Consider the following 72089-nt stretch of genomic DNA (forward strand, 5'->3'; position numbering starts at 1 on the left):
GATTCTCTTTTAGTTTGAAAACCTTCTCTCAGATTTTGACCACTGTCTGTCTAATGACTAAGATCTATTTTTTTGGCTGCACTTTCCTCATCTATGTCATCCCTCCTGTGTTATCGTCTAGTTACCCTTTTCTTTGTCAAGTTCGTGATAGGATTGGTCTACTCCCGCACCCTAAATAATAATACACACGCATACATAGATACACATACACTCAGACCCTAACCACAACAGTGCCATATGAATGACACCCACACAGTTGGCTAACGTTTAGCATTTAAAATACCACACAAATGCTTTAGGTATAACACAACTTGTCACTCTCTCAGCACATCAAGAGACTTATTTACTATCGGCACGAACAACATACGATGTTTTAAATAGACCTCAGACTTACCTAAATATTACTTTAGGTCTCCAAGTAAAATAATAAAACATACAAAGACTCAGTATCCTTGACTATAGGCCATTTATCGGCCAAGAACACCTTCTTCTCGTATTGTCCCTAACTTTCGAGCGGCGCCCTCGCTCTCAGCCTTAAAACCCAACAGCATAGAGCTAAATGGCAAAATCTCTAGCTACTTCAGGTGCTCTTAGAAATCTACCTTATTACTTCAATCACTCTAGATATTAAGACAAAGCATAGAAAGATGAAAACAAGTTACTATTTATTAAAGAACAATAATAAGTGATAGAAAATAAGTTCGATAGAAAAGTCTGGATAAAAAAGTCTTTAAAAAAGCTTACTGAAAGGAATCAGTGATGTCAAGGATGAAAGTCCCAGGCGGCGGTTGATTTAGCAATCGATGTTCATGAGAATGCTGTTAACTGACGATCGGATGAAAACTGATTACATGTGTCTTTGTTGTATTCTCTGATGTGGCTCTCCCGTCGTCTCTGTTTCTCTTCTTCTTCTGCTTCTGACCTTGCTTAAAATGAGGCATATTTATTATAAAATTTCATGCCGTGGTTTCACAGCACATGAATGTTCCATGCACGTGATTGGCTGGCTGTCAATATGATGGATGAATTTTGCTCCCCAGGTAATAAAGTATTGCCTCAGTTCTTCCTTTCTCAGTCTGTAAACCCCATTGATGTCCCAGATGTCCATCCGTAAAGTAATTAATAACCTGAGGTATCAGGTCATGCTTCCTTTCTCAGGCTGTAAACCCAATTGATGTTCCAGATGTCCATCCGTACAGAATTAAATGTAGATTTTATACACCATAACACTCCACCCCTATTTTGGTCAGACAAACTAAAGATGAATTGTGGGCCGTTCAAACTTTTTTTTTTTTTTACTATTCTAACTGTTCATTCCACCCCTGGACCCCTAAAATACAGTACATGTATTAGAAAAACAAAAATACATTAAAAAAAAAACAATGTTTAAGAATACAACTTCATTAAAAATTTTTATACTACTTCACATCTAAATGATTAAATGAATAATCATAGGAAGGAACTTCTTCACTAATTAAGCCTTATCAAAACGTTTTTTTTTTTTTTTTACTTCATTTATTCAATGAGTAGGGAGATCCGACTACCACCAATACCATCTAGAATATATTGGGACAACCTGTATAGGGTATCAAGTGTCATCTCGTCCAGCAGGTTACCACTAAATATTACACCCACAAGGCGGAATCTCCCCAAAGCTTCTTTTAAATCAAGTAATGAAAGAAATTTGCCATACTAACAAAGATGAATACTTGTCTTATTTGTAATGCTTTGTGATTGGAATGATACAGTTTTGTCTGTTTAGCAGAAGGTCCTGGTTTCCAGTCTTTATGCTGAACATAAGCAGTTCAGTAAATCTAACCCCCACCTGGCTAGCTTAATAGGTACATTCGCTCTTCCCCACCAATGCCACTTAAGTGCACAACTCCCATGTCATACACTACCAGGGACTGGGCAGATTTACTGGATATTGTTACTTCCTCCATATTATTGGTCTTATGGACACATAAGCATTGTGTGCTTTAAACCAAAGTCTCCTTAGTTTTATGCATAAATAAATTTGAATTAGAAGCAGAATTAGCATACATACTGTTAATATTACAATTGGAAGAGAAAGTTTGTTTAGTACATTGCTCGCTGTAGGTGACCAATTACCGAAGAAATCCCACCAATGATGATTTAAGGATGTTTGAATTTCAGAAGCTATCCGAAGCACATCAATCCGATCTTGTTCTATTCGAGTGATGATTTTTGAAACCATATTGTTGGTCTTTGCTTCTTCTTTTTGTAATTTTTGTATGGTCTTCTTATAATTGGTCATTAAATCTAGAGGTTCCAGGTGAGGTAACTCCACCCCTTCCACTAAACCTGTCCAATCCCATTCTACATTTTGCATAAGTGGATATGTTTTATCCTCAATAATATCTATAACCCAGTTTATGTTGTTCCTGCAAAACACCCCTGGTCCATTATCTATTTGTAAGTTTGACCATACTATCAGACCATTCGTTAACAGACATGCAGCTGTACTATTTATTTCAAAGATTTAAAATGTAACCTTCAACAAGTTCCTATGGCAATCTCCTTTTCCAAAATGTGTGCAAGCATGTCCCTTTATAAAACTGTGTTCACAAACTAACCCTTATGGCCAATTCTCACACATTTGAGGATCAACTAGATCACCTTGGCTGTTTATCCACCCATGGTGTAACTCTGACTGCCACCATACCTTACCAGTATATACTGGCAGCACTTCCATGGGGCACGAAGTATCCTTGTGTCCCTCTGTGGGGCCCAATTGCATTGCTGCTATACAACCTTTGTCCTTAATCCGTGTGTAACATGTGAAGGCAATGGGTTTCACCCAATACTCCTTTGACACATTGAACTGGTTAGCCCATTGGCTGGGTTGTATGCCCATCATAAGTATCTTCCAATTTAGATAATGCAGTGCTGGGGCAACACACTGTACTAGGCAACTTAATTAAGAGTCTCTCCAGTGGTCCTGTTCTTTTGTTACAGCTGACACATGTAGCAGGGCTTCTGTGTTTTTCCTTATAAGATTTATACTAGAATTGGTTACTTTGCCAATTACAGGAGCCCACGTAGATTGTGTTTCAACTAACTGCATCTGCTTACTCGAAAGATCTGATAGTTTGCTATATATCTGTTCTGTGTCAATAGTGTTAACTATTCCTAAGCCTATTCCTCCTAATCCTAACAGAGAATTTATACCGTCCCAAAGACTCCTCTTTTGTCGTTTTATCTTTATATTATTTTCTAGGATGAGCCAAAATTCTGACCAATTAGCTTTACATTCAGCTTTATTTTGGAAAGGTATGCTGTAACCACTAACATGTATATGGACTAGCACTGTAACTAGCATCTGAGGTATTCTTACTGGTTTACATAATCTCCATCGTCTGAGCAGTGTAGCATTAAATGTTTCCTGTATGGGACTAACAGTCAATAGTGGACATAACAGTGTCTGTTTGATTCCCCTTCTTTCACAGCTCTGTTTCCACACCCACCAACATGCATTTTCAGTGGATTCTATATTACATGTGGAGTCTTCCGGCTTATTAATATCTCTTTACCTAGCAACTCCCCAACCTTTTAATACCCCACCTTTACAATTTAGTGTACATTCTTGGTCTTTTATTATTATAAAATCCTGCTCTTTTTTAGGGATCTCTGTTACTTGGCAAAAAATGTCTTTTACCTGCATAATTGATATTCCTTCAACAATGTCTTTCTTCATAGTCTGTATATTATTTATTGAGCAGTTAGTCCAAAATGAGAGACATGCATGTTGGAAATTTATTTGTGTCCTGTTACCTTGAATTTCTACACTATGAATACCCACTATGTCTGTCAAAATAATGTAATAAATTGTGTACTCCATTTTAATCTATAAATTGTGGAGTTACCCTTATGGAAACCTCAGATAGACCTTCTTATTCCTTTTGCTTCCGATCTTCTTCTTCTTTTTCCTTTTGGTTCCAGTCACTGTTAGTCTGCTCTGTGGGCAAGTCTGTAGAGAGGAAGATAACAAGGCAGCTTCTGTCCATAAATTATAACCAATCTTGTATCTCCTTGACCCACTGCTATTATTTCCCCTTTTCTGGGTGCTTTTCCTGGACTATTAATGCAGACCTTTCTACCAGGTGTAGATACATATGGTATCAAAATAACTGTTACTTTATCAGTCTTTTCTAAAGTGATTGAAGCATTAAAATCTTTATTTATTTTAATATTTTCAGTTGCTCTGATTAACATACTTCATCTTTCTCCTGTTTCTATCGGCTCTATTAGAGTTAGATTATTATACAACTGTATATTCATAACTACTTCTTTTGGAAGATTACCACTTAATCCGATTAATTTTCTTGCTTAGATTAGCTCCCAAACTCCATTCTACAGCTGAAAAAACTTTCAATTTATTTTCCTGTTGTTCTACTATAACATTGGCATTGGTTTGTTGAAGCTTCACAAGTAAATTGCTTCCTGTTAATCTCCCAATAAGAGTGCTGTTAGCTATTAGAAAAGAGCCGGTTGTAAGTATTTTGACCAACCTTTCAAGTTAGACACCCCTGTTAGAGTTCTAAGTTGTTATTTTAACAAACCATTCATACTCTCAATTAGCCCTGCTCCACATGGATGATATGGAATATGGAACAACCACATAATACCTCTTTCCTTAGCCCACTTCTGCACTTCCTGACCTGTAAAATGTGTACCGTTGTCTGACTGAATTTCGTCAGGTATACCATACACTTACACCAAACAGGAAAGTGATTTAATTGTGTTAGCTTGTGTGGCTCTTTGTACAGGGTACGCCTGCATGATGCCTGTGTACATGTCCACCGCAGTCTTAAGATATCTTTTGTTCTGTTCTGATCTTAATGGTCCTACATAGTCAATCTGCCATACTGTGCATGCCTTCTCACCTCGGTGTAATGACCCTCCTGATATTTTTTGTAATGGCCATTGTCTGACTTTAGCACATGTTTCGCATTGTTCAATTGCTTGTTTCATTTGATTTTCAATGACAAGGGCACTTCTCTTCCTACACTATTCTACTGATACTTTAATACCTAAATGCCCTGAGGTCTGATGACCCCAAGCCGCTAATGCTTGCATGAGTTCTCTGTCCTCTGTACCGACTGCTCTAATATCTGAGGCAATGGCATCTGCCTTGTTATTAAACTCATGTTCCTCTTTTCCTTTTTTTATATGTGCACTTACATTCCCTATCAGAACACCTCCTCTTTGTCCATTTTCCCATAGTGACTCCCACAGCTGTTTACCACCCCAAACAGGCTTCCCACGTATGTGCCACTTATCTTCTCTCCATTTTGGTGCCCACATAACAAGGCCTTAAAAAACTGCCCAGCTGTCAGTATAAATTACAATAGGCCTTTCTGACTGTCTTTCAAGCACCATAGCCACAGCTCGCAACTCAGCCCACTGGCTAGATTTTCCATCCCCTTCTTCTACATGTTGAGTGTTAGAAACTGGATGGAAAGCCACTGCCTTCCACTTTCTTATTCCTTTATGTAACTGAGCTGCCCCATCTGTAAACCATGAATTAGCTTTTTGTTCTACAGACAGATCAGAAAACGTAGGAGCTTCACAAAAGGGTGATGGTTCAAGAGGTGGTATCTGGGGAAGATCAACCGGATCTTTAAACTGAACCATGCCAGCCATAGCACCATGCAATGCACTAGGTTCTTTCCCTTCTAATTTAGCTCTAGCCTGTAAATACCACTTCCATTTACACAAAGTCTGATTTTGAGCTGCTCCCGTCCTACCCCCCTGTGTATTATCTCTGACCCATCCCTGGATGGGTAAACCAGTTCTCAAAGTTACTTGAGCATCTTTAGTTATTCGTTCTGTATGTAGAAGGGCCCAGTAAGCTGCTAAAAGCTGCTTTTCTAACTGGCTGTACCGCTGTTGCGAACTAATCATTTGTCTACTCCAAAAGCCAACAGGAACTCGTTTCCCCTGTCTTTTCTGCCACAAGCTCCAAGTTGCAACATTTCCTTGTTCATTGGCCTCTAGTTCAAAGGGAACACCTGCTTGCACAGGCCCCAAGCCTTGATATTCTTGAATAGCCTCTTTAGCCTTATCAAAAGCAATTTGCTGACTTTCTCCACCTTTAAAAATTGCTTTCTTTTTCACAATATCATGTATTGGTCTAAGTATCAATCCCAAATGAGGAATGAAATTACGCCAATACCCCAGCAGTCCCACAAAAGACTGAGCCTCTCCCTTATTTACAGGTACAGTAACTTATAAAACACTTTCAATCATTTTTTGTTGAATTTTCCTTTCAGGCCCAAGCCACATTGCACTTAAAAATTTTACTTCTCGTGCAGGTCCCTGCACTTTATCATCATTTACTGTATTGCCCATCCTCTGCTATGCATGTACTTTATAAGTTCATCTAATACCTCGGCCAGCTTCTCTTCATTGTCTCCTGTTAGTAGGATGTCATCTACATAATTGAAATATGTAATTCTCTCCAGTGTTTTACAGTTAGCTAAATCCCTACTAAACCATGGCATAGAGTTGGACTATGGAGATAACCCTGAGGTAGGACCTGAAAAGTATACTGTCTATCTTGCCAGGTAAAAGCAAACTGGTCTTGTGACTCAGCTGCTATTGGAATGGAGAAAAAAGCATTTGCCAAATCTATAACAACATGCTAATCCCCTGCTGTTTCCATTATTTGTTCTGTGATGGTGACAATGTCAGGAACAGCAGCAGTAAGTGGTGGGGCTTTTGCATTTAGTGCACGATAGTCCACTGTCATGTGCCAACTCCCATCCTTTTTTTTTACAGGCCACACTGGAGAATTAAATGGGCTTATGGCTGGCCGTATAATACCCACTTTAAGTGACCTTTAAGATCTCCAATTACATTCTTTGGCTTTGAGTCCATACCATGTCATGGTATGACAACAGCTCGAGTATATGATAGCTTGTTTCCTGACAGTAACAAACGTCACAGCCGAACACTCTAACAACATACGACTTCCTTACAACGAGGTTTCCATGACTCAGGCAAAGCACAACCGATCATCCACAATGTCTTTATAATATCACAGTCTCTTAAAATTTCTCGAGTTCAGGTAATGGCGACCTTGCTTTCATTTACGATCATGCAGAGATAGAAGATAAAGAGCACAGTACCTCGGAACAGCTCAGTTCTTTTTCTTTGTTGATGAGTTCTGGAGCAGAATCATCCTCTGTCCTCAGATGGTAGATTCCACTTCAAGTTCAATACCTTCAGATGGTAAGTTTTCTGACGAAAAAGTTACCAAACTTCAGCAGCTCTAACTCAAAAAATGTCATTCAACAAAAGCCCTACGCGTAGAAATTATTCCACAGACAAAATATCTTCGTTTTTAAAAGTTTAGTTAAGTTTCAAGTAAAACAGTTCACACAAAAAAAAGAAAATTAAAATTGCAAAAAAGGGAAAAAAATTCATGTTAAGAAAAGTTCAGTTATAAGCTTAATCTTGTTACATCTTAAATCATTACTATTTACTTATCATTTCTGATCCATTTCAAAATGATGCTCAGAAAACTGTATGCTTATCCCATCTCTCAAAAGAAAATGGGTCTTTTAAGTCCCTATGTACTAGGACCTGTTCTAAACACAACTGAATCTATTATCACACTGTTTCTCAGTTATAGTAAGAAGGTTCTATCTCTTACTAACTTATAGGGGGAAAAGACTATAACTTTGTCTATGACTATGGAAGAAGTTTATATTCTATTCAAATTAAGCAAACATTAATATGAGTTTAACTCAAAACTTTTAACTTTCGAAGATTGGCTCTTACAGTCTGTGTTAGTCCATTATGCCACAAGATACTCATAAGTAGCCGTGCTTTGATCTATTGCAGAAGTAAAGAAAAGCAATAATGACAAGACGAGTAAACTCCACAAGCTTAATAAGGGGGATCGTGTGCTGGTGTTGATCCTGTCCGATCCACATAAAATTTGGGCTGACTGTCAAGAGCTGGCAGTAATAGTAGAGCACATATGCCCAGTGAATTATAAAGTCAGGATTACCGTAAAATAGAAATCGGTACAGATTTTACATGATAAGCTTTTGAAGGAGTGGCATGACCACCACAAAGTCCTGGTCACGTCCGCAGTGGTCTCCCAGGCTGAAGTTGCTATTGGGGAGCATCTAACTGACACACAGAAAGCAGAATTGCTTTCACTGATTGAGGGAAACTCCAATGTCTTTTTTCCCCACACCTAGCTGGATAGACATTACGGAACACAAGATCTTAACTCTGCCCGGTGTTACTGTGCAGGTGCCCCTATGCCGCCTGCCAGAGGCAACAAGAAATGTGATACACGACAAAGTCCAGCAGATGCTCTAGTTACCCATTATTCGTCCAAACAAAAGTGAGTCACAAAGGCCTGTTATACTTGTCTCAAAACCTGATGGTTCGGTTCTGTATTATTTGTAGATGTTTGAATAAGATTTCCAACTTTGACGCATACCCGATTCGGCGTGTGGATGAGCTGTTATAGAACCTCGGGCAGGTCTCGTATATTTCCACCCTAGACCTCATGGAGGGTTACCTTAAGGTGCTCTTGGAGGAGTACTATTGCGAGAAGACCGCATTCGCCTCTCCAGACGGGCGTTTTGAATTTACTGTACTCCATTTTGGTCTCCATGATGCACCGTTGACCTTTCAGCGGATGATAGACCAGATCCTGTGTCTATCTTGATGATGTTGTAATTTTCATTAATGACTGGGAATCTCATCACGCCTGTCTTCGGGCTGTACTGGCCAGTTTTCACCTGGCAGAGTTGATGGTTAACCCAGAGAAGTGCAAGCTATGTATGTTGGAAACCCATTATCTGGAATATTCTATGGAGAAGGGTTTGCTCAAGCCTCAAATGGACAAGGTGGGAGAGGTGGTTGCATATTCATCTCCCAAAACACAGCGGCAGGTTTGTGCCTTCCTCAGGCTCGCAGGTTACTACAATCAATTCATCCCCAATTTTGCACCTCAGACAGCCCCCCTCACTGAATTGACAAAGGGCAGAAAGAATTGTAGTGTTGTCTGGACCGACTCCTATGACAGAGCCTACTCAGACCTAAAGGCCACTTTATCCTGTTTCCTCGTTCTGTGCAATTCAGACTTTTCAAAGGAATTTAATCTGCAAACGGACGCAAGCACTTTCGGTTTAGGAGCGGTTCTCTGACAATGTTTTGAGGGGGAAGAACACCCCATCATGTTTCTCAGCAGGAGGCTGCTGCCCAGGGAGTGTAATTATTCAACCATTGAAAAGAAGTGTTTAGTGAATAAGTGGGTAGTGGAGGCCCTCTGTTACTCCCTCTGGGGACGGTGGTTTACCCTTGTGACTGATCACGGCCTGCTTCAGTGGTTGTAGAAACAGAAGGTAACAAATGCCCAGCTCACTCAGTAGTTTATCAGTTTGCAGGATTGAGCCGGAGCTGCACATGCCAATGCTGATGTTCTGTCCCACCTGGCTGAGCCTGGCTTGGACAAAGCTAAGGACCCCCTCCCCCCCCAATGGTACAACACGCAGAAGCACAATTGCCGTGTCTGTGGAGGACTGCTTGTGCATTACCAAGGCAACTGCAGGTTTGTAGCACAGCAGCATAGTGCTGCGGAAGCAACTACAGGCTGATCACATTCTAGCTATAAGCACCTATTGTCAATGCAAGGAACATTATAAACATATAGAACCATATTACTTAGCCACTGACCTGGTCCAGACCCTGCCTGTTTGCTGTGTCTGTGTATCGGAGAGTGGTAGATCCCACTACTATAACCATCCTGTTCCTGTTTCAAGTTGAATAAAGCTGTTTTTAGCTAAAGTACTGAGTGTTTTGGCGTGCCAGACAGTGACTCATGCATCACTATATTTATACATATATATGTGTGTGTGCTTCACGGATTGATATATAACACATTTAATGACTCAAACAACAATGACATACAGGACTAGATTGTGACAGGAGTATTAATAATATTCAGGAGGCAATGTAAATATAAGAAAGAATACAACATTATTTAAAAATGACATTTATATGAATGATACCATAATGCTTGAAGTTGTTCAGTGGCACATCACATAAATTATTGTCAAATTACATATATTTAATATACGCGTACAACATATACTAATATTGAAAGCAATAAAATATGATTTATTAATATGTTAAATAATAAAACAATCCAATAATAATATGATTATAAATAGATGCTAATTTGTTAATTATCATTTTTCAGTAGATTAACAAACCTTTTTCTATGAATGGGGATTTCCTCTTCTATGTTCAATTAATATGTGAATGCTGAACATTGATTTAAAAAATGTACAAAAGTGTTACTATTTTCTCTATTTCCCATAAACAGCATTATTGGTGTAATCATTTAGTCAGTTATAAGTTTTGTTCTAGATGAATTGTTTTGGAAAATCTTGCCAGTTGCGATTAATTTCAGGGCTTTTCTGAACCAACTGTAAAAGAATCCATACACAAGAGGGTTAAATGTTGAGTTCATGTAACCAAACCAGTCTAAGAGTTCGATAAGTAAAGGTGACATAACGTGATTCAAAAGGGGATCAATGATGTTGCACAAGAAATATGGGACCCAGCAGACAAGGAAAACTCCCATCACAATTGCCAGTGTTTTTGCAGCTTTTGTTTCTCTTCTATTTGAAGCAGCCCTCTTTTTTTGTTCCTCGTGGCTTTGATGTTCTGCATCTCTTATTGCTCTGGCCTGCCTACTAGCAACTGAAAAAATTTTTATATAAATGCATATCATAACAATCCCTGGGAAATAAAAAGAGAATAATGATGATGAAAGACCTGATGCCTCATTTTGCATCAGATAACAGCTCCCCACACACTTTGTATTTACATATTGGTCTTCTATTCCTTTTATGTTTAACTCAAGAAACATAATTACAAAACCAAGCACAGCTGACAGAATCCAGCTGAAAACAATAAAGGTGAATGTTAGAAAGGCCGTAACAATATTTTTGTACCTGAAAGGATGGCACACAGCAAAATAACGATCAACAGATATTAGACACAGATGAATAATTGATGCAGTACAAAGCATTATAGCTGAGCTGAGATGAAACTTGCAGAAAAAATCACCAAAATACCAACAGCTTTCAGCAATTCGAGCCATGAGAGGTGGCATAACACAGCCCCCTAAAAGTAAATCAACCAGTGCCAAAGAGAGGATGAGATAATTTGTTGGAGTATGAAGCTGTTTGAAGTGTGATATGGTAATAACAACCAAGAGATTTCCACATACAGTCACAACGATGATTATGCACATCATTATATATATTATTAATGAATTGTTGACTGAATAGAGTTGTTTTGGGCAAGAATTATTAAGTGAATCATAGCAGACTAAGGTATACTTTGGAATCCTGTTTTCCTTCAAATTCATTTTTTTTGTAGCCTGGAGTTTGAAGTGTTCTATCCTAAAGAAAAAAAATATAAATTACATTATTTATTATATTTTAGATCAGCCAATGTAAGTTAATAATATTTAACTTAGCACACAACAGTAAGATTTCAGAACTTTAGGACAAGAATTCTATTGAATTGTTAGGCAAATGCAACATGTTGCTTAAGATAATGACTGTTAGTTAATAATATCAATGATAAGTATGATAGCACAAACAATCAGGGTTTGAGAGCACCAAACCTTAAACTTTTGACCATTTGACATTTTAAAAGCTAAATTAATGTTATTCTGCAAAATTATATTATACTATATATAACATAAGTCATTAATCCATATGGTAAATGTAAATATTGTAGCTCAGGGCCATGATGAGCAAGCTAATTAGTACTTTCTTATTTTGTTTTTTTGAGTGCCATTTTCAAAACTGTCAATCTGACAGCCAAATCATGTTTCTTATACAGCACATTATTAAAACCAGTTCACTTTCACAAAGAAAGACTTAATCATACTTGTTATTTTATACCAGTCTCAGATTTACTCAGATACATTTATTTAACTTGCAGGAAAAGCACAGCAAGTGGTGGTGATCTTTCCACTTGCAAAATATCTAATCTCTAGTGCTACTCAAAATTATTTTTAAATTTATTTTTTATTTTTTTGGACTTCCCTAAATTATATAAGATGATTGCAAGGTAAAAGAAAGAATGATTAAAGACTTGTTTATGGAACTTAGAATTTTGTATTTTTGAAAAAAGTAATGCTGGACTGGTGATTAAATAGTGATTTGTTTCTTTTAGAAAAATAAACCAACAAAAACAAAATACTTCAAAGAGATAATCTTTTAGCATCTATTTTTCTCCCTAAAGCAATTAATTCTGTAAAATATGCATGAACATGGTGACTTTCCTCAGAGCATCAAGCGCAAGGCAGCATCCAAACTCTAGATAGTTTTTCTGTTGCAGGGCAAATTTCCAGGCTTTTTTTTACTCTTAAAAAGAAACATTATTGCCTAGATTTACTAAAACATTAAATAGTCTTACTCAAATTGTGTTACTATGTATTGTATGCAATGTTTTCAGTTTATAATATATAATAATCAAGAAATAATGTTTTGGCCAAAAAAGTGTAAGTGTAATTAATGGATATTTCTTTAAAAAGATTGATTTAATATCAATGTGATATACAGTTTATATTTATGGAACACTTCACTAAATACTAATGATTCCTGTAAATAATGTACTTAAATTTTACCAAACTAATAAACATGTCATATGTGTTTTTATTATATATTTTCAACTTTTTTTTTATAAAAATAGATTAATTTACTCCCACAATCCAAAAATTGCCATTTTGTTTTCGGCAAGGTAATATGCTTATGATTTTTTATTAAATGGCTACCAACTGAACACCGTTATGTACTTACTTAGTATTTTCTGTTACCAGCGTCATTACAGGTAGTGTATATCTTAAGTAATGTATTGCTAAGGTTTTGAAATGATCTCATTTAGTAATGTCTTTTCTAAGTAAATGTTATATATATTGATTTTGCTAATGATGGTGATCATTATAGTTTATATAAATCTTCAGTTTTTTTATAACAAAAAATTATGTATACACGATTTTACTTAGTTAAATCTTACAAATGGGAATAGTTTAGTTGAGCAGAGGAATTACTGTATATAAACTGAGGTTGATCTTGTTGCAGTTTAATATGAGTCCAGGTTTTATTTTTGTCTTATAAAGTTAATAGCTGAACATCTATTGAGATGTATCAGTAATAAAATGCATCTGTTGCCATTATGTTTTCAGCAGGGAAATATGTTTATGATTTTACCTAGTAAATAGCTAACACTTGAGAACTTTTATGTACTTAGTATCTTTTGCTACCAGTGTAAATGCAATGTATGTAAATCTAATGTTATTTGTTGCTAAGCTTTTCAAAAGATCTGTTTTAATGAGGTATTTTATAAAAGAAATGTATTGATACTATATACTATGCAGGATAATAATAAAGTATTTTGTTAAGAAATATTGTATATACTGAATTAACATTCTCATTGATGCTTTCTGATGATGGTGATCACCACCATTTATATTAATCTTAATAGAAGTTTTTCATGATGTAAAATTGTGTATATAACGTTTTATAAGCATTACTTACTTGAAACTTACATACAGCGATAGTTTAGTTGTGCAGAGGTATTATCTAAATTGATGCTGATCTTGTTGCTGTATAATATGCTTCATGCTTTTATTTTTGTTCTTATAAATTAGATGTACTAATAGCTTAAAATCTGTTCTGATGTATCGAGAATAAAATGAACATCATCATTTTAATTATTATACTGTACCCTTGCAATTGTGGTTAGGTATAACCTTGGCAATGCATGTAAAATGTATACATATATTTACAGTATATATATATATATATATATATATATATATATATATATATATATATATATATATATATATATAGTTTACTTGTAATATAAAATGAAAGTATAGTGAAACCAACACCCAAAACAGAAGTTAAGTCACATACCTTTGTTTGAACCCTTCTGTTGATGCTGTACTGCTTTTCTTAATGAAGACTTTTATATACCTGACCTCAGTCTAACAAACATGAAAAACTGGCTAACTATCATTACCTTCCGGATTTATTGCAGACTTGCAGACAGTTAAACAAACATGTTACCTTAACTACCCTAAGGACTGCTTCTTCTCCCATTGGCACTCAAAGTTTTTTTTAGATTATTAGACAAGTAAAACAAAATAAATATTCCTTAAAAGCAGTATAAATATGAAAGTTGAAAACAAACATCTTTTAATAACACAAATAATACATGCATGTGAAATAAAAACAGAAAAGAAAATAAAGCAGACATCATGCACTGTAAAAAAATGATTCATCCCCTTAATAAAAAATTCTTAAGTAACTAATAACAGTAGCTCTTCTGAGTTTGCTCCACATCTCATTGACAGTTCACAGAATAAAAGCTATCACTGTTACAGATTTTAAAATTTAAATTAACTAACACAGTGATCATCAGCAAGTCTATGCCTCATCTGTAGCAAATTATTCGATTTTAACAAAAAAAAAAAGTAAAGCTATGGTTTCTAAAGAGGAAAGGGCTACTTGTCCCACAATCTTAGAGATTACCAAGCAACTTTCTGATGCATACACTTTTGGACATTACACTGTGGGTTTACTTCTCAGATATGCAGGAAAAAGCTAGAGTGTAGTGCAATGCAAAAAACAAAACACATTACTCTTTATGAAGACAGCAGAAGCACATCATCCAAATAGTGACTTATGTCTATAGCTTGTTTTTCACCATGTTGCGGGTTTGCCAATGTGCTATGTTGTATTGTTCTTTGGCTGCTGCCTGAGAGTTAGTTACAGATGTCAACAGATATAAACAAAGGCAATACCCATTATCATTCACTAGTGGTCCACTAACAAACTTGTGTCTTCTTGCTTTTAACATAGTATTGAATTTGTGAAAATGAAGACATTGTGGGTGCTCCCAGGGAACATTGCCACAGTATCCATAACACTTCTCATTGAAGTGTCACATTAGTTATTTCAAACAGCTATCTTTTGGAACAGGGTGTGACTTGTGAGTCCCTGTCTTGCACCCCAAAACACAAGGCTGAGTCTCAGTACTTTTGGGAAACCAGCCTTATTCAGCTTGAAACAGGAACAGCACAATTATTTATTGTAGTAGGATCTACCATTCTCCTATACACAGGCACATCAATCAGGCAGGCTTGTGGCCAGGTTAGTGGCCAAGTAATCCTGTTCCCTTCATTTATAATGTACTTTGCATCACTCATTGATGGCAAGCACTTATAGCACAACCACGATTGACCTGCTTTAGCAGTGAGCTGCGCGCTTTGGCGTGTTGTCCTGTTGGGGGGAGTCCCAAAAGGGTTTAGAAACCTTACAAGGGACTACGTAGGATAAGATCTTCTGCTACAGCATTAACATGTCACAAAGAGAAAATTTTTATAAAATTAACATAAGATCAAAGATGACACTGGAAAAGAAAAATGTATTCCTAGTCCCACATATCTGAGACACGTTAGTTCTTAACATTTTAGAAGCATATTCTCTAAGTAAGTAATATTGTGGTCTAGCCAGGATTTTCCCTGACTCAAGTAATGTTTTCTTTAATATTTTTATTGCTGTTTGAACATTTTGTATATTTTGTTATTGGTTTTGTCTTTTATATATATTTAGATTATGTTATGGTTTTTATTAATATGGTGTTAAATATGTTGTCAATCTGTGTTATGTTAATAATGGATGTTTCAGCTGGAGGAAGAACCCAGACATATAAAAGAAAAATCTCCTGGTTTTGCCAATGTGTTTGATACTCTTGTTTTTTTGTGGAATGCTATCATTCTAGGCATTGCAATTGGATTTATGTTCTTGGTTTTGTTAGCCTTTAGGTTTTCCCTACTGATCAAACCTATTTTGTTCCTTTTTTTCTGCTTATCATTGTTTTTCTTTAAAATAAATAATTTTATTATAAAAGACATTTCCTCTGTTACTGTGAGCCCAAGGTTTGACAGTGTTTCTCCCAGCTGTCTTAATATTTTTGAATATTGAACCATAAAAGTTTGTCCCCCCTTTTGGGAATGTGAAGCCTAAAGCCTTTCAGTTGAGTTTGGGGTTAGGCTGCCTTGGGTGGAATCTGTGCCCCAAAAACGAAACACAATTGTTAAACTGTGACAAAACAGACCCTAGTTTATTCCTTCTTTATACAACAATTCTGGTCATGTAATATGGACAGGTTATTCTAAGTGTGCAAATAATCAGTCTAACAGCAATGTCATATTTCTCCTCATTCTTAAATCTGCTCTTCTATTGTATTGATCTTTTTTTTCTTTTTGCATATACAAGCTATTTTACCTTTATAACATTTGAACTGTTCTGCATTTTCAGTTGTGAAAAGCCAGATTTTTCCAAAGCCAAGTGAAAGTTTGTGAACTAACTTTAGTTTATAGTTAGTTAATTGTTTAGTTTTACATTTCTTATTAAACTTACATTACATGTTGTTGATAGCTGCTTATCTTTTCTTAAGCATAGAGGTAGTCGTTGTGTTGTCCTCTTCTCTTTAGCCAGCAGAGTGATTCAGCAAGAAATATACCTCTGAATTAGGAGTTTTCTTGATACATCCTCTAGGAGAACTACATCCACTGTTTTGAGGATCTACATGTACTTTTGTACAATCAGCATATTGAATGTTGGGATGACGGTTGTTTATCTTGTACTGAATACCTATTTTCAATCACAACCAACCACAGCCTGTGACCTTAGTGAGGCTAGCATGTTTGGCAGTGAAAGATGGAAGCTATGTTTGCAAGTTTGGGTAAGCTTTGTCTCAAAACATGACTTCTGAAACGTATCACTGTAAAAGAAAATTAACTTAATGAAAGTGTAAATGACTGTACTTGTCAAGTCCATAAAAGTCCATGAAAAACTTGGAGCAATGATGTAAAACACATTTCTGGAAGTTCTTTCCTAATATAGAAAAAAAACGTTTGGTGAACAATATCAAATGAGTTCATTCAAAAACCTTTGCCAACTTATTATATATCAATATAAGAAGTTAAAAAAGTGCATTATATTAAAATAAGAGCATGTGTTTTTCCAACGTTCCAATAAAGACCATCTTTTAAACACAGTGAACATGAAGATTTTCTTGTAACATGGAGACATGATTTTAGATCATTACGTTTATTTTGGAGCAACTAAACATATCATTAAGAGTTTGTTTTGCAGTAGCCGCTGTTTTCCCAAATGTCTTCTCCTGAGCAGGCCTCCTTACCATAGTGTAATTGAAAAGAAGAGAAATGCCGTTTTTATCAATGCAGGAACCCTTTCAGAAACCAGTAACTTTACAATTCGGAACTATCCAATACGGGAGGCATACGTACCTGTTTTAGAATCTGGTTTCTTGTTCCACTACCTAGCAGGAACCATCAGCATTATGTAAATTGGAAGTGGCATAAAATGTGAAATGGCTTTCTTTGGGCTTGCACTGAAATCACTCGGTTCACCTTGTTTTCTTTTATTACCTGTATCAAGCAGTTCAAAGACACACACTTTACATTTTCACAATTCTGAAATCATGGTGCTTTTTAGAATCGTCAGTGTCTTACAGTTGATCTAAATAAACCACCAGAATCCCTTTCTATTTTCAAATTCCTAACCTCCTCAAGGCAATTGCATTCTGTTTCCCAGCGATGCTATGTTCCAGCTTTTGAGAAAGAAGTAGCAGTAAGATAAAATGTGTTATGAATAATGAAAGGAACTGAACAGTAACATAAAGGTCAATCAGTTTGACTTTTTATGTGTTTGTTGTTTGAGCCACAGTAAAAATGCATGAAATACAATTTCTCTTGTTTGTGTTAAGTGTACATGTGTTGGGAAAGCAGTCTGTTTTCAGTGGTCTGGTGCTGTGATAAACATCGGGAGTATGCCACAAATGAAATGCTCAACTTAGAATATGGACCAGCTCTTCCAGGTTGACAGTTTTAGGCTGCTTTTCAGAAGGGATGTAATTACATCTGAAAAATTGTGCATTACTAATCTGCATATGAAGTCCATTTTCAGTTTAAAATTAGTAAATATGCATAACTAACACACTCCTTTGCTATAAATGTAATGTACTCAACAAAAGCAACACTTCTTATATGAATTGAGAAGAAGAAGCAAAGATGGAACGTGTGTGAATTCAAAGAATTGAATTGCACCCTTCAAAAGTGAGATTTGGAGCTGATTGGTGCCAACTACAATAGTGAGGATAATGTAAATAGTAAGGTGGAAAGATTTAATACTAAAGTGAGAGCTGCTGTTGACATAGTGGCACCTGAAAAGACAGTGAAAAAATCTTCTAGCATTGTTATACCTTGGAAGACCCAAAGAGTGTCTGATTTAAAGAGAACATGCCGCAGAGCTAAGCGTCAATGGAGGAAGACTAAACTTACTATCCACCATGAAATATTAAAAGTCAAAATAACAGAATACAATAACACTGTCCGTCTTGAGAGACGCTGTTATTTCTCCAAGATTATAAATAACAATGCTAGTAATCCCAGAGTCTTATTTTCTACAATCGATTGGCTACTAAACCCAGGTAACTCAAAGGAATGCCTCCTAAGTGCTTCCAGTGAAACCTGTGAGGCTATCGCTGTATTTTTTAATCAAAAAATTAATGATATTAGAAATAACATAATATATCCCTCCAACACTAAGGATCCTCCTAAACCCCAGCATTCTGTTATAAACAAATTAAACTCTTTCACTAGGATAGATTTACCTGATTTACAAAAAATAATATCTCAATTAAAATCCTCCACCTGCATCCTTGATCCAATTCCAACAATGTTTTTCAAAGAAGTATAGGGCGTGCTAATTGACAATATTCTTGACATAGTAAATTCGTCATTAGATACGGGGGTCTTTCCAGACTGTCTTAAGACTGCTGTAGTTAAACCCCTTCTTAAGAAACATAATCTTGACCCCTCGGCTCTTGAAAATTTTAGACCCATCTCTAACCTGCCTTTCTTAAGTAAAGTTCTAGAGAAGGCAGTCATTATGCAGTTAAATGACCACCTAAATAAACTTGCTATTCTTGATAAATTTCAGTCGGGTTTTAGAACAAATCACAGCACAGAAACTGCACTCGTTAAATTAGTAAATGACTTGCGAGTGAATGCAGACAGAGGCCATTTATCTGTTCTCATCCTCTTAGATCTGAGTGCTGCATTTGACACCATTGATCACAACATTCTTAGAAATCGCCTTAGTCAATGGGTGGGCCTCTCTGGCACGGTCTTAAATTGGTTTGAATCCTACCTGACAGGGAGAAACTTTTTTGTTAGTTGTGGTAATTACAACTCGAAGACACATGATATCCGATATGGTGTTCCACAAGGCTCTATCCTGGGTCCGCTGTTATTCTCAATCTACATGCTTCCGTTAGGTCAGATTATCTCAGAGCACAATGTGAGCTACCACAGCTATGCTGATGACACACAGCTGTACTTATCAATAGCACCTGATGACCCCGATTCTAATGATTCACTAACACAATGTCTGACTTGTATCTCAGAATGGATGAATAGTTCTCAAGTTAAATAAAGAGAAAACTGAAATCTTAGTGATTAGCAATAATGGATACAATGAGGCTATTAGAAATAAACTGGATACATTAGGATTAAAAGTCAAGACGGAGGTAAAAAGCTTAGGGGTAATTGTTGACTGTAAACTGTGAATTTCCCCTTGGGATTAATAAAGTATCTATCTATCTATCTATCTAATCTGAATTTTAAATTGCATATTAATCAGATCACTAGGACAGCATTTTTTTACTTAAGAAGCATAAGTAAAGTTAGATTTCTTATATCACTGAAAGATGCTGAGAAATTAGTTCACGCGTTTGTTTTCAGTCGAGTAGATCACTGTAACGCACTCCTCTCAGGACTACCCAAAAAAGACATAAATCGTTTGCAACTAGTGCAGAATGCAGCTGCTAGAATCCTTACTAGGAAAAGAAAATCTGAGCACATTACTCCAGTTTTGATGTCACTACACTGGTTGCCTGTGTCATTCAGGATTGACTTTAAAATTCTGCTTATGGTTTATAAAGCCTTAAATAATCTCGCCCCATCTTATATATCGGAATGTCTGACACCTTATATTCCAAATCGTAACCTCAGATCCTCAAATGAAGGTCTCCTTAGAATTCCAAGAACAAAACTTAAAAGAAGTGGTGAGGCGGCCTTCTGCTGCTATGCACCTAAAATCTGGAATAGCCTGCCAATAGGAATTCGCCAGGCTAATACAGTAGAGCAGTTTAAAACACTGCTGAAAACATATTACTTTAACATGGCCTTTCTATAACTTCAATTTAATTTAATTTAACTTGATCCTGATACTCTGTATGTTCAATTTCCTTATAATAACTACTCATGGTGACTCTAAAATCCGTACTGACCCCTACTCTCTTTTCTGTTTCTTTTTCCGGTTTCTTTGTGGTGGTGGCCTGCGCCACCTCCACCTACTCAAAGCTTCATGATGCTCCAACAACGATGGATGGATTTAAAGGCAGAAGTCTACGTGACCATCATCATCATCAAGCCCTTCCGTGAGAACCCTAAATCCAAAGAGGACTGTTTCATTTATGTTAGGTAGAATGCCCAGAGGGGACTGGGCGGTCTCATGGTCTGGAATCCTTACAGATTTTACTTTTTCTCCAGCCGTCTGGAGTTTTTTTGTTTTTTCAGTCCCCTCTGGACATTGAACCTTACTCTTATTCGATGTTAATTTATGTTGATTTATTTTGTTTTCTTATTGTGTCTTTTTTCTATTCTTTATTATGTAAAGCACTTTGAGCTACTGTTTGTATGAAAATGTGTTATATAAATAAATGTTGTTGTTATTGTTGTTGTTGATTTTCTTAAGTGAGTTTCTGACAACCCTATTGTTACTTCACTTATCACGTAGACTGGTAATTAAAAATATATTTATTTTAATGAATACATGAATCCCCATTTAACATATACAAAGATTTTAATTATTCCTGTGTTCTGGCAGGCAGTGTGGTCTAGTAGTTAAGGATCTAGACTTCAGACCTTTGTGGGTTCAAATCACTCTACTGACATTGTATAACCCTGAGCAAGTCACTTCATCTGCATGTGCTATAATTGTTAAAACAAAAGAAACTTACCTTATCTCTTAAATGTTGTGCATTGTGCCTTGCATAAAGGTGTCCACCACATACAAAAAAAAGTTCTGCCGAAGGTCATGTAATGAAGTCAGATTCATCTTAGAAATGAATACAGCTGTTCCATATTTTATTGTAAAGAGGCAAACAGGTCCTTTAATGTAGAGTGTTTGCACTTCAGTTTGGAATAAGTTTCAATCCTGAGAGCAAGTGTTTCATTACACCAACTGAAGAGAGACAGCCACAACTCTAGAAATTTTTAGTAAGATTTTCCAAAACCAGTCTTGGAGCGACAGTCCTGTTTTTTTCTATTATGAGAATTTGCTGTAACTGGCTAAAGAAGAAGACCTGGGGCCTCATGTATAAACGGCGCATATGCACAAAAATTTTGCGTACACCTGTTTCCACATACACATCATGATGTATAAAAACTAAACTTGGAGTAAAGCCATGCACATTTTCACTCCAGCTCAATCCCTGCTGTACGCAAGTTCTCCGCTCGGTTTTGCAAACTGGCGGCACCCAGCCTCAAAGCAGTACTACTGTTCCCGTGTGGTTTCCCTTTATTTTTCCCTTTAAGTCACATCCCTGACACGGTTTTATCACATACCTTGAAATTAACCGCATATTGTTTTTTAGTTCAAGCCATCTGATTGTAATCAACCTGTAACCATATAGTGGTGCACAGAATAGCCAAACTATTCCAAATACCATAGCCACTTTAGCGTTGTTACTCTCAGTGCACACCACGCAAGAGTATTTTAACACTAGAATTACCAGAGCCTACGAAAAAACTCGTAATTCCGTCCCACCTTAAACTGCTTCTTAAATTCCTTCACACCTCTCCATGCGTCCTTTGTTCTCTAAATGTGCTGATAAAGAAGCTTCGGGCAGCCGGCTATTCCATCCCCCACCAATTTAGAACGTGCACGAACTTCTCTCAGCTCATGCCTTGATTGAGTATCTGGGAGTGAAGTGGAGTTTTAGAGTGGAAATAATAGATCGTTGTTTGGAACACACGCATTTCATGTCTGTTCCGTTTCTACAGTAATCTGTGTCAACACATTGTTAAAACAGAAACTTTTCTATATTCTAGTAGTAGATGACAAAATGTAGGCATAAACTATATAATGTATGAAGCCTGAAGTCCAAATAGCAAAGAAACATTTTCACAAGAATAACACAATTGCACTTTTATTCAAACATATAACTGCAGAAAGAAAAAGCCGCCTTAACATGCGACATTGACACCAGTTTACTATAACTGACTCCGTGGTTCAATAGATACAGCCCCGCTTGAATCAAGGGTCCGGGTTTGATCCTGCGCTCCTCCCTTTTGAGAAGTAAACTGTTCTTAGTCTTACTGTTTTAGTATAAAAACATACATTTCATTTCAGTCTGTAACAGCCGGTGCAATTTATGATCTTTGTAAAGGTTAGCTTTTTATTCACTTTTCACTCTCTCAGTCGCGTTCACAATCAATCCATACAACCCCATCTGACACGGCTGTTTTCACTAAAGGCGCTATAGCTCTGCAGTGTACCACGATGCATACTAACGCTACCCCATGGTTCTGACACACAAATGCTGGCGAAGCTGCCTTCTTAAGTATCTCACCGTCACTTGCTTTTCTTTTTATTCAGTTTTATTGAGTGTTCCTGCTGTATGCTTTTCTTTTTGCACCCCAGGACATGCAGAAGAAAGAATGGTAAAGACCAACCGGCTATATGCAATCATCAGACACTCCCCATCTGCCGTGTCGTTCAAACACAGGAACATATATTGGTGTAAAAGTATAACAAATTCTCTTTCTTTCAGGTGTGTAATAGAAACCACAGCATAGAGAAGTGTGTACACTGCTTCTTACAGAAAAAGGCGATGGAAAAAGTGCACTTGAATAAAAGTGCACTTTTGTTATACTTTACACCAATATATGTTCCTGTGTTTGAACGACACGGGCAGATGGGAGTGTCTGATGATTGCATATAGCGCCGAAGTTACTGGTCTTTACCATTCTTTCTTCTGCATGTCCTGGGGTGCAAAAGAAAAAGCATACAGCAACATGCGGGGACTGGCAGGAACACTCAATAAAACTGAATAAAAAGAAAAGCAAGTGACGGTGAGATACTGAAGAAGGCAGCTTCAGCGCTTGTGTGTCAGAACCGGGGCAGGATTGGCGTTAGTATGCATCGTGGTACACTGCAGAGCTATAGCGCCTTTTAGTGAAAACAGCCGTGTCAGATGGGGTTGTATGGATTGATTGTGAACGCGACTGAGAGAGTGAAAAGTGAATAAAAAAAAAAAAGCTAACCTTTACAAAGATCATAAATTGCACCGGCTGTTACAGACTGAAATCAAATGTATGTTTTTATACTAAAACAGTAAGACTAAGAACAGTTTACTTCTCAAAAGGGAGGAGCGCAGGATCGAACCCGTGACCCCTTGATTCCCAAGCGGGGGCTGTATCTATTGAACCACGGAGTCAGTTATAGTAAACTGGTGTCAATGTCGCATGTTAAGGCGGCTTTTTCTTTCTGCAGTTATATGTTTGAATAAAAGTGCAATTGTGTTATTCTTGTGAAAATGTTTCTTTGCTATTTGGACTTCAGGCATCATACATTATATAGTTTTATGCCTACATTTTGTCATCTACTTCTAGAATATAAAAAAAGTTTCTGTTTTAACAATGTGTTGACACAGATTACTGTAGAAACGGAACAGAAATGAAATGCGTGTGTTCCAAACAACGATCTATTATTTCACTCTAAAACTCCACTTCACTCCCAGATACTCAATCAAGGCATGAGCTGAGAGAAGTTCGTGCACGTTCTAAATTGGTGGGGGGATGGAATAGCCGGCTTCTCTTTATCAGCACATTTAGAAGACAAAGGGCACTGGCGGAGAGGTGTGAAGGGATTTAAGAAGCAGTTTAAGGTGGGACGGAATTACAAGTTTTTTCGTAGGCTCTGGTAATTCTAGTGTTAACCCAGTGTATCTGAGTGTGGAATCACAGCTGTACAGCAGCTGATCAGAAATCACTATGGCAGATTGTGTCAAGAACGGGGAAAAATATCTGGATATAGCTTCAAGCCTCAGTCAGGCACACAGTCTATTTGAACCTCACCCATTCGGCAAACATTTCAGAGCCTTTCCTGTATGGACCTTGCGGTTCAGAAACAGTTTTATTCCAAGAGCTATAAACGCACTCAATCAGTCCATCAAGTGCTCCTGGTAGAACTGCATTACAGTTGTAATATTGCACAACCTGAGCCACGTATGCTTTAATATTGGATAGCTTCACTGTTTTTATCCTATTATAATTATTATTGTTGTTTTACCATTTTGTAGAAAAATAAGTTTATGGAGGATTTGCATATTGAATCTCATTGTTCCATACAGTAACAATAATGGAATTCAATTCAATTCAATAGAAGAGAGTGCATATTTATAGATGATGACGACTGGCTTCTAATTCAATTTAGATTGCCAGGCGCTATCTTTGTGGAGCTCTTGATATCATTTTTAAGACGAAATGCAGTAAAGCAGTGGCGTAGGAAGGCGGGTGCGGTAGGTGCGGCCCGCACCGGGTACCAGCTCTGAGGGGTGACAAAAAATTACCGGTTTTGTATTATTGTGCCTTTTTGTTATATAAACTAACATGTCAGATAACTTACATGGGCTTTAACAATCCCTAATTGCAGCAAATTGCGGGTGAACGATGTGATGTTGTAATGATTTAGTATTATAGTGTGGTGCGTGGGGGGAGGGGGTGTTCTGTCTTGTTTCTTTTGAACTGTGCTGGTGCTCAAGTAAACAAACAACTGGTCCTGTGACTCATTGTCTCATCCCTGCCACAAATATATCATCGCTCCAAGTTGTTCTGTGCAACAAGATGATATTTTTAAACCAAATCATAATAATATAGTCGGTGCGAAACGTTTTAGACAGTAGGGTGGGTAGGTATTGTCTGCTCTAGAACCGACCATAAAGTAAACAAGTTTAATTTAGGATCGTTCTACGAACGAATGGACAATATCTGCCTCCCCATCCCACTATCTTAAGGCCCCTATATATACAAGCCGGGACACACGACAAAATCATGTGTCACAATTCTGGTTAATTGGCTATTTGGTGTTATTTTTTGCAGACAAATCAGGCCAAGAAGGGGCAGTATTGGGAAATTATCATTGGCGTTCTATTGATTTAGCTCATTATTGCCTTTATTTTACATCGCCAAGACGGTATTTTTAAATGTATTTTTTTTTTCTAATTTTTCACCGCTTCTTCGTTTTTCCTTGAAATTCATGTCGGAAATCTATGGTAACTTAAACGTGTGCATAATTTATTGTTCCAATTTCTATGTATTTTTCGAGATGTGCTGTTCATAAGACTTCAATAGTGATACTGTTTTTGGCGATTTATTCCTATCTGGCTGCAAATACATCGCCGGGTTCTTCGGAAGGCTGGGCTTCGAAATTTGGGGTTGCAACATCTGTTGTGTTACATTTGGCACAAAAATCGGACGCCGCGGACAAACCCAATAACTCTTTGTTATACTCTTAGGACACTTTTTCGCATGTGACCCAGCCTGGGTATATAAGAGCTCTACACTGTCTAAAACATTTCCGCGCCGACTATACCTTGTTATGAGCAATATTTTGTCGTGCTGCAATTTAATATTTAAAAATGCAATTTAATATTTAAAAATTAATCAAATTTACGCTACAAATAATAGACATTTTTGTGCTATTATACGGTACTTCGGTTCACTTTATATTTTGGTGGACATGGGGGTGACAAGTTTAAACTCCGCACCGGGTGCCACCAGACCTTGCTGCGCCACTGCAGTAAAGTATGTATATTACATTATACAGATACATTTTTAACTTCACTTAATTAATATATATTGTTAAGGATTAAATATGCGAGGTGGTGCAGCATCACCAATGACCTGGTGCCCTGTTCAGGGATTGTTCCTGCCTCGCGCTGTATGCTTGCTGGGACTGGTGTAACCCTGGATGGTTAGATGGATAGAATAATTAAACATGTAGTAAGAAGATATTTCAATGTTTCTTAAAAGTTTTGAAGAATTTATTAAAGTACTGATTGAGTGGCAATTGGTTATTTGGAGAAAGAAAAGGATGAACAGGAATTGGGGGTTAGTATGTTTGAAAGAGGCAACACTGCTGCAATAAATTAGTTTATTGAAGGTCGCGCACGGTGCAAGCATCTTGTGGGAGGCAGGAATAATCTCTGGATGGGGTGCCAGCTTGTCGCTATCACTGCGGCACCTTGCCTCAATGTTTTATATATGCTTTAATTTCTATCATCATGAAAATATCAAGTATACATCTTAGTATTTCAATTGTTCAGAGAGCTGTAACATCATGAATGTAATGTATTCTGTGGCCTGTCAGCGTAAGAGAAAGCCTGTTTAAGAAGCAAGTGGTGATTCACACATATGAGAGTACATAGAAGCACACATAGAAAACAAAGCATTTAACATGCTACTTTAGTTACGATGGGACTTTCAAGTTTGTCCACCACCCTGACACTCGATCAACTTCCTTTTGTTGTCTATATCACTGTTTAAACCAACAAATATTACATTTTTCCTTCCCTCTACTTGGTATTCGCTGAAATTCTTCTTTTTCCCCATGCTTTTGCTTTTTGTCTTTTCACAGAACACAAAACATAAGGGCCTATTTATATTGATTTGCATATCCAAAGAGGTGTAATTCTGGGAGGAGTTAGGGTGGGGCAGCAGGTGCGTACATGAGCATTACTTTTCAAGCTGACCGGAATTTATGAAGTGGAAAAACGTGGAAGTTGGCATACACACAGATTTATGCATCTTGATTTTTGTGTGTGTACGCACATTTCCACTTACGCCAAGTTTTAGTGTAAATTCTAAGCACGGTGTTATGCATGAGGCTCCTGGTTGAAGAATATAAACATTCTTTGAAAAACGCAATGATTTCTTGGCAAAAAAGACATATGGCCTTTGATCGGACTTCAGTAAAAAATATGTTGCTGCCTACTCCTTATTAAAAACTTGGCACTCACTTTCGACTTTTCTTTTCTTTGGTTCATTTATTGTTAAAATAGGGGTCAATTTGGGGGTTACGTGAAGAAAGAATATCTGTGTGTAGAGAGGATAGACTCGCCTTTGGCAAAGACAATAGTACGCCATCTAATGGAATCTGACAGGTATAGCAGGAAAATGCTGAAACGAATGTGGTCTTTAGGGCAATTTTGTAAATATTTGGCGGGCCAGATTGAACTGTCTGGCAGGTCGGATCTGGCCCATGGGTCATAGTTTGGCCATCGCTGGTCTAAAGTATCTTTATTGATGTCTATCTTTCTCTTCACTGTGTCTCTTTGCTATCCATCCAGATTACAGTATTCTTATTGAGTTTTAAGAATAAAACACACCATTTTTTATTTTGTCTTAGGCAACTGGTTTTTAATTCATGAATTTTGTTTTTATTATTTGATTTTCATTTTCATTAGAAGCAGATACACATTCCATACAATTAAGTCAAACTTAACAAAGCAAATAAACAAAGCAAAATTCCTTCCCCACCCAAGAGAAAGAGAGGAGAGCTTACCAACCAGAGCTACATGAAAGTTAAAAACTTTGAAAGCTGACGTTTCAAGATGTGTTTGGGTGGGTGTATTTTATTATTTTTTTCTTTACTTGAGAAAGATTTTTATCTTCCATGTAATTTTTAAGTATAATCTGTGCAGGTGAATAGTAATTTGATAAAGAGATCTGTCCAAAGGCATTTCAGTTTACATCACAAAGATTTGGATTTGTCTTGAGTGGTTTAGATATTTTGAATTGTGACATTTTGGTTTTCTAGTCTCAAACTGACCCTCTATCTTTGTGTTTTTGATTCAGTTGAACAATAGTACTCTAGTAAACAGCTCCTTACAATTTCTATCCAATTACAATAATAGTTTTGTCCTTTGGTTTTCATACCAAATCACAGTATCTTGAAAAACCTCTTTTGTTTTTAATTTTGTTTGTTAAAAGACACACACACCTCCTGCTCTGATGCTAATATCATGTTAGCAGTTGCTCTCTTTTGGTTTTTGTCAGTGGACTAGTTGAAGGGGTCAGCTAGAGATAAAAAGCAACTGAATATTGTTTATGTTAAAGTCTAGTCAAGCTGCTTCAAATATTTAGAGCTTGCATTACTTTGGGTACATTTGCGACAAATTAGTTTTTGCATCATACTGTAAGTTACCGGTTCATTGCCTTTCAAGTACTAGAAGTGCTATATTTTTAATTTAGTTAATTCTTGAGCTTTTTGCAATTTGAGTGAATGACTGCTTCATTTGGATGCTATGTATACTATCACACTAATTGTGTGATATTTACTTTTTTCTTCTTCTTCTTCTGGGCTGCACTCTTTCCATGGATTATGTTGGTATCATTGTTTTATTGCAGCTTCCATTAATATTTTCTCACAGCATAGTGCAACAAATGGAGGTTAATGTTTCTATTAGGCTGTTTCTTGTCTAATCTAAGAGTTTAGAAAATTACTGGAATTTTTGTTTCCTGTCTACTTCAATAAAAATATTGTTAAATACGTACTTCCGTAAAAATAAGCACACATCATAAATGAGAAACACATTCCAATGATCCTGTGCTTCTAAATTATCTTTTTATTTCAAAACATTCCAATATACATCTGTAGATCATTTTTTAAGAAATTAGACTCGACCATAACCTCATTTATTTGGAAAATGAAAACATCCATGTATCTAAAGGGTGACTCTACAAAGACCTAAGGCGGTAGGTGGCATGGCTTTACCTAACTTTCAATTTTATTACTGGGCAGCAAACATACAAACTATACTGTAAAATCCTAGACATGGACAGAAATAGACGAACATACACAGGCTTAGTCTGCAATAGAAATAAAATCCTGCAGTACTTCTTTATATTCCTTGCTTTGTACCCCAATACATACAAGTCATCGCCAGTACATGAACAACCCAATTGTGCTTCACTCACTCAGAATATGGAACCAATGTAGGAAGTATTTTAAGATAAAGAAGCTTTTGTCTGTGGCACCTCTGCACGAGAACCACCTTTCCCCATCCTCTCAAATGTGCACATGCCTGGAAAACATCCAGGATTAAATCACTTAGAGATCTGTACACAGACAACATTTTTGCATTCTACGAACAATTACACTCCAAATTTAACTTACCAGCAACACATTTCTTTCACTACCTTCAAATTCGAAACTTTGTTAAACAGAGCCTGTCCAATTTTCTTCACCTCCCACCTCCCTCTAGGCTGGAAAAAAATATTGATCAGTCTTGAGGACTCAGACAGCATTTCTGTAATATATAAAACTATTTTACAGTCCGTCCCTTTCAAAGATGCCAAAGATTTCAAACAGTGGGAAAAGGCTCTCTTATTCAATATTTCAGAAAAGGAGTGGAAAGTAGCAATGCACAGAATTCACTCGACCTCCATATGCGCAAAACATGAATTATTCAACTTAAAATTATATTCCAATTGCATCTCTCTTGTTTGAAATTGTCCAAAATGTTTCCAAGGCAAGATCCAACCTGCGAACGTTGCAATCAAGTTCCAGCCTTATTAGGCCCCATGTTTTGTGCCTGCACCAAATTAACATCATTTTGGACCAAAATCTTTAAATGTCTATTAGACAGCATTGTTGTCACAATACCTCCTAATCCACTAACAGCTGTATTTGGAGTACTTCCAGAAGGACAAACAAACTGTGATTGCCTTTACTACACTATTGGTTTATAGACTTATCTTGCTTAATTGGAAGAATCCTAACTCACCTATTTTAACTTAATGGGTCACTGATGTTATGCACTATTTGAAACTGGAAAAAATCAAATTCTCACTTAGAGGATCTGTACAAACCTTTTTAAAAACCTGGCATAAACTGAGGTTAGGACTCCTGAGCAATGAATGGGGAGGAGAGGTGGATCTTCTGTTTAAAAGTGCAGTATTATAAGAATGCATTTTATGTTATGGTGTATGTAATTTTGCCAGAACTATGGGTTTAACAATATTTTAGCAAAAAATGCATGTGTTTTGCATGTTTTGAGCATAAGACTGGATAACAGGCACATGGATTATGCGACTTGAGTAACATGAATTTTTTTTCTTTTTTCCATTGATGTTTTTCACATCATTTTCCAATATATAGCATTGGTCACCATTACGCAACAAACTACATGAGTTTAGTAAAATATAATAAATATCTCATTTTTGGTTGCAGTATTGCTTCCAAGAAGCACCTCCATGCCACCATTCTTCCAACAGGGGCCCATGAAAAGATTTCACTAACCAAGAGCATTTGTAGATGTTGTGATTGATTTTGTTTTCTCCTTTCATGTTTATGATAAGTCAGTGCCAATGTTGTTCATGTCTTTTGTTTTTGTGTAATTTATTTATTCTGTTTTAACAATAGTAAATATGTTCAATAAGTACTTATCTGTCTTTTGGAGGTATTTAAGTTTGGAACAAGGCAAAACCTATACTCTAGCACCATTCTACAATTACACCAGCGTTTTTAAAAGCCAAATTCAGCCACACTGCGTGGAAAGAAATTACTTTTTTTTTTTTAATTTAAAAAAGGCAGGATGTATGTCTTTAGGGAAGTGGAAGGAAAACCCAGTTTGCATGCAGAGTGTATGCAAACATCACACAAACAATGAGTATGCTTGGGGTCCAAGTGCAGCAGCGCTAACCAGTGCCCTTTTCAATTCTCATTATGTCTGCAGTGTGACCGACTTGAAAGTAAGTACGAAAGAGAACAAAATGTAATGCTTTAATCAACCTTTGAAGTATCTGGATTCAATGTGTAATATTAGTCTATTAACCATAATACTATAAAGACAATACAGTTCTTAAAAATAAAGACTGTAAAAATGTTTCCAAAGTAACCACCTGCAATATATTTTAGTTGTGTAGATACATTATTTTAGATTAATATTACAAACTAGTAGAATTAGTGTATTTTTTATCAATAATGTAAAGTGACATTCTTACATTCTTACTATAATATCAGATGAAGCATGTTTAACTATTACCATTGTACTATAAAAGCTTCTGATGAAAAAAAAAAAAATACACATAGAGGATGTTTATTTACATTTTTACACTATTACTACCATCTACAGCTAATGAAAGCATGCCTGAAAAATGCACATCATGTTCACACGGTACAAAATAAAAACAGTTTAAAAACAATAAAAGTCTACACATTGTTCAAATTAAATTGCCTAATTAACAATTTACACACACATTCTACGCACTTTATTCTGTTTTAGATTTAATTTTAAATGGATAAAATTGCTATCAGTCTACACTCAATAACCAGAATGACAAAGTGAAAATATTTGTGGAAAAGCATGCACAGTTATTAAAAACCAAAAACTAAAATCGCTCATTCACATAGGTTTTCAGACTCTTAATTAATTGCTTTGTTGAATCGCATTTGGCATCAGTTGCAATTCTGAGTCTTCTTGTATAAATCTCTACAAGCTTTGTACACCTGGATTTGGACAGTGTATCCCATTCTTCCTGGCAGAGCCTTGTAAGCTCTCTCAAACTGGATGTAAAGCATTTGTAAACTGCCATTGTCTTGGCTGAATGCTTTCTGAAGCTGCATTCATTCTGGAACAGGTTTCCTTCAATGTTTAGCTTCATTCATCCTGCTCTCAATTCTGACCAGTCTCATTTACACAAGAGTGGCTTCTGAGTGGTTGACCTTTCAACAGGTTCTCCAATCTGAGCAGAAAACTTACTCTGAAGAGTGACCATTGGGCTCTTAGTTAGCTCCCTGACCAAGGCCCTTCTTGCCTGGTTACTAAGATTGGTTGGATGGCCTACTTTAGGAAATGTCCTGGTAGTTCCAAACTTCTTCCATTTCACAATAATTGTGGACACTGTGCTCCTGGGAGGAGCATTACAAATGGTTTCTCTGATCTATGCCTCACCACAATTTAATTGCAAAGGTCTACAGAGAGTTCCTTGGACTTCTTGACTTATTTTCGTCATGACATGCATTGGGACTTGTGGGACCTTATAAAAACTGTGTGCCTTTCTAAACTATGTCCAGTAAATTCAATTGGCCATAGGTGGACTCCAATCAAGTACAAGGCACATCTCAAGGAGAATTAAAGCAAGCAGGATGTAACTGAAAAGAATTTGGAGTGCCACAGTAAAGGGTTTTAATACATACAGTATATATAGTAGATGAGAGATTTAAGTTTTTGATTTTGAATAAGCATTCTGAGAACATGCTTTCATTTAACTATTGCAATTTATTTAGTTTATATTGGTGGGAAAAATTGGCAAATGTATCCATTTAAACTTAAATCTACAGTAAAATAAAGTATGCATTAAAGTGAAGGGATCAGGATTACTGAGTCCACTGTACATCTTTCCTGGTAGCACGTTGTTTCAATCATTCAGTGCTCATGGTTTCTGAAGCTAATGCAGTAACATTACTGAAAATTTGTGAAACAGTACAATTTTGGGTGGTATAGTATTCCTTGCTCACCTTTAATGGCAACATCTGTTGGCGGTCCTATAATCTCACCAGGGCTTCTTACAGCCCAGCTTCTGTCCTGCATTAGTTCATGTGTGCAGCTGTTCCTTTTCCTCCTTGTCTAGTATTTCAGGTTTTTAATGAAAGATATAGTATATCAAATTAATGAGTCTATGACTGGTTTGAGACATTTTTCTGTGAAAAGCACTATGCAAAAGTATCCATCCATCCATTTTCCAACCCGCTGAATCCAAACACAGGATCACGGGGTCTACTGGAGCCAATCCCAGCCAACACAGGGACCAATCCTGGGCAGGGTGCCAACCCACCACAGGACACACACAAACAGGCCAATTTAGAATCACCAATTCACCTGACCTGAATGTCTTTGGATTGTGGGAGGAAACCCACGCAGACACAGGGAGAACATGCAAACTCCATGCAGGGAGGACCCGGGAAGTGAACCCAGGTCTCCTAACTGCAAGGCAGCAGTGCTACCACTGCGCCACCGTGCCACCGTGCCACCCATGCAAAAGTATATCGCATTAAAAACTTACTAATAAGCACTTAGATAGAAAGCAGTGATATTGAACAGAATCATTAACAAAGACATTAACTTATTCGGTTTTATTTTTGTTTAATTAAAGATCAAACTGCTTCTCAGCTTCTGAGGTCCAGTATGAACTTCTTCACTGTTAGAACTACTGGGAAAATCTATAAAGTGGCAAACATGATATGCCTTGAACCTTGGTGGTGAAATTCACTATGATTTCTCTCATTGTAATTTCTCTTCTTAGTTAGACTGAATCTTAAAACTCTTTCAAATGAACAAAAAATAAATTCACTTTGATAAAAGGATAAATGTGTCTATGTACTATATCTGTGCATCTATCTGTTTGCAATGTCTTTGTTATTCTGATGGGGCATCACTAGTATTAACACTGCTTTTACAATCTCCATACTAAATGGCATATAGCAGAGACATTATAAACATTTGTAATAATTCATGTTATTACTATAAATGTTTGTGATGTGCCACCTATTGTAATGACAAATGCAATGCCTTTTGTTTGCTTGTATTACAAAATTGTATTACAAAAGATGGTGCACTGCAAATATTAGGGATGAAGTCTACATTGATTACTTATAATTCAACCCATCTCAGATAAGTAGCACAGTTAGCATCTAAATAAATTGAATGTGTAGAAAGTGAAGGCAACAGAATTTCCAAACAAACTCCATTTGTTCTTGTCTCAAAACAACTAGAATACAACCAGAAAACCTGAGGAATTCCAGAATATTAACTAAGTAATTTCAGTAGTGGGTTAATTCAAAAAGTCAAGAATGAATAATTTCAAAATTACAATCGTCAGAACTAGTCCTGAACTTTTTTTTCTTTATTTCACATTTTAGAAATAAAAAATAGCAATGTTTATAAAAAATGAAAACTTACTTTTGCATTAAAAGACGAAATTAATAAAACTGAGATAAAAATACAAAACATGTAACATGACTAACAATATTATATATCACAAATAAAGATAAATGTTATTATCATTCACAACTGTAGGGAAAAAGTCCAGTAGATGGCAGTATTTAAAAGCAAATACAAAAAATATCAGTCCACATATGGGGAAAATCAATATACATTAATTACTGTTTGCAGAAATCTGCCTGGTTAACTCCTTCCACAAGTATGCTGCCTTAATCTTCCAGTTTAACTCCATGACTGTTATGTCATCCATTGATCCTTATATCTTAATAAATGCTAAATTTGTTTAAGCTAGTTACTATAGACCTACCACCATAAACAAAAGGAACTTGAATGTTTATATACTGTACATAAATACAATTTAATTGCAATATACATAACTTGTACAGGTATCATACATTTATACACACTGTTATATTACAATACCCTGAATTTACTGGTGCAATAGTCAGATAGCCGGCTGTGCAAGATGGAAAATTTCTTTAATTGTACGCCTTGCAATTATAAGACAGTGAGTGTGGTATATGTCCTGAACAGAAGGCAGTTTGGTGTCAATATTCTGTACTACCTTAGCTAGTGCTATACTGTACCAGGATGTGATGCAGTCGACAAGGATGATCTCCATTGTGTGTCATGAGAATAGACAGAGAAATGCACACTTGTAACAGGTGGAGATGTGTTCATTTCTGTACACTAATGCACACAAATGCATTATGAGCTTCTTCCATGGTTATAGTAATTATAATATGCAATGATACATTTTAAGTATTATGCTCTCATAAGTTGGCAAATGTGCATTTTCTCCTCATGTCTGTGTAAGTTTCCTCTGGGAGCTTCAAGCTCCTTTCACTGTCCAAAAATGTGCAGGTTAGGTGAATTGGCCCTAATGTTTGTGTGCTGACTTCGCTATGGACTGGAGCCCAGCCCAGGGTTTGTTCCTGCCTTGTGCCCTGTGCTTGCTGGCATAGGCTCCAGTCCCCACTAACAACCCTGCTCCGGACTAACTATCTATCTAAGAGGAACTAAAGCGTGAAAGTCTACTGATATTCTAATGTTGATTTAAAAATTAAACTTGATAAAATGAACTACTATCAATAAATTGTTTTCAAATAAAGTGAGGCTATAAACTTTAAAATTATAATCTGTTTTGAACGTAATTTTGTTTATCACCATACATATTAAAAAAAAAAACAGTCAGGAGACTGTTTCAAATGTTTGCACTAATTGGAGAACAAGTATAAGTTTCCTTTGTAGTTAAACTGTATATAAACGTAGTTCATTATAAAGTCTTGAGTCTTTAAATATATTTTATTTTATTAAAATCAAAAAACATTCCATACATGCAAGTCAAGTTTAACAAAACTGGTGTGAAACAAATCGACCCCCACCCATGGGAAAGAGAGCTAGGTCAGCAGAGTAACACTTTAATAATAGTAAAAATATGTAAATAAATAAATAAAAATAGATAGAATAGTGTGGCCCACCAGGCTGGCACCACCAGCTTTACCCGACACAATACAATACAATACAATTTATTTTTTTGTATAGCCCAAAATCACACAAGAAGTGCCGCAATGGGCTTTAACAGGCTCTGCCTCTTGACAGCGTCACAGCCTTGGCTCTGTAAGAAGACAAGAAAAAACTCCCAAAAAAAAACCCAGTAGGGAAAAAAATGGAAGAAACCTTGGAAAAGGCAGTTCAAAGAGAGACCCCTTTCCAGGTAGGTTGGGCGTTCAGCGAGTGTCAAAAAGAAGGGGGTCAATATAATATAGTACAATACACAGAATAGAACAAATCCTTAATACAGTATAAAAATTTAAATTTTAGAAGTACGGAGTAGAATTTAACAGTAGATGATATTACATACAGGACTTGTTTAGAGTCCTGGAGACCTCATCCATCAAGCTGCCTCCCCCATTTGGCCATTCCACAGCTGAAATAGCGCTAATCCGATGAAAGGACCCCTCTTTCCCACGATTCCTGCAATCCTTCATCAGGGATGACTTTACCTTAGGCAGGCAAAACAACTTGGCAGGTGGGCCGTGGCACCAAGTGCCACATTTGAAAACCAAATAGAGAAACAGAATAGTAATTAATTCCTGTCCTTTCTTTCTCCAAATACCCAATCGCCACACAATCAGCTCTGTAATAGACGTTAAGCCATCTGTAAGCTTAGAATGCCAATTCTTCAAAACTTTTAAGGAACAGTGAAATATCTTCGTAGTATGTGTTTAATTATTTTATCCATCTATCCTTCCAGTGTCGCGCCAGCACAAGCAAGAATACAGCACGAGGCAGGAACAATCCGTGAACAGAGCACAAGCTCCTCACTAGTGCTGCGGCACCGTGTCCTGGCATGTTTAATTATTAACAATATAGATTATATAAATGAAGTTAACAAGTTTTATCTGTATAATATAAAAAAACTATTTTGCTGCATTTCATCTTAAAAATGATACCGTCATCATATGTAAATACGTGCTTTATAAAGTGGCTCAGGTTGTGCAATATTATAGCTGTAATGCAAGTTTACAGTGAGGTAATTGTACTTATAAGTAAAAACAGTTCTACAAGGAGCAATTGATGGACTGAATGAGTACATTTATAGTTCTTGGGATGAAACTGTTTCTGAACCGTGAGGTCCGTACAGGAAAGGCTTTGAAACATTTGGCGTGTGAGAGCAGTTCAATAGACAGCATGGCTGAGGCAGCATGTGATTGATGCTGTATACCGATAATTCTCTTTTTCAGCTTCTATAGATCTTTTATTCCTCACTCAAATACAGTGATATAAATACTGTGAGTGGTGCGTGAGAGTAATATGGAAAAAGATGATCCCCTGTGGCAACCCGTAATGGGAGCAGCTGAAAGAAGAAGAAGGTGCAGTGAGAGTAATAACGCTAAAGCAGCTATTGTATTTAGAATAGTTTGACCATTCTGTGGACCATTATATTGTTACTCGTTAATTACAATCAGATGCATTAAACTAATAGACAATATGCGGTTAATTTCAGTGTATTTATAAAGCCGCTTCAGGGATGTGGATCTGAAAAAGAAAAGGTAACCACATGGGAACAGTAGCACTTCTTTGACGCTGGGTGCCGCCAGTCTGCAAAACCGAACGGAGAACTTGTGTACGCCAGGGTATGAGATACCGTGGAAATGTGTGTGGCTTTACACCAAGTTTAGGTTTTATACACCGCGATGTGAACGTGGAAACGTTCTTGCGCAACAGTTTTGTGCATACACACTGTTTATAAAAGAGGCCCCAGGTCCTCCCAGCGCGGAGGCATCTCAGTCAGGCAAGGGCCCTGGCTGCATGCTGTACTGCCCCTCCCTCAGCTGAGCCTTGTGGGATGAAGCAGCCCATCCCGCGAGGGCTGTCTTTCTCCAGAAGGGGAGATCAACGGAGTCGGGTCCATGGCTTCTCCCTGCAACAAAACAATTATGGGGAGGTGCTGTGCCAACGCCATCTCTCGCCGTCTACTGCCGTTTGAAACAGACAGCACTTCCACACGTGGCCCTGATTCCAACAGTTATAACAGTGTCGCCCCGTCTCGCTTCCTTGCCCTGCGGTCATGAAAACAGGACAGGAAGCCCCGCTTCAACTCGCACGTAGCTGAGCGAAGCCCTCCGCTGCACCTGAGTGAATGGGCTTTCGCTCTGTGCTGTCAGGAGACCTGGTTTCCCCTTTCCGGGTCCTCCTCTTGCTTTTGGGTGCAATGGCAGACTGGTTCTCTCTTTGGGAACAGAAGAGACCCCGTGCTGTCTGCACCCCTTTGGACTTAAGTGAGATCGCCGATGGACTTTGGGGCGGTGGTGCTCTGGCTGCCGCTACTTACAAGCAGGAGCCTCACACACACCTCTGCTGTATCTAACACAATCGATCATCACACCTACATCCTCTGTCAGAGCTCTAGCTACTTGCCTTCCCTCAGGTGTTATATCAGAATGCAATTCGCTTAGATCTCCTTGCTTATTTACGGTGCAGGAAAACTCACCTGTATAGCTGCATCACGTTGGCTGAAGAGTCTAGCATCACGCCTCCTCTGCTCCTCTTGCAACGCCTCAGGTGTCCTCTCCAGCTGCCTCAGCAGAGCCAGTCCCTGTAGGAAAGACCTACGGGCTGGAGCATATCCTCCAGTTCACGTACAGCCCACAACAGGTTAATACATTTGGCTGGCACCAAACTCGGACTTACGTCGTTCAGCTCCACCGGCCGCAAACTATTGGAGCTTTACGCTTCCAGCGCAGGCCACGTCGGGTGTCCTCGGAAGTTACGGAAGAGGCTCACCATCCCCGCCTCTACCCTTCCAGCAGCGGGACTCTGGCACACACCCTCCTCCTTTTTACCTGCTTTGTGTCGGGCTTCTGTGCCATCACAATGAAATTCCAGGTGCTCCTCCTCCAGGCATTGTCTCTCCCAGGTCGAAGTCACTCCTGCTCGAGCTTGCCCCGCCATCATCCCAGAATCGGCATGCTTAGGCCAGCAACGCGGATCCAGTATTTCGCCATTTAAGAAGTAGGCATACGGAATGGATGTAAAACACTCCCAGGGCAAATCATCCCCATCCATATTAGAGACACAGTCCTTGAGTCTCATAAACTAAAGTCTCCCTGACAAGGAGTCCATTATGCAGGATGTCCATCAGATCCATGTTAAACAGGGATAAGCTTCCAATCAATGGCAATGGAATGACATGTTTATCCATATTCCCAAAGATGTAACTTGTTTAACTGTAGTGTAAAATGCCACAAGACAATAATGAGAAGAAATAAAAAATGAGAAAGTGTTATTCATAGCCATCCATGAGTGCTCTAACAACAGTCTACACCAATAACTTCCAGAAGTCAACAATCAGAAACAGTTATACTCATATCTCAATTAAAGTTAAGTCCAGAACTGTTTGTTCCCTTAAAGGTAGCCACAGTAATCTGAAAAAAAGAAATGAGATCAATATAAGGGATTCATTGTTCACAATAGATTGCACCGCATCTCAGTTTTTACCCACTGCTGAGGAGGACACACATTAAGTTTGAAAAAGTCATTAAGGGAGTTTACATGTGCTCCTTCTACTTTGTGGAAAAGAAGCCAGCAGTATGATGCTCCTGTTTCGAAGAGGCACTAAATTCTAGTACTGAAATGTGTGTAGAAAACCATTTTTTCAATTGTTTGCTGACTTTGAGCTGATCACCAAACACTTGAGCACAGGGTGGTTAGCACTGGTATAGGACATGCAGTGAGCAGTTCAAATCATACAATGTATGTAGACTGTATATTCCTTCCATGATACTGTGACTTGTTCTTTTTCACCTCCAACTCATTTGATTCTAAATTTGAGATGCTGCAATTTCAATTTAAGTAGTCTATGGCAAATATATTTTCCAATGTACAGTATTTAGTGGTTGAAAGACTCTTGCTGTTTGCATGTTCTCCCCGTGTCTGCGTGGGTTTCCTCCCACAGTCCAAAGACATGCAGGTTAGGTGGATTGGCGATTCTAAATTGGCCCTAGTGTGTGCTTGGTGTGTGGGTGTGTTTGTGTGCGTCCTGCGGTGGGTTGGCACCCTGCCCGGGATTTGTTCCTGCCTTGTGCCCTGTGTTGGCTGGGATTGGCTCCAGCAGACCCCTATGACCCTGTGTTTGGATTCAGCGGGTTGGAAAATGGATGGATGGATGGAAGACTCTTGCTTATGTTTATAGTGTTTCAGTCTACACAGTAAATGTAGCAGTGTTAAAATTTTGGTGTTACTGATTTCAGAGTGTTTAGGTTATAGTGCTGAAAACCAAATATATAATACCGGTCAGTATGAAAAGTTAGTTAACTGAAGTCACAAATCTTTGAGTTGAACATTTATTTACTGTAAAATGCTAATTCCACATCTGTGATTTTTTCAGACCAATCTAAGTTTCTGGAACAATAACATTTTCTCTCGCAGTTTCCGACTGAGGTTATTGTTACGCTAGCCTCTACAAATTTTAAATTAGCTATGTATAACTGTAATACTACTCAGCTGAAGATCCTTAATGAACGTATTTATAACAAAGTCTTTCTAAACTGGCAGTGCAAATACAAGCTGTCAAGCTTTTCAAATGTCACCAACAAAATAAATAAATAAATTAGCTAAAGCTGGCATGTTTTTATTATATAATACTAATAATAATAGCAGCTCACTACTCAAGATGGCAATAGCCCAAACTCGCACTCCCAACCCCTTGATTTAAAGGCAGCAGTTCTTACCTCTGCTGCAGCCAAGCAGACATGTCACCTTTCTGTTGATTGATATTTGGGCTTGGGTTTTTAATCATTGATAGCAAAATGTAAACAGAATAATTTTTTTTTTCTTTGGTTATACTCTTGAAAAAAAAGCACACTTGTTTTTTTACACCTTTTGTGAAAGTGTTTATTTGGTATTTGGACTTCAGCCTTCACACATTATACACTTCACATTGGCATTTTCTCATTATTACTGTAAGAAGAAAAATTTTCTGATTTAGTTATTTGCTCAACATTTCTTGCTTTGCATTTCCTGTCATCCTACATTTAAATAGACTGTTGTAGACACAGTACTCACATGAAATGTGTGTATTCCAAATAATGATATAATATTTACCCTATAAAATTCCAGACACCTAACAGCCAGATAAAGAAACTTCAGCATCTGAGTTAACTTCAGCTGCCTCGTGGGGGGATAAGTGACCAGGCTTCCTGCTACCAGTGCCGATTGACACATTTGCAAAACAAAGACGCTGATGAGGAGGTGCAAACAAATTTAAAAAGGCCCGACATTACAACTTTTTTCTTAGGCTTCAGGGATTCTAGAGTTAATATTAATTTTTCCTTAACTTTTTGTTTTTCTTTCCCCCCTTTCATTGTAACCCTGCCTGCAAGAAACTGAAAAAGCAAACTACTTTGACATAAATGAGATATTTCTCATATTTTATGAAAAAGTATGCTGTACATAATACACCATAATACTGTCATGGATGCACTCCTCTATAAGCAGGTGATGTAAGTACATAAGTGCATGCACTTAGTTAGTCTCATAGCTCTCTAGTCCATCTTGTGGATGGAAATGAAATTGCAATGCAAGGTCAGAAAAGAGAATAACAATTATTATTACAATAACGTGGGTTTCCTCCGGGTGCTCCGGTTTCCTCCCACCGTCCAAAGACATGCAGGTTAGGTGCACTGGTGATCCTAAATTGTCCCTAGTGTGTGCTTGGTGTGTGTGTGTGTGCCCTGCGGTGGGCTGATACCCTGCCTTGTGCCCTGTGCTGGCTGAGATTGGCTCCAGCAGACCCCTGTGACCCTGTGTTAGGATATAGTGGGTTGAACAATGGATGGATGGATATTGTAGGTGTGATGTTAATGGCCCAGTATATTGCTAAAATTACTAAAGGAAACAAACATCAAACAATTATTATCACTTTTATTACATTGTATTATATAAAATGAATATCAGCATGTCTGTGCTAAATTGCTTCAATACTAGCTTAATTTTACTTTCATTTTGGAGAAGCCAAGATAATTTATTTTTCTCTTAAATAGTGTTGCATGGTCAGATCAAAAAACATACTGGTGATTTAATCTTTAATATTTTATGTGATTGCCTTAATTTTAATAAACAATTTGCGGAATAGCAGGGAGATTTTGCATTTGATCTTATTTTGGTTGGTTTATTAAGAACTGAATAATTTAAATAAACAATTGAGAAGGCTCTTGAAAAGCATACCATAGAAACTAAATGCGGTGCATACAGTAGACTAAATAGATAGCAGATTTTACAAAAGCAATAACACATAACCAGCTATGTAATCTTAAGAATTTTGAAATAAGAAACAGCATTAGAATTATTAAGTATTATTTAAGTAATTTCCATTACATTTATTTTACTTTTGTATGAATTAGACATTTCTAAGTTGATGCATCTTAACTGTGGAATATTGTGTCCTGACCATCTTTGTTGATGAAGGAGACTTTACTTGTCCTTTAAATTAATGGTCTTTTATTTGTCTTCTTTATGCTATTTACTCATTATTCAAAATTTTTTTTCTTTGAATGTAACTACTGTTTTCACAAGTTCTGAAGCACTTTGTTCTACATCCTTTGTATGAAAATGTGCTAAGAGATAAATTAGGTTGTTGTTGACTGTTTAAATTACTTAGGCAGTTTAGCAGATAGACAGACCTTTAAAACAGTTGGTCTATTTTAATCAGTTCTTTTGTTACTCACATTTATTGTATGCAACACTGATACCAAATGATCTTACACTTCTTAACTATCTCAGAAACTCTATTTGTACGACAACATAAGAACTTTTCCACAAATTCTGATACCTACTAATTTCTACTGCTGCTGATGAGGTTTTGCTTTCTTTTAGGGTTGAATATTTAGCAATGATTATTTCTCAATAGAAGGCAACAAAAACAGTAAAATGAATTCCAAACCCAAGTCAAAAAATATTGCTGTCATTACAAAGGTAATTTTAATTGATTTTACTCAAAATAATGTATCAAGGCTGTGTCAATTTACTGTACAATTTACTAGTTATACAGTTTAATTCAGATAGTCTTTCAAACCTATTACACCCCCAGTGTCAAAGGCTGGATTAACTAATTTGGGTACCCATGACTTATAACATCTCTGTACACTCTACCCTTGGCTTCTGTTTGGTAAAACACCCCAAAAGTGGAGAACAAATATGTAAAAGGGAGAAAAGAAAAAAGTCAAGCAAATAACAGTGATATCACATATGTCACATAACACATAAACACATAAACTGTCATGCCAAAACCTAAAATAAAACAGAATATAATCCACTTTGCATGTTACATGTGGCCATGCGAATTTCAGACACTGAACACTCCTTTTAGAATTCTCCTTAAGTTGATCAATTCGACCAAAAGTTCTCAAACTTTCTTTTCCTGTAAACTTTTGTAACATGAAAGTTATAAGTGGCAGTATTAACCCCCAATTATATGCTGTCTCTTTTAATAAATGTGTGTTTATCAAAGCACTATTTTGCAAATACAAGTAGCTGAGCAGACCCACTTAAAACCAGCTGATTTACTCAAGGGCAAATTTTTCACTCTGCAAGACATTCAACAGAACCAAAATAATAACTTTATGCTTTGGAGCAGAGTGGTGGCTCTGAGGCTAAGGATCTGCACTGGTATCCCGAAGTTTGCCAGTTCGAAGCCCTGTCACTGCCAAAAGAGATCTTACTCTGATGGGCCCTTGAGCAATTGCTCCAGGGGCGCTGTACAATGGCTGACCCTGCGCTCTGATCCCAAGGGGTATGCAAAAACAAGTAATTTCCTTTGGGATTAATAAAGTAAAAAAAAAAAAAGTATCACAAGAAGAGGGCTTTGTCAAGATGGCTAGTAACTTTGCATGACTTTACTCACTGCAATTGCACCTGGATGAGTGAGGCTCTTGCAGATTTCAAATTCGTGGTATTTTGCTTGTGCTTGATAAGAAAATGTATTTTCTTTAGTTTAGATTTCTGATTGACCATGTAACTCACTGTAGCTCACTGAAGAATTTCCCCCTTATATTGCTATGTGTGATAACTTGTTTATTACTGTCATACGATTTTACACTGCCATAGGCAAAGAACACAAAACACAGTGGATAGGGGTTTAACTTCAGTCTTCTTCTTTTTTCGGCTGCTCCCGTTAGGGGTTGCCACAGCGGATCATCTTCTTCCATATCTTTCTATCCTCTGCATCTTGCTCTATCACACCCATCACCTGCATGTCATCTCTCACCACATCCACAAACCTTCTCTTAGGCCTTCCTCTTTTTCGTTGCCTGGCAGCTCTATCCTTAACATCCTTCTCTCAATATGCTCATCAACTCTCCTCTGCACATGTCCAAACCAATGCAATCTCACCTCTCTGACTTTGTCTCCCAAACATCCAACTTAAGCTGACCCTCTAATGTACTCATTTCTAATCCTACCCGTCCTTGTCACACTCAATGCAAATCTTAGCATCTTTAACTCTGCTACCTCCAGCTCAGTGCCACTGTCTCCAACCCATATAACATAGCTGGTCTCACTACCGTCCTGCAGACCTTCCCTTTCACTCTTGCTTAACTTCAGTAATACAGTGAACCCTCGTTTATCACAGTTAATCTGTTCCAGACTCTACCGTGATAAATGCATTTTCGCGAAGTAGGATTCTTTATTTATAAATTGAATATTTTCGCAATTAGAGTATAGAAAACCTGTTTACAACCTTCTAAATACGTTTTTTTTAACATTATTAGAGCCCTCTACACATGAAATAACACCCTTTAGTCGCCATTACACTCTTATTACCCAATATATTAGACAAAAAAAGAGTAAATAAGACATATTAGACATTACAAATATCATATTATTCCTAGGCTCACCCGCCTTTTAAGGCGACCGACTTTTATCTTCAGTTTGTATGTGCTCCATGTGTACATCAGGCATGTAAGTGTAGGGAATGAGAACATCAAAGTGCCCATTCATAACATCTCCCGAAAACCTACGTTTTTGAAGGACCAAAGTCGTAAAATGTCAGCCCGAATCTGTACCACTAAAGACGGATTTTCATGCACTAAATAAGTTATAGAAGAGAATAAGCAAGCACCATCTCCCCTGATATTTACTACACGGTGAGGCATTTGTACTCCATTAACATGAATTATTTCCAGAGACATAATTTTGTCTATTTTTCCAGTGCATCGCGCACAAAAGCAAGGGAACAATGGAAGCACCAGAACTCTGCTCACATCGTGTCGCTTCGTACTGCAAGCTGCAAGTAGTAAGTCTGTACTAAACGGAATACCGCTATGTTTTGCACGCACGGGACGGAAGGACAATCCCGTCCATTTTTATATAGTAGATTATTGTACTGTACATTTAATTACACACACACACACAGTTCTTACACACAACCACTAACCTATGAAGTCACGACCTCAGTAGGAGAGTCTTCAGGTGGTGCAGTATCTTCATCAGGTGCGTCGTTGTCATCTTCTGCTGAAGGAGTACTAGGAGTAGGCAGTGGGTGCGCGGCTGAAGAACATCTTGATAGGCAGTTGCTGGCGCTGTCTTTTCATATGCGTGAGGATGCTTTTGTAGGATATCGCCATCTTTGATCATATCCAAGAGTTTCACCTTCTCCTGGATAGTAAGCATCTTCCTCCGGCGCTTAGATTTATTGTCAGAAGGCTTAGAAAAAGCAGGAGCCATCGTGGGGCTTAGATAAAAGTTCTCAGACAGTGCATGCGTAGTGACGTAATGAGAAAAAATCGTGATAGAGTGAAGCCGCGAAAGTCGAAGCGTGATATAGCTAGGGATCACTGTATGTGTTAATTTTGAACTTAGCAGTTTCATATTCATGCTGTTTTATTTCCTATACTAATAAGTACTTGCTCTTTGCCTTATGTTTATTATCTTCTTGTTGAGCAAAGCATTCTGATCAATCTATTAGATCTGTCTTTTCAACATAACATGTCTATTTATTTATTTATTTATTTTTTAACTGGATAAACTGATGAATAATACCAGGAATTAAAGGAAACTTTAGTAAATGTAACATTGTTATCTACAAGGTGGCAAAATAAAACTATTTACACAATGAAGTGCTGTATATGCCATTACTACATACATCTTTACAAAAGTGTGGAGCCACTTCTAATTCCCTAGAATTTCCTGGGGATACCCCACTTTGTGAATCACAAGACAAGTTCCACATGTCTTTATTGGTTATTTTAAATGAATGGTGTATGATTTTTGTTTTAATTGTTTATTTTAAGTACTCAGAACTAAATTAGAAAATTTAAAAGAAGTCATTATATTTTTTAAAGTCACAGTAGTGTATTCATACACACCTTGGGTCCCAAGGCTTAAGCCCACATAAACCTATGTATTAATCTGGCTATGCATACATCACAAGATTAGCTTTTACCTCTCTATGTGTTGTAATGGGTGACTATGTAATATATAATTACATTATCTGGTATAATTGATTGTTTGGCAATCTTATTGAATAATAATGTGTTTGAACAATTAGTCTCCAAAGAATCAGATGATTTGCTATCTTAACTAATATGTAGAAATAACATGTCTATAAACAAGCATTTCTGTTTTGGGTGTATGAGGTTGTCATGTAATGTGATAGTATGTATGTTGTCACAAATTTACATTTTGTTCAGTTAACTTTCAGTTACAGGATTTAACCAAATTATTTTTAACAGTTGTCAATTCAAGTAAATTTAAGTACAAAAAATATGTTAACCTAAGTTATTCCAGCACAGTTAATGTAACTAATTTGGCTAATGTTAAATACAGTTTGAAATACTTAGTTCATTGTGTAATATTTCCATTTAATTTAATTATTGCCTCCAACAAAGATCTGAGTAAACTGAACATGTATAAGTAATTGTTATCACGCAACAAATTGTACTAAACCTAACTAATAATAGATGAGCTGATGCTATACTGTACTGCTGAAAAGTAAATGGTAAATATAATGTATAGTCTATATTTGTTGATATACATGAATACATTTCTTGTATCCACTTACCATAAAATTATTATTAATTTCAAAAAAATAGTTTTCTTAGTGTTTATACAAAAATGTACTTCAGAATAATCTTCTTACTACTGTGGTTTCCTATATCAACACTTACCTCAATTAATCAAGTACATTAATTAAAGTAACATTCACAAGGGACAGTTTCTCATGGCTAATGAGCACTAGAATGGTTGCTGACAAGTGGGGAATGTAGAAAGCCTCACGGTATACATTATAAAATAATGGCATATGTTGTGCTACTATTTGGATTTACAGCTAGAACAGTTTAAGTTATAAAATATGCTGCAGCATGAAAGAAGTAAAATTGAGGTGAGCTTGTTTAGCATTTATCTTGTACAGTTTAACTGATTCAATAATGGAAATGTAATGTCACTGTAAATGTAATTATCTTAATTTAAGCTATATATTAAAAATAAAACATTTGATAAGTACTCTAGTTTTCTTTGAAAAGAGACCTAGTAAACCAAGACATACTATTATAAAGGCTAGTTAATGGGATTGGGAATATTTTAAAAATACAAATAGCAGAGCTAACATTAAAAATCTATATATATATATAAATAAATAAATAGCAAAAAAGTTCTAAAAAAAGTAAGTCAAAAATCCCTAGCTGGTCTAAATTTTTTCCAAAAATGATGAATTAAATTTAGCATAAACTCACTCTTGCTTCATCGGTAAAGTATGATTAATCCTTTCACATTATTGAAAAGTAAAGTGAAAAAACTAAACAGATTGAGGCTGATATATATTTAATAAGATATAATGTTGTTCATTTCATGTTTTAATTTACAAACAGATACATCATAGAATGCAAAAAGATTTTAACTTAACTGAAAATTTCTTATGTTCTTTGCAGTACAAAATTGGATAAAATAAATGAAATACTGAACTTTTGAAGAGTCCTATATAAGAATACACTGAATTAAACTGAACAAGACATAAGACGATTGTGCAAATAATGTCCTTAGATTGGTTAGAGTTCTTTTAAAGAATAGTTTTAAACAAAAGAGAGGATTATTATACATGTAATGATACAGCAATTCGAAATTCATTTTCCTTATTTCCAAAACTGAAGCTAGTCAAGAAAAATAAACAAATACCAGGAGGTTATTCAAAGGTGTCAAATATCTAATAATTGCAAAAACATCTAAATAATAGCCAATGGAGGAATTCAAAGTACACATCCCCTAAACCATATTTTGACTGAGCAGACTTTTGAAATAAGTAAAATTGAACTCAGGTCTTTAATATATGGATGGATAAAAAGTATAATAACGTCAAGTTTTTCTTAAAGATAAAACAATCAAATGAACCCTGTGGTAAAAAAGAAAAATCAGCAAATGCTTTCTTTAACTTAAAATTATGAATTTATAAGCACGTGTTAGCTGTAACCTAGAGTTCATATTTTACAGTTAATTTATTTATGCTGCTACTTCAATACTTTGTTTTATAATGCTGAAAGTATGTTAGCTACTGTGGTGGATAATAATCATAATTTATTTTTTTATTTTTATAGTTTTTTCTAGGGATGAAGTCCTCACTGATAGCATTATGCTGAAGATTATTTAATTAATGAATTATTTTTAATAAGAAGCCTCACATTAGCAGGTAAATCATTTGAAAAAATTGTTTAAAATATGTAGCTTCAATAAAGTGTTATTTTTTCATATTTTCTAATACTGTCCTACTGTTTTACTGTACAGAAATTAAATTCACTTTCTTTGCATTTAGTGAAAAACTAACCTCTGAAAAATAACTGTCAAAGTTTAGATGAAAACCAAATTTAAGTCATTATGGTAAAGCTAGAGCTTCCACAGCCTTGTCATAAAATGATCCATCCATACATCCATTTTTCAAACTGCTTAATCCTGAGTAAGATTGTGGCAGTGCTGGAGCCTAACCCAGGGATGCAAGGCAGGAACATACCCTGGACAGGGCACCACCCCACAGATGGTTATTTCAAGTATGAGTTCAACTGCTTTCTAACAGTTTGTGTTAGAATGTTCGGTATGTATTTTGTTTTCTTTTGCCAATAGATAATGGAGAAGTTGTATTATCCTGGTCTCTATTTATGCATATCTCAAAAAGAACTGGTATGGAATTTATTGCAGTTTCTTTCTTTGCCATTTATGTTGTGTTCTCTATTTTTTACTGTGTAACCAAGACTCCGTTTGGCAGTTTATTTACCATGGAGATGAGTAGATCATATATTTCTTTCATTAATTGTAGTTCTATATAAAACGTCCTATTTTAATGAATGATAAGATTATCATTTTGAAGACTTTTAAACTATCCAGATATCTCGATACTTTTCTATCGATACAAAACAGGATGTAAGATGGGCTATGCTATTCTGTTTGTGGTGATTGAAATAAAATGTGTGTTTTATGGCTATGTTATGCAAATTATGCCAGCCTTCATAAGCTCAAGCAAAAATTTTATTCCTAAGCGTTTGTCAAAGTGAACTCAAGAGTGTTTATATGGTAGGTGCCCCATCAGATCTAATGTAATAAGGGATGTCTATTGGATCCATTGTAGCTGTGATCTTAGCTATTATTTAAAGGTAAATTCCCTAAAAACTGACAGAAAATGTATAGCCTTGACATAGATTAAGAAGTTAAACTAATGGACGGAAGGTAATATTGTAAAGAATTTCAATCTAGTTTTCCCCAACAACATTCTGAGGAAAATTTAGGTAAAGCTAAGATCAGGAATTCATTAATATGTGTATTTTACTAAGAGTGAATCAGTAAGAAGTCAAGCAAAATGAGAATTAAACTCAGGTCCCTTACATCTTGCATTAAAAAGGAGCCTGAGCTGCATCGGAAGTTTGTATATTGTAATCTTTTTAGTTAGCCAATAAAAGGTGTCATTTTGCGTGACTTCTTACTACATTCATAATGGCTAACACAGTACAGCACCCTAGTACTAACAGTGAATCAGAAATGTTTGGGACTTCACATGAAGACAGATCACATGCAAACATTAGATGGCTTACCTAGAATTTAAAGAAAGAAACCTAGTACTGTGAAGCAGCTGTTTAACATACTGCTTACATTTCTTACAATTAATGTACGCAGTACCTGTAGAAATGTAGATAACCTTTCAAACTTTTAATCTTTTAGCCTAACAGCTTGAAATCATGATGGATTTTTTAAAACTTGCTCTTACAATGCTTACAATTACTGAAAAATAATACAAAGAAAAAACTAGAGAAATGGATTGAATAAACATCATCAATATATGCATAATACCAGCCATTTGAAATTAACAGTGGTATGGCCAACTGTTCTTTGTTTACTGAAAAAAAAATCTGATTACTTAAAAAAAACTTTTCTAATTGGTCTCTTGGACAACAAATAGCCTTTGAAGGACCATTTAAATTTAAAAAGATTTGTACGGTTTTATGTCAAAAGATGGGCTGTATGGCATGGTGCAAAACAACATTGGAGAGCACATAATCATGTCGTGAAAGAAAGAAAAGGTTGAAATGCAAAACATTAGAGCAATGAATCATGTAAACAGTGCCAAACTAGCTGTAGTACACAGAAGAAGTGGCATTCTGTTATAGATCGTTTTCTTTTAAGCTGCGATTACAATATTTTTCAGGATGACTTGATGGATTAAAATAAACACATAAACAACTAATGTCCTGCGGTAGAAAACTTCAGTTGGGGAAGAAGCTAACCTTTCATAAAGATGTTGTTGAGCACATAGACAAAACAAACATGTGAGGGATAAATAGCAAAAACGTGATTGTCTTAGACCAGCCAACAAATATCTTAGTCTAAGTTTTTGGAATGATTTGAGAAGTGGATAATATCAAGAGCTTCACTGTAATATGACAGACTGTATTTTTGTGTTTTTTACTGTATCAGTGATTCAAAAATATAAACATCTGAAAATCATCTACATTGCTAAATGTTTTCAGGATTTAATTATATGTTTTTAAAGGTCAGAATCAGTCTCTAATTCACAGTTTTTTCTCTCTCCTATAGGTATCTACAAAGTGACCTGGAATAAAATGAATTTTAATGAAAGTGATAGTCTACAAAGTATTCACTTCTGCTATGAGTCACTGAACAACTCCTGTCAAAAACATGTCCTTTCAAGTCATACATATGCTATTGTGTATACAGTAATGTGGGCAATCATCATTATCACTGTATGTGGAAACTTAATCGTTATCATCTCAATATCACACTTCATTCAGCTTCATTCACCTACAAACTTCCTTGTATTCTCACTGGCTGTCACAGATCTACTTTTAGGGGGTTTTGTAATGCCACCTATAGCAGTTCAGTTAATCGAAACTTGTTGGTATTTAGGAGAAGCTTTCTGCAGGTTTTATCTTAGTGTAGTCATTACACTTTGTACATCATCTGTTTTGCATTTATCATTCATATCAATTGACCGTTATTATGCTGTGTGCCATCCTTTAACATATAAAAGTAAGATTACAATGTCTTTGACCATATACTTAATCTTGTTTTGCTGGATTCTATCTGTGGCAGTGGGATTTCTTATTGTATACTTAGAATTAAACCTAATAGGGGTTGAAGATCTATATTATGAGAAGAGCAAATGTGTTGGGAGCTGCCTCCTCCTGCAAAATGAAGCATCAGGTCTTGTATCCTCTTTGTTCTCCTTTTATATCCCTGGTTTTATTATGATAGTTATTTATATAAAAATCTTCAGTGTAGCACAGAGACAGGCTAGATCAATTCAAGATGCAGCACAATTTAACCAAACTGCAGAACAAAAGAGAAATGTAGCATCAAGAAAAAGAGAAACAAAAGCTGCAAAAACACTAGCAACAGTCGTAGGAGTATTCTTGCTGTGCTGGTCTCCATTTTTCTTATGTAACATTATTGATCCTTTAATAAACTTTTCAACGCCACCATTACTCATTGACATATTTGCATGGTTTGGTTATATGAATTCCACTTTTAATCCTCTTATTTATGGTTTCTTCTACAGCTGGTTTAGAAAGGCTCTCAGATTAATTGTGTATGGCAAAATCTTTCAGAGTGATTCATCCAGAATGAAATTATTTTCAGATTGAAAAATTAAATGTTAAAAAGATTACACCTCATTTCTTTTTTAAATATATATCATTTATAAGTTATACACACATACCTGTATGTGTTATGTTACTTTATGATGTGAACTGTATAATTAGAACATGATTTTTTACACTCTTTTCTCTTTTTGCATATGTTTAATACTGACAGAATACCGCAGTGCAAGATGATGCTCTTCAGCAATCATTGTGAAACCTGAATCGAATTTTTATAAATTATAATAAAAATATCTAACATTTAAAGATAATTGAAGGGTTGAAAATGCTTTAATGTTTCACCTTTCTTGTTATTATTAAGAGGATATCTATATTTTTCCAACTCTTTCCAGAGTTTGTGTTCCTTTTTGGTATAGCAATTAACCATGTATTTTATATTTATTTAAAAACACTGTTTTCCTCTTTTGTAGATACAAGGTTTTTATTACTATAAAAACACCCTAGATAAATTATATTTCATTTTAAAATACTCATATACTTGTATTTAACTGATGTGTTTTAACATATGTGTAGGTTCTACTTTTAAAATAGAGTATGATTTCGATTTTTAAAATACAATGAATTATTATGTTTATAGGATGATGGAAGTGGCAGTAATTCATTCTATAATAGGATATTTTGTGAAGTTTTACTAATTCAATCAGACATAATAGGATGTAAGAAATAAATCCAAACAATGCCCAACACCCAGTCCACTTTGGGAGCGAGCACATCACTCATTTATGCAAATAACGTATTTTACCAGGGAAGAAGCAGAATATGAGTTTGAATGAACTGACCGATCATTCCATTTGTGATGTAGTCAGCTCTAGATTAATCAAACTATAGAAAAGAGAGTAGCTTATTCTTCAGGGTGACTGGCTCAGGAGTCTTCTGTCATTTCTATTAAGAAAATATTGGTGCACAAAGACTGCAAGCCTTTCTCAAGGGTCTCACAGTAGAAAAATGGTTTTAACTGCCTCAAAAATATGACACTGATGCAAAACTGGTCACACTCTTAGCAGTAGTAGTAACAGCATTTTTCCCTACTGTAGAAAACTACTAACTAGGATCTGCCAGAAGATTTCATTCAGGCAGATATCAGCACACACAATCTGGAAAAGACAGAATGTTTCAAAGCACTGGACAACAATTAACTCCTAAAAATATGTCAATCTGGCAGAGAGAATAATATTTAAATAAATTTAATTTTACTTGTAATCAAACAAAACCAGTATTAAGACAAGGTATTTCATGTTTTACCTAATCAATTGCATTCACTTTTGAATATATATGTTTATTCTGAAATCAATACATACAACATATTCTAAACAAGTTGCAGAATTAACGCAGAAAGATATATAAAAATTCTGGAGCAAGATATACTGCCATCCAGATGCCATCTATTCCAGCAACATCCCTGCATTTTTCAGCAGGACAAGAGCAAACCACATTCTGCTCGGATTACAAGCAAGGAATGCATGTATGATATTGGCCTATCTGCAGTCCTGACCTGTCTTTGAGTAAGAATGTACGGCATATTATGAAGAGCAAAATATGGCAATGATGGCCTTGTACAATTCTGGAGCTGAATACCTGCATAATAGATGTGGGGAACCACCTTGTGTCTTCAGTGCCCAAATATTTAATGCTTGTTATTAGTTGTGCTATACAGGAGTAAACACTCGGCTGTCCCAGTTGGTTTGAATGTGTTGCAGTCATCAGATTTGACATGAGTGTATATTTTCATACAACACTTTTCGCAAAATTCACCTTAATTCTACACTTCTCACGCTTGTTTTATTTCTTTTATTGTACGTATAGTTCGTGGATACTGCCGAATTGCATGGATTTGGCTTAATATTTACAGATTTTATGGACTCTGTTTTGACTGGGAACAGCTGAGTCTGTGGATCGCGGGACGAGACCTACGAACATTTCTTTGTACCTGGTGATCTATGAACTCGGGATGATCTGTCTCCGTGATTATATTCGCTATGCTGATCTGCTCCCGTTTCATCTTACAGTACTCTACGACTGGGAACTGATCTGATGTTCATACTAACCTGGCTTATGGCTCCGGGGCAATCACGCATGAAATTACAAAGCGTTACTCTTTGTAGCTGTGTATTGGAACCTCCAAATCCTGCTACCTCCTCCTGCTATGCTTTCTGCTGCTTTGCTATTGCTGCTCATCTCATCTATGCTACCACACCCGTCTGCCCTACCGGTTCCACTGCCTTTCAGATAAGTATTGCCCAGTATCATGCCAAAATACTCTCATGACAAACTCCTTCTTATTAAACAGTTTGTCCAGAGCAAATGGTCTGACTGGAACATCCTTAAAGACACCGGTATTTTGCAGCGCCCGAAATATATTCATCGCGGGTCAGGTCGCAGGCACCGCCGGGCTGCAAATGAAAAGACAGAAAATGTAAAGACGGTAGCAATTGCTCAGGAATAAGCCTTCCTTCTCATGGCCCTGGAAATAGAAGTGTCAGTGTGCCAAATTTACATTGTGTGGAAATAAACCCTGCTCACGGCTCTGTGCAAAAAGAAGCCTCATTAACTAATATAGCACTGTTTAACTCGAGATCTCTTAATGGCAAAGCATTGGTGCTGTCAGAACTCATCACTGACACCAAACGTGTTTAACGGAGACTTGGCAAAAACCAAACGAATTGACGTCTCTCACAGAGGAGACTCCACCTGGTTTCACTTTTCATACAGAAACTTGCAGCTCTAGACAAGGAGGTGGGATAGCGGTAATTATCAGAGCAGACTTAAATATCAAATGAATCCCAATTGACTGTCCACTGTCTTTTGAGTGCCTGGCTCTTAAACTAATAACGGAAACAGGTCCTGTCTCACTCATTGTTCTTTATCGTCCCCCAAAATACAATGCATCCTTCTTATCTGATCTGATTGAACTTTTAACCCACCTAAGCTCTTACTCTCAGAGAATTATCCTTCTTGGTGATTTCAACATCCATATTGACACTACTACATCTAAACTGAGAAATGAATTCCTATCCTTACTGGACTGTTTTGACTTGACACAACATGTTGATTTTCCCACCCACTCTGGTGGTCATATATTGGATCTGATCTGCACTTCTGGACTATCTGTTGCCAACATTTACAGCACTGATTTGGGACTTTCTGACCATAAAGCAGTATTTTTCACTGTCTCACTGCCTTTCCCTCCTCTTACCTGTAAACGACAAATTTCTTACAGAAACCTTAAAAATATCTGTCCCTCTATCCTTTCTGGATCCATTTCTGATCTTTTACTGTCTGCACCTATTCCGTCAACACTAGATAGTCTTGTTGACCACTATAACTCAGCCCTTCATTCAGCATTAGATAAAACAGCTCCTTTAAAACATAAGGAGGTTTCCTTTAAACGTTCTTCTCCTTGGTATAATTCAGAATTGCAGTCTATGAAAGCAGCTGGCCGACGCCTTGAGAGAATGTCACGTAAGACTGGCCTCACCATGCACATCCAGGCTTTCTCTGACCACCAAAGAGCTTACAGAGAAGCACTAACTGCTGCTAAGAACACCCACTATGGCAGAATAATAGAAAGTGGCCACAATAACCCAAGGGTTTTGTTTTCTGTAGTTAATAAACTACTCGAACCTGCATCTGGCCCAACTACCTCTTCTACTGAAGTCTGTGAGGATTTCCTCCACTTTTCCGTAACAAAATTAAAGATCTAAATAATTCAACTAACATAAATACATCATCTGTTTATATCTCTCCCTGTTTTCCCACTCCATCCAGCTCCTTCTCTAAGTTCTCACCAGTCACATCTGCTTTTGTTAATGACCTGCTTTGTAAGATGAGACTGACTACTTGTGTACTGGACCCCATCCCCAGCACACTACTTAAATCCTGCCTTCATGCCATAATCCCGACTATTACAACAATAATAAACTCATCCCTTGACACTGGCTCTGTGCGCTCACTTTTAAAATCGCTTCTGTAACCCCAATGTTAAAAAAGTCTGGTCTTGATGCTGACAATCTTAACAATTTCCGGCCTATTTCCCACTTACCTTTCCTGTCAAAAGCTCTTGAGCGTATTGTAGCCTCCCAGCTCACCAATTACTTAACCACTAATAACTTGATGGAACCCTTTCAGTCTGGTTTCAGGGTGCAGCACAGCTGTGAAACTGCTCTGCTACAGGTAACCAATGATTTGCTTATGGCAGCAGACTCTGGACAAACCAGCATATTAATTCTGTTAGACCTCAGTGCAGCATTTGACACTGTCAGACATGACATTCTACTGTCCAGAATGGAGAACATGCTGGGTATCTCTGGCACTGCCCTCCAGTGGTTCAAGTCCTATATGACTGATAGGCAAGAGTTTGTTAGTCTTGGCAACAGTAGATCCAGCTCAGCGCCAGTCACTCAAGGAGTTCCTCAGGGATCTGTTCTCGGCCCTCTTCTCTTCTGTATTTACATGCTTTCCCTAGGCCATATTATTCGTAGCTATGGACTGGGCTATCATTTTTATGCAGATGATACTCAACTCTACTTCAATGTTAAAAGTGGAACTTCATCAGAGCTTTCTCAGCTCACAACCTGCCTTAGTGAAATTAAAACCTGGATGGAGCAGAACTCTTTAAAATTAAATTGCAACAAAACTGAACTCCTGCAAATTGGGACTAAAATGCAGCTTAATAAAATTAGCTCCTTCCCAGTCAATCTTGGCGGTGATCTCATCAGACCTGCCTCTACTACAAAGAATCTTGGTATCATTTTTAATTCCTCCCTCTCTTATTCCGCCCACATAAATCACATTAAGAACCTTTCTTACTTCCACCTCCGTAACATATCCCATGTTCGCTCCTTCCTCTCCTTTTCTAATGCTGAGAAACTTGCCCATGCTTTTATCACATCCCGCATAGATTATTGTAACTCGCCGCTGGCAGGTGCCCCTTCTAATCTTATATCACAGCTCCAGCTTATTCAAAACTCGGCTGCAAGAGTCCTTACTCGAACCAGCAGAAGTGAGCACATCACACCCATCCTGCTCTGTCTTCACTGGCTCCCTGTGTCTTACAGAATCGAATATAAAATCCTACTAAATAACCTACAAAGCCTTAAATAACCTCGCGCCAAACTACATCAGTGACCTTCTCCATCACTATGTGCCTGCCCGCTCACTAAGGTCCTCTGATTCTGTTGTACCCCACACTAATCTACACTCCATGGGTGACAGAGCCTTCAGCTGTATAGCGCCCAGACTCTGGAATGACCTAATGAAATTAATCAGGTCAGCTGACTCCATGAATTCTTTTAAAAAGCAACTCAAAACTCATCTGTTCAGGAAGGCTTTCAGCTCTACTTGACTTCATTCCCCTTCTCTCAGTTTACCTCTCTGTCAAGATCCTCATGTAACCTGTATGTGTGTGCTAGACCATCAATTATGTTGTCTGTTAGGCTTTCTCTGAATTTACTGTTTTAATCTTCTTTATTTATTTATTTGGTTTGAACTATGCTATATACTGTATACCCTACCGTAAGTGCCTTGAGCATGGGAAAGGCGCTATATAAATAAAATGTATTATTATTATTATTATTAACAAAAGATTAAATTCACAGGATAAAAATTAAATGTGGTTGCAGTGTTTTCAGCATAGCACAGGGTGAATAGAAATTACAGATCACTCTTTTTTATTTTTATTGGCATTTTTAAACTGTCCAGACTTTTTTGGAATTGGGGGCTATATATTCCCCCACCACTTTTTTATGTAATTTATCTCTGCTCCTTTGTATGATTTGGGTTTTTTTCATCTTGCTTTGTCTGTTTTTCCTCACTGAATTTTCCTGTTTTAGTTAGTTGTTTATTTATTTATTGTCATTTAGGGCACTTTTACCTTAATGAGTCTATGCATCTCATTTTGGTGGTTAAATTCTGCTTGAATTCTGCTTGATCTAGTTAATGAATAGCAGATTGCAAAGAAGTGGCACTGTAGTGAAGAGTTTATCATCATCTATATATATATATATAAAAGTCAATGTATGTGTATGTATGTACTGTATGTATCACTTCTGAACGGCTGGAGCAATTTTCATGAATTTTGGTACACGTTTCTCATTGGTCGACTAAAAATGCTGTAGGGTCAAATCAACCCTAACCCTACTTCCTTCTGGGTAAGTGGGGGGTGATCTTGCGGTCTTGTATGCATGTTGTCATCCAATTGACACTCAGAATGACCACCAGAGGGCGAACTTCATGTTTGAGCACCACCGCGCGCATGTTGTATTTGAAATTAAATAGAGTTGGCAGGTTGGCATCTCAACTATTTTTGGGACTTGTTATGATTTTGTGACTTGAGCGGCTATTTATATATATATATATGTCCTGCCCTCCACACAGAATGTGGGCTTTGACAGGCAGATAAACACCTTTCCTTATCCAAAACTTTATAGACGGTCGTTTCTTTATCCACAGGTTTACTGGAATTAAAAGGGTGAAACTAAAACAGAGAAAAAAGATACAAAGTGCTTTATATTAACAACAAACATATCCTCCAAATGTATACAGTCGATTCCGGTTAATTGGACCACCGGTTAATTGAACCAGGCGCTTATTCGGACCGAATCATAAAGAACCGAAACAGATCATATTACATAAGCCTAATATGGTTCACTTATTTGGACCAAAATTCAGTTTAATCGGACCAAAGAACGTGACAGAGAATAAGAAAAAGAAGCCACAAGTCTCCCACGGAAAGCAGATGTAAAGCGGGTCAGCGACATCGGCAGGATCCCTGGGCTCCCCAGGAGAATTTATGCTTTTATCAAAGGTCAGGAAGTCGGAAAATTTGTACCAAGTGCAAACCAGTGGGGGTTAACATGTCTGCTGTTTCTTTCCTAAAACAGATCACCCAGTAGCCGGCGACATAAAGTCAAGCGTAAACAAGTGCAGTGCGTAAACAGAATGCATCAGATCACACTAGACAAGTTCTTCAAACGTTGACTGGAATTTGGTAATGTAACCTTTTTTATTGTGCTTCGCATGTTGAGTGTCGTGTAGATCGTTTCAAAGAATTTGTAGGTTTCTTTTTCAATAAACAAAGTTGTAAGCAACCGTACATGTACATGTACATAGTTTTTGTTTGTACATTCGCCATACGCGTGTGCGGCACAATAAAATTCATAATGACATTTTAATATGTTACTTATAGCACGTCCCGTCTTCGTTGCACATGTATAGGGCATGTTCATGTAATCGGACCAGCCGGTTATTAGGACCAAAATGATTGCGTCCCAATGAGGTCCGATTAACAGGAATCGACTGTATATAAATACTATTAATAAACCACTAAAGGAGTTACTTAACCTGCAATTGCTGAGCACTTTGAATAGTGAGAAAAGCGCTATATAAATGCAAAGAATTTTTATTATTATTACTACACCACAAAACAAAAATTAATCTGTCAAGATACCTTAAGAAAAAGGCTTCGCATTTCCTATCGTTTTTACACAACTTTGAATGTATTCCGTGATATATTTTGATTAAAGCAGGCTATCTATTATTTATAACATAAGTAAGCAATTTTATTTTTATCTACCATAAACATCCTATATATATTTTGTGGATTCAGTGGCTCTCTTGGCGATTTTTGTTTATTCATTAATGAATTAATGTCAATTGTTTTGCAACATCATAGCTAACATGTTACAATTTTATCGTAAAAAAGAAATAGGATTTTTTTTAAATACGTTCATAATCAAAAAACTAATTTCATTAACTTAGCAAAATCGAAGGTAATGTATAAAACAAATATAGCTATAATATTTAACTTATGATACTTATTTATATAGGTAAAATATTTAAGGTTTAATTGATTGTAAAAGAATTTCAATTGGAAGAGACTAATTGGAGATTTGGTCTTGTATGTTTGTTATCATCCACTTGATGCTCGGAATGTTTCTGCAGTCATTGAAAATTGCTGTAATCAATTTGGACACAGCCTGTTTTTCACATGGACAACTTTATGTGGCAAGTTCAAGGGTATGAAGTCCTTAAAACCTTTATATATTGGCTAAAGATGGAAAAACTAAAAACTTTGTATATAACAAGGCACTTCAGTAAACAATACAATCACATTAGTGAGTCTTCATTGTTTGTTAATTTGTTTTTATTTCTAAAGTTTTTTTTTTACAATATTTTTTTCAAACAATTTAAAAAAAAACAACTTTATTTTCCTCCTGGGCAACGCCAGGTATTTCAGCTAGTAATTAAATAAAATAATCTGAAACACAATCACTAGGTGAAGTAATTATCCAGATTTAGTAAAAGCTGTTACAATAGGAGCACATTTAACTCGACTACCACCCAAAATGTAATTTTCATAATTTTTATCCATTTGCAGGGTTATGTCTTTATCAATACAGTTAGCACAGACACCAGTTCAGCAATATTTAAATTATAGAGCTTTAAAGATGTGATAAAAAAAGAGATTGAAAAACCTTAAATGCAGCCCTTGGTAGCTTCCAAGAGGATCATTGATACCAAACAAAGCAAAGATTAATCTTAAAAAATGTATTTAGTCATATGTATAACTAATCACAGGATTGTTAGAATTACTGTTTACTACCAATGAGTTTATAAGTGAAGATGATGGATTTTAAGAACAGCACTGTTATGATCAGATAAAGTGATAAAGATGAATCTATACTAATAAAAGGCAAAGCCCTGACTGACTGACTGACTGACTGACTCACTCACTCACTCACTCACTCACTGACTCATCACAAATTCTCCAACTTCCCATGTAGGTAGAAGGCTGAAATTTGGCAGGCTCATTCCTTACAGCTTACTTACAAAAGTTAGGCAGGTTTCATTTCGAAATTCTGGGTGTAACGGTCATAACTAGAACCTACTTATGTACATATATATCGGCCATAGCCCACAGCTCAGTCGGCGTGTGAGGCGGAGTTGCATCCCTCATTGTCACGCCTCCCATGTAATTGACTGCCTGCCCATATAAGGCCGTCCGTCAGCGGCACTCCAATAGAAACAGTGCCGCTAAATATTCGCGGGTGAAGGACTGTGCTTATGCAGACGAAGATGAGATGGTCAGGGTGGTGTTTGGCACAAACTCAGCGAAACTGCGAGAGAAACTTTTTAGTGCCGGGTCTTAGCTAACATTAAATAAAGCCGTGGACATCGCACGTGATAGCACAAGCACAGCTGAGAACCTTCAATGCATGTACTCCGAGCGGCTCACGTGAACTGACTTTGAACGCAGTACGCAGACAAAACGCAACAGCTCCAAACATAGCTGAACAAAAAAAGCATTACACAATTGAGAAGGCAGCAAAAGAATATGAAGCGAGTGATGCATACAAGCATATTCATAAGTGCAGCTACTGCGGAAACAAAGCACACGGTGGAAAAAGTCAATGTCCAGCTAAAGGAAAACAGTGTAAAAAAAACCTGTGCATGCAGTGTGTGATAAAGAGGAGGACGACCTGTTTATTGATGCAGTAAGAAAGGAATCAATAAATGAAAGCTGTTATCTTTACAATGGTTGACAAACACGGAATGTAACTTGAACACAACACATTCTCCTAATACGAACCTGATTGAAAGAAATAATGATAATCAAATCCTTGATGACAGCAACACTCATAACAGTCACAAAACAATTACATTGACAATCATGTTAAGTTATTTTTAAAATGTTCCCTTTTCTTTTTCATAACTTCTTTAACACACTACTTCTCCGCTGCGAAGCGTGGGTATTTTGCGATATATATATATACAGTGGTGTGAAAAACTATTTGCCCCCTTCCTGATTTCTTATTCTTTTGCATGTTTGTCACACAAAATGTTTCTGATCATCAAACACATTTAACCATTAGTCAAATATAACACAAGTAAACACAAAATGCAGTTTTTAAATGATGGTTTTATTATTTAGGGAGAAAAAATCCAAACCTACATGGCCCTGTGTTAAAAAGTAATTGCCCCATTGTTAAAAATAACCTAACTGTGGTGTATCACACCTGAGTTCAATTTCCGTAGCCACCCCAGGCCTGATTACTGCCACACCTGTTTCAATCAAGAAATCACTTAAATAGGAGCTGCCTGACACAGAGAAGTAGACCAAAAGCACCTCAAAAGCTAGACATCATGCCAAGATCCAAAGAAATTCAGGAACAAATGAGAACAGAAGTAATTGAGATCTATCAGTCTGGTAAAGGTTATAAAGCCATTTCTAAAGCTTTGGGACTCCAGCGAACCACAGTGAGAGCCATTATCCACAAATGGCAAAAACATGGAACAGTGGTGAACCTTCCCAGGTGTGGCCGGCCGACCAAAATTACCCCAAGAGCGCAGAGACGACTCATCCGAGAGGTCACAAAAGACCCCAGGACAACGTCTAAAGAACTGCAGGCCTCACTTGCCTCAATTAAGGTCAGTGTTCACGACCACCATAAGAAAGAGACTGGGCAAAAACGGCCTGCATGGCAGATTTCCAAGACGCAAACCACTGTTAAGCAAGAAGAACATTAGGGCTCGTCTCAATTTTGCTAAGAAACATCTCAATGATTGCCAAGACTTTTGGGAAAATACCTTGTGGACTGATGAGACAAAAGTTTAACTTTTGGAAGGCAAATGTCCCGTTACATCTGGTGTAAAAGGAACACAGCATTTCAGAAAAAGAACATCATACCAACAGTAAAATATGGTGGTGGTAGTGTGATGGTCTGGGGTTGTTTTGCTGCTTCAGGACCTGGAAGGCTTTTGTGATAGATGGAACCATGAATTCTACTGTCTACCAAAAAATCCTGAAGGAGAATGTCCGGCCATCTGTTCGTCAACTCAAGCTGAAGCGATCTTGGGTGCTGCAACAGGACAATGACCCAAAACACACCAGCAAATCCACCTCTGAATGGCTGAAGAAAAACAAAATGAAGATTTGGAGTGGCCTAGTCAAAGTCCTGACCTGAATCCAATTGAGATGCTATGGCATGACCTTAAAAGGCGGTTCATGCTAGAAAACCCTCAAATAAAGCTGAATTACAACAATTCTGCAAAGATGAGTGGGCCAAAATTCCTCCAGAGTGCTGTAAAAGACTCATTGCAAGTTATTGCAAACGCTTGATTGCAGTTATTGCTGCTAAGTGTGGCCCAACCAGTTATTAGGTTCAGAGGGCAATTACTTTTCACACAGTGCCATGTAGGTTTGGATTTTTTTTTTCCCTAAATAATAAAATCCATCATTTAAAAACTACATTTTGTGTTTACTTGTGTTATATTTGACTGATGGTTATATGTGTTTGATGATCAGAAACATTTTGTGTGACAAACATGCAAAAGAATAAGAAATCAGGAAGGGGGCAAATAGTTTTTCACACCACTGTATGCTGTGTATATATATATATATATATATATATATATATATATATATATATATATATATATATATATATATATATATATATATATATATATATATACCCTGATCTACATACTGTCAAATTTATGAACCACACACCATGGCGTAACGCTCCAAAAGGGGGTGCAGTGAGTGTTTACGCCTGATGAGCCCAGAATTAGGGCGAAACAAGTGTCGCGTACTCTTTGCATTATTTGACAGTAAAACTATTTCAACCATTCTATGATCTGCTTCTCGCAACTGAAAGAGGGCACCGTGGTGAATGTTAGCCGACTTGCTGACCAACCACAAGTGTTACCTGGTAGATAACCACCCATACAGTCAGATTGTGATTCAGACTACGAATGCCTTGAATGTAATTACCCCGATCTACATACTGTCAAATAAACAAACCACACGCGCGTGGCTCAACGCAAGAGGCGAACTATTTCAATATATATATATATATATATATATATATATATATATATATATATATACACACGGCCACATACACACACATATATAATATATATACATACACACATGAATATACATATACATATACACACACACACACACAGACATATATATGTGTGTATATGTATGTGTGTATATATGTAGATATGTATATATATATTAAAATAGTTCGCCTCTTGCGTTGCGCCATGGCGTGAGGTTCATTTATTTGTTATTTGTTCATGTCACATCATCACGCTTTCCACGTAATCACTTGAACTGACTGTGAACGCAGTACGTAGAAAACAAGGAAGAGCTCCAAAGAGCGCTGAAGAAAAACGCATACAAGCTTATTCATAAGTGCAGCTACTGCGGAAACAAAGCGTGGTGTAAACCGTAACTTTAAATTAGGTTTATGGACACACTCCCACTGCCATTTGTCATACCTTCGTCGAATACTTTATTCGCGAGATACAAGTTTAATGAGAAGACACGAAGTATAAACGAGACTTTGGATCACTTTGTAACAGAGTTAAAATTGCTGTAGCGAGAAACTTTTAAGTGCCGGGTCTTTGCTAACATTAAATAAAGCCGTGGACATCGCAACATCACAGAGGAGAGCAGCTCACGTGAACTGACTGAACGCAGTACGAGTGATCACTTCCATGCATCAAACCTGTTCAAAAAACGCATTATACAATTGACAAGGTAGGAAAAGAATATGCTCCGAGCTGAGCTCCACAGCTAATGCAATCTTGCGGAAGCAACTTCGTCACGCTGCCACCAAATACTCACAGAAAATTCCTCAAGTTAATACACACGCTGTCTCTAGAGTTTCTCCACACTCAATGTATTCCTCGCATCCCGTTATACCCTCTGATCTCCCATTTCAATTCATATGCCTCCAATTTCCAGTAAGGCTCTGCTTCGCGATGACAAGTAATAAGTCTCAGGGACAGACCCTATAGAAGGTTGCCATTGATTTCAGGCAAGATTGCTTTTCTCCTGGACAACTATACGCTGCATTCTCAAAAGTGAGCTCACGCAGCTTCGTCATATTACAACCGGAGTGCTGAACTGACAACGTGCTATATAAAGAGAACTATAACAATCGTAATAAACGAACAATAAAACAGCGGAAAACCTGTGGATTAAATAAAAAGGCAGCTTCCTTGGCCGAAGCAAGGAAAAAGAATGGCCTTATATGTCGTTCGTTTATAAAACAGCGGAGAAGCTGTGTAAAGGCTGCTTCACAAAAAACCAGCGGGCCTTTATATGAGCAGGCAGTCAGCTAAAGAAGGGAATCAATAAATATCTATAATCGTAATAAACGAACAAAAAATAGCGTACAAGCCGCGGATTAAATAAAGGAAATGGGTACCTGAACAGTAGAGTAAGTCTCAAATAGCTACACAATAACTATAGCAATCATAATAAACGAACAATAAAACAGTACAGAACCGCGAAGCAAGGAGAAACGACGGCCTTATATGGCGTTCGCTTATAAAGCAGCGGAGAAGCGGTGTGAAGGCAGCTACACAAAAAAACAGCAGAGTGCCACACTCTGAATGTATTCCTCGCATCACCGTTCTACCCCTCTGATCTCCTATTTCAATTCAAATGCCTCAAATTTCCAGTAAGGCTCTGCTTCGCGATGACAATTAATAAGTCTCAGGGACAGACCCTACAAAAGGTTGCCATTGATTTGAGGCAACATTGTTTTTCTTCTGGACAACTATACATTGCATTCTCAAGAGTAAGCTCAGTGCACAGCTTGGTCATATTACAACCGGAGTACCACAACGTGGTATACAAAGAGATCCTTAACAGATAGTTATTGGCATATTTTCCCTCAGTTTAAAAAGATTTTCTTTTCTTCTTAATAAAAATTTAAAAGCAGTACGTTGCTGCAAAGCGCGGGAATTTTGCTGTATAAAGTATATACTGCATATATGTAGATATGTACAGTGGGATGCAAACGTTTTTTTATTAATTTTATTACAATCCATACAAAACAATCAAGTTTTTACAAAAAAAGAATTGAGTTAAGAACAGATCGATCCCCACCCTGAGAGAGAGAGCAAGCCAAACGGCGTAAAATTTAAGGCTTGTAAACATACCTAAATTAATAAGTTCTCTGTGCTTTATAAACTTATTTTAAAATATTACTGATTAGATCCTGCCATGTTTTGAAAAAGTCTGTACAGATCCTCTAACTGAGTATTTGATTTTTCCAATTTCAAATAATATAACACATTGGTTTCCCACTGACTTAAAAGAGGAGAGTTTGGGTTCTTCCAGTTTATCAGAATAAGTCTGCGTGCCAACAGTGTAGTGAATGCAATCACAATTTGTTTGTCCTTCTCCACTTTAAGCCCCTCTGGAAGAACCCCAAACACAGCTGTTAATGGGTTAGGAGGGATTGTGAGTCCAAGGCTGTCTGAGAGGTAATTAAAAATTTTTGTCCAGAATAATGTTAATTTGGTGCAGGCCCAGAACATGTGACCTAGTGAGGCTGGGGCTTGGCTGCAACGTTCGCAGGTTGGATCATGCCCTGGAAACATTTTGAGAGTTTTAGTCGAGACAGATGTACTCGATATATAATTTTGAGTTGTATAATTGTATGCTTTGCGCATATGGAGCTTGAGTGAATTCTCTGCATTGCTACTTTCCACTCCTTTTCTGATATATTAATTGAGAGATCATTTTCCCAGTGTCCTCTTGGATCTTTGAAAGGAAGGGATTGTAAAATGATTTTATATATTGTAGAGATGGAGTCTAACTCCTTGAAATTGAGCAATATTTTTCCGGCGTGGATGAGGGTGCAAGATGAGGAAAATCTGGAAGGTTCTGTTTAACAAAGTTCCTGATTTGAAGATAGTGAAAGAAATGTGTAGCTGGAATGTTAAATTTGGAATGTAATTGTTCATAGGATGCAAAGACGTTGTCTATATAAAGATCTCTAAGCAAGTTAATTCCAAATTTTTCCAGATATTAAAACTGCATATGTTTGTGAAGGTTGAAAGAGGTGGTTCTCTTGCAGGGTGCCACAGAAGAAGCTTCTCCGTCTTAAAATGCTTTCTACATTGGTTCCAGATTCTAAGTGAGTGGAGCACAATTGGGTTATTAGTGTATTGCCGATAACGTGTGTTTATTGGAGCACAGAGCAAGGAATACAAAGAAGTACTGCAGGATTTTACTTCTATTGCGGTCCATGCCTGTGTATGTTCTTCTATTTGTGTCCAGGTTCTTATCGCCTGTATATTTGCGCCCAGTAATAAAACTGGAAGTTAGGTAGAGCCATGCCGCCTTCTGCCTTTTGTCTTTGTAGGGTCGCTCTTTTGATGCGTGGATGTTTTGAATTCCAAATAAATGAGGTTATTGTTGAATCTAATTGCTTAAAGAACGATTTATTAATGTATATTGGTATGTTTTGAAATAAAAAGGAGCTTAGGAAGAATATTCATCTTAACAGTGTTAATTCTTCCAGCTAGTGTGAGATGAAGGGTTGACCATCTATGCAAGTCTTGTTTAATTTTTTCCATGCAGACGCGAAATTTTGTTGATAAAGAGCTTTATGTTTACTTGTGATGTTTACCCCTAGGTATTTAAACTGTTCTGCAATGATAAAAGGTAGGGTGTCTAATCTAATATTATATGCTTGAGAATTCACTGGAAAGAGTACACTTTTATTCAGATTAATTCTGAGACCAGAGATTTTGAAATTCTGTGAGTGCTGCTAAGACTGCAGGCACAGAATTTTCTGGGTCCGATATATACAGTACCATGTCATCTGCATATAATGAGATTTTCTGTTCCAGTCCTTCTCTGCTAATCCCCTTTATCTGATCAGTATTTCGACAATGTATTGCCAGTGGTTCAATGGCAATTGCAAACAGCAGTGGTGACAAAGGGCATCCTTGTCTTGTGCCACGCTCTAGTTTAAAGTAGTCTGAGCAAATGTTATTGATGCAAACTGAAGCTTCTGGGTTAGTATACAGTAATTTAATCCATGCACAAATGTTCGGGCCAAACCCAAACTTCTCCAAAATAGTAAAAGGTATTTCCATTCAATCATGTCGAATGCTTTTTCTGCATCCAATGATAATAATATTTCTGGGGTGTTTGATTTAGTTGGTGAGTATATTACATTAAACAGGCGTCGAAGATTTGAAGATAAGTGTCGGCCCCTAATAAATCCAGTTTGGTCTTGTGATATTACTGAGGGGAGCACTTTCTCCATCCTTCTAGCTATGATTTTAGAGAGTATTTTAACGTCGTTATTCAGAAGTGAAATTGGTCTGTATGATGCACATTGTAATAAGTCCTTATTTTGTTTTGGAAAGACAGTGATTAGTGCTTGGCGAAAGGTTTGTGGGAGAGATTGGTTATCTCTGGCTTCTGTAAATGTTGCTAATAGGAGGGTGCTAGCTGAGCGGAGAATTTCTTGTAAAACTCTGCAGGGTAGCCATCAGGGCCTGCTGCTTTTCCACCTTGGAGTGACTTTATAGCATCCAGTAATTCTGATAATGACAGAGGTTTATCAAGTTCCTCCACACTAAAAGCGTCAATTTGTGGTATCTGTAATGTATCCAGAAATGCATTAGATTGTATATTGTCTTCTTTAAACTCAGTAGTATATAGGGATTTATAGTAGTCTCTAAAAGTGTACATTATATTTTTGTGTTCGATGATTTTATCTCCGTTCGTGTTAGTGATTACGAGATTGCGTATGCACTTCTTGCTTGTGAATTTGTTGAGCTAAAAGCTTATTAGCTTTCTCTCCATGTTCATAATAATGATGTCTGGATTTGTAAATTAGTTGTTCAGTTTCTTTAGTTGTCAAGAGGTTTAATTCTGAATGTAGAGCCTGCCTCCTCTATGTAGAGTCTCGCTTGGTAGTCTGGCATGTTCTTCATCTATTTTAGTAATTTCGCTTTTATCTCTGCTACTTTCTTCGCTCTGGATTTATTTCTGTGGGAAAGATATGAGATAATCTGTCCTCTTAAGAAGGCCTTAAGAGTTTCCCAGAGTATTCCTGCAGAGATCTCAGGGGATGTATTTGTCTCTAGAAAGAATTTGATTTGTTTGGATATAAATTCAGTACAATTCTCGTCAGCTAATAGAAGCGGTTGAGGCCATCTGCGGGTGAGTGTATGGGGCTTAGTAATTTCAGCTCCAAGATCATAGGTGCATGGTCTGAAATAACAATAGCATCGTATTTACAAGATTTAATCTTAGGCAAGAAGTTATTATCTATAAAGAAGTAATCAATCCTTGAGTAGCAATGATGTACTGGTGAGTAGAAAGAATATGTTCTTGAATTTGGGTTTAAAAACCTCCAGGGATCTGATAAGTTGTGATCAGTTATAAACTTTGTAATTATCTTTGCGGTGTTAGTTGCCGTTCCCCCTGTGGAGGAAGTCTTATCTAAAAGTGGATTTAGAACACAATTAAAGTCCCCAGCCATTATAAGTTTATGAGTGTTCAGATTGGGAATGGATGCAAATAAATTTTGTATAAATTCCTTATCATCAACATTAGGTGCATAAACATTTATCAAAATCATTTTACAGTTAGATAAGTCTCCCATGACCATCACATATCTCCCTTCAGGATCCAATACTACATCTGATGCTACAAATGGTACTGTTCTATGTATGAGAATTCCCACCCTCTAGTTTTCTTTGTAAAACTAGAATGGAACATTTGGCCAGTCCAGTCTTTTGCAGCCGAACTGATCCTTACTTAGTAAGTGGGTTTCCTGTAAAAATACTATTTTAGCATTTAGACCTGTTAGGTGAGAAAGTACTTTCTTCTCTTTAATTCGTGATTCAGGCCTTTAACATTCCAGCTTACGAAGTTAACTGTCCCATCATGGAGACACTGATTCTGAGTTTTTGATGTCATTTTATAGTCTTAACTGGAAGTGAAATAGTTTAGGTCTTAATTTCCTATTTCCCCAAGAGTTGTTGCCATGTAGCTTATTATTACGTTGATAGTTATAATTATAAAGATTGAGATGATAGATTAGGTATAGATCAAGCCTGCTCTCTTTCTCTCCCCCCCTTAACCCCCCACCCTCCCTTTTTGCCTCCCCAAGTGAGGCTAAAACCCACTTCAATCAGTCCCAGTCCTCTGACATACCCAGAGACAGAGCACGTCCAAAGCACAACAAGCCCCCATGCAGTGGCGCTTTATGGTTAAAAGATAGCGATATCTGTTACCTTGTTAATAGTCATTATTTTCCTGTATAAATCGTTGGTTGTTACGAAAAAAAATGTCAGTTAAATATATCATATAGGAGACACACACAGTGATATTTGAGAAGTGAAATGAAGTTTATTGGATTTACAGAAAGTGTGCAATAATTGTTCAGTAGGGGGCGCTATCGCTCCCTTGAACCCTCAGGTACCACGCCAAAACACTAGGTAAAAGTGCAATAATTCTTTTATTATAATAATTATGTGCACTAAGCACTCTCCACTCCACACTATACTCACAAATAAACACAATAACTATAATAATAAATCAACAATCCTCCACTCCCAGACGCGTTGCCCTCCTACCACCCAGCTCAGCTCGCCGTCTGGGAGCTCTCTCAGTCCTTTTATATTCCCCGACCTGGAAGTGTTCCCAATCCAAGAGTCCACAAGTCCTTATTCCTTCCGGGTCAGGGTAAACATTGCTTTTCCTCATCCCGGAAGCCCGTCGCTCTTCCTGTGACGAACTTCCGGGTCATAATGCGCAAAAGAGTCCACTGGCCTCCCGACAGCAACTCCCAGTGGCCCCCAAGGTATCCAGCAGGGCTGTGCATAAAAACTACATGGTCCATGAGGCCCTGCTGGAATTCGGGGCCCGTCCATGCTCTCGGGAGAGCTCCTCCTGGTGGCCTGGGGGTGAGGGCCGGAATATGAAGCCAGCCATCCACTACAGTGTACATATGTAGATATGTATATATGTGTGTATATATATATGTGGATATGTATATATATGTGTGTATATATGTAGATATGTGTATATATGTAGATCTGTATATACAGGGTGGCCCACGAAAAAAGGCGCCCTTCCATAAAGAAAGAACTTGAAATGCAAAAATCTTTACTCACTCTTTACAGAAAGTGCTGAAAATGATTCTTTGTACAATCCCAAGCAGCACATGCGTGAGGCATCTTTATCCATACTTCACTCCACAGCAGTGCCACTTGCAATGTAGCGGCGACGTTGATGTACGATGTTACTGGTCATGAGGCGTTTATTGATTCTATGGCTATGGTCGGCCTTCTCATACTTGGACACTTCTGCCATCTCTTGGCAATTTAAAGAAACAGCGACTGGGAGCCGATTGAATCGGGCTACAAATTCTATATTTGTGAAATCCATATTCTTTCTGCAAAGAATTTTTTTTTTAAGTCCTTAAAATGATTTTGTTATCATGGCACTGATTTGTGCTTAAAATAGACCTTTTCGGCTGATGCAATGAAGAGCTTCCTGTGTAAACGGGGCTGCGAGATGTGAACTCAGCTCTTCGGCGCACCTCATTTTATCTTTATTTGGCAAATAAATTTTCAAAACAAACCATATTTTACGACTCTAATCAGAGTTGGAGTAATAATTATGTTGCCGTGGTCATTTTAGATCTGAGATTGTCGTGGAGAAAAATTCATCATCAGAAGGCTTTTTACCTAAAAATAAAGGCTATTAGGACTCGAGATAGACAGACAGAGTTTTAAGGCTTTTTTGCAATAAATCAACAACACGGACTCAACCCAATTCGGGCGAATGAGATTGAGCCCCGATCATTACAGCAATTGAAGTTTTTATAACAATTTCTTATCATTTTTACCTCATTCCATTAGCTCATTCTGCACCTAGCTTTACTGTCCATTATTCCACTTGGTGTCTGTTTGGCTTATTTTGATTGGTCTAAGACTGGGTGGATGGCTTCCTCTTACCATCTTTGGGCTTTTCTTATGTCATTTCCGATCTTTTCTGACCTCGCTATAATGAGCTCTTTTACCCATCTTTTCTGACTCACTCCTACTCCTGTCCGGCCGAACTTTGAGTTTCCATGGGAACCCTTATTATCTCCTTACTTTTCCTATTACTGGCCCCCTCGTGGAATTTGTTATTTTTCTATGCTGTTCCCATTTTCTCTAACTGGCCAAGGCTTCAATTCCATATATGGGTTTCCTGTCATCGTTTTCTTTCTTAAACCTTCCAAACTTTTTATAATAGTGACCTGAAGCTTAAGCTTTAATTAAAAAGAAGTATAGTATGTGCTTTCATTTAATCATTGCTAGGCATGCTTGATTTGTCTTAATTTCTACACTAAAGTT

At 37.0% G+C, this 72089-nt stretch overlaps 2 protein-coding genes across 2 annotated transcripts; one reads left to right on the forward strand and one right to left on the reverse strand.

Moving 5' to 3' along the window:
- Window positions 1-10396: 10396 nt before the first annotated feature.
- On the reverse strand, window positions 10397-38706 carry LOC120526503 (trace amine-associated receptor 1-like). The gene is made up of 3 exons (XM_039749667.1): window positions 38486-38706; window positions 11116-11465; window positions 10397-11043 (listed from the first exon to the last, which is right to left on the reverse strand). Exons 1-3 carry the CDS (start codon window positions 38704-38706, stop codon window positions 10397-10399), a joined length of 1218 nt encoding a protein of 405 aa, XP_039605601.1.
- Window positions 38707-50846: 12140 nt separating this feature from the next.
- LOC120526504 (trace amine-associated receptor 1-like) lies at window positions 50847-51887 on the forward strand. Its single transcript, XM_039749668.1, has 2 exons — window positions 50847-51162; window positions 51235-51887. Exons 1-2 carry the CDS (start codon window positions 50847-50849, stop codon window positions 51885-51887), a joined length of 969 nt encoding a protein of 322 aa, XP_039605602.1.
- The last annotated feature ends 20202 nt before the right edge of the window (window positions 51888-72089 follow it).

This window comes from Polypterus senegalus, chromosome 3 (genome assembly GCF_016835505.1).
Source record: "Polypterus senegalus isolate Bchr_013 chromosome 3, ASM1683550v1, whole genome shotgun sequence".
Classification (NCBI taxonomy): Eukaryota; Metazoa; Chordata; class Cladistia; order Polypteriformes; family Polypteridae; genus Polypterus; species Polypterus senegalus.

What these genes read in the sequence shown, in the direction of transcription:
- LOC120526503 (XM_039749667.1), bottom strand. Translation starts at nt 38,706, where the DNA reads ATGGCGGGGCAAGCTCGAGCAGGAGTGACTTCGACCTGGGAGAGACAA. An exon ending in ACGTGGCCTGCGCTGGAAGC is followed by an intron (nt 11,466 to 38,485) that starts GTAAAGCTCCAA and finishes TTTTTTCTTTAG; the next exon opens with GATAGAACACTTCAAACTCC. An exon ending in GTATTTTGGTGATTTTTTCT is followed by an intron (nt 11,044 to 11,115) that starts GCAAGTTTCATC and finishes TAATATCTGTTG; the next exon opens with ATCGTTATTTTGCTGTGTGC.
- LOC120526504 (XM_039749668.1), top strand. Translation starts at nt 50,847, where the DNA reads ATGAATTTTAATGAAAGTGATAGTCTACAAAGTATTCACTTCTGCTAT. An exon ending in GTATTTAGGAGAAGCTTTCT is followed by an intron (nt 51,163 to 51,234) that starts GCAGGTTTTATC and finishes TCATATCAATTG; the next exon opens with ACCGTTATTATGCTGTGTGC.